Source organism: Aedes aegypti, chromosome 2 (genome assembly GCF_002204515.2).
Source record: "Aedes aegypti strain LVP_AGWG chromosome 2, AaegL5.0 Primary Assembly, whole genome shotgun sequence".
Taxonomy (NCBI): domain Eukaryota; kingdom Metazoa; phylum Arthropoda; class Insecta; order Diptera; family Culicidae; genus Aedes; species Aedes aegypti.
Genome location: NC_035108.1, coordinates 60,641,055 through 60,708,713, shown reverse-complemented (window position 1 = coordinate 60,708,713; position 67,659 = coordinate 60,641,055). Strand labels below are relative to the sequence as shown.

Sequence of the window (67,659 nt, the reverse complement as noted above, 5' to 3'; positions counted from 1 at the left end):
ACCTTTTGTCCATAAAGCCCTGGAGATCACCCCAACAGACTGAATCGCAAATCGACCACGTTTTGATTGATGGAAGACACTTCTCGGACATTATCGACGTCAGAACCTATCGCGGCGCATACATCGATTCGGACCACTACCTAGTGACGGTTGAAGTGCACCAACGACTCTCCGTTGTGAACGACATTCGGTACCGACGCCAGCCCCGGTACAATCTGGAGCGACTCAAGCAACCCGAAGTCGCAACTGAATACGCGCAAAGCCTTGAGGCAGCGTTGCCGGAAGAGGGAGAGCTCACCGAAGCCCCTCTTGAGGAATGCTGGAGTAGTCTCAAAGCAGCCATTAACAACGCAGCGGAAGGTGCCATTGGGTTCGTGAAAGCAAATCGACGGAACGGTTGGTTCGACGAGGAGTGTCAGACGGTTTTGGACGAGAAGAATGCATCGCGGGCGATGATGCTGCAGCAAGGCACCCGTCAAAACGTAGAACGATACAAACAGAAGCGAAGACAGCAAACTCATCTATTCCGGAATAAAAAGCGCCTCCTGGAAGAGTTGGAGTGCGAAGAGATGGAGCAGCTGTACCGTTCTCAAGACACGCGTAAGTTCTACAAGAAACTCAATGCATCCCGCAAAGGCTTTGTGCCGCGAGCCGAAATGTGCCGGGATAAGGATGGACGAACGCGAGGTGATTGGAAGGTGGAAGCAGCACTACGATGAACACCTAAACGGCGCAGAGGAGGAAGATCAAGATAGCAGGAGGAATGGCTTCATCAGTAAGGCGGATGAGGGAGACGTGCCAACTCCCACAATAGGTGAAGGTGCTATCAAACAGCTCAAGAACAACAAAGCAGCTGGAAAGGATGGTAGTGGAGCGGAACTTATTAAAATGGGCCCGGACAGGTTGGCCACTTGTCTGCACCGATTAATAGCCAGGATCTGGGATACACAACAGCTACCGGAGGAGTGGAAGGAGGGAATAATTTACCCAATATACAAAAAGGGTGACAAGTTAGAATGTGAGAACTATCGAGCGATCACCATTCTTAACGCAGCCTATAAAGTGCTTTCCCAGATCATCTTCCGCCGTCTATCGCCACTGGCAAACAGATTTGTGGGAAGTTATCGAGCCGGTTTTGTGGACGGGCGATCGACGACAGACCAAATCTTTATGTTGCGGCAGATCCTCCAAAAGTGTCGCGATTATCAAGTCCCTACGCACCACCTATTCATTGATTTCAAAGCGGCCTATGATACCATCGACCGCGAAAAGCTATGGAAGATTAAGGACGACAATGGTTTTCCCGGGAAACTGACTAGACTGATCAAAGCAACGATGGATAGTGTACAGTGCTGTGTGAAGATATCGGATGCATTATCGGACCCGTTTGAAACACGCAAAGGACTTCGACAAGGCGATGGTCTTTTCTGCCTCCTGTTCAATATTGCGCTAGAAGGTGTTATGAAACGGGCGGGCTTCAACATGCGGGGCACGATCTTCAATAAATCCAGCCAGTTCATCTGCTTTGCTGACGACGTGGACATTGTCGGAAGAACATTCCAGGTGGTTTCTGAACAGTATACCAGGATGAAAAGTGAAGCAGATCGGGTTGGATTGAAGGTAAATACGTCGAAGACGAAATATCTGCTGGCTGGAGGAACCGAGCGCGATAGAGCTCGCATTGACAGATGCGTGATGATTGACGGATATGAGTTCGAGGTGGTGGACGAATTTGTCTACCTCGGATCATTGATAACGTCGGATAACAACTGCAGCAGAGAAATTCGAAGACGTATCATTACCGGAAGTCGTGCTTACTACGGACTTCACAAGACCTTGTGGTCTGGTAAACTTCACTTCCGTACTAAGTGTACCATGTACAAGACGCTGATAAGACCGGTAGTCCTCTACGGGCATGAGACGTGGACAATGCTCGAAGAGGACCTGCAAGCGCTAGGAGTTTTTGAACGACGTTTGCTCAGGACGATCTTCGGCGGAGTATGTGAGAACGGCGTATGGAGGAGAAGAATGAACCACGAGCTTGCGCAACTCTACGGTGAACCCAGTATCCAGAAAGTCGCCAAAGCTGGAAGGGTACGATGGACGGGACACGTTGTGAGAATGCCGGACAACAATCCCGCAAAAATGGTGTTCAACTCAAATCCGGCCGGTACAAGACGAAGGAAAGCGCAACAAGCTAGGTGGTTTAACCAAGTGGAGCAGAATCTTGGAAGTGTGGGGCGATCGAGAAACTGGAGGTTAGCAGCCATGGACCGAGTTAATTGGCGTAACATTGTGGCGCAGGTCATGTACTGAAGGACGTAGAGCCAGCAAAAGTAAAGTAAGTCGTATTACATCGCAAATCTTGTTAGACGTGTATATAGATCGCATCATCAATTAGAGGTGACTTCCAGATTCTTACGTTATCCCACTAACCCGATACACTCAATCTCTAATAACAATAATTGTCTAACTAACATTCCTTGCCTTCTCCATTAGCCGTAGGGACGTAGGTGGTGCCGTTATTGATTTTGAAATTTTGAGCATTGGGGATCTTGGAATTATATTGTGAATTCTTGGATTCCAGTATGAATCTTTGGATTCCAATGTGGCTGCTGAAAATCGAGTGTGGATCTTGGGATTACAGTGTGGATCCTGGTGTTTCTGTCTGGATCCTAGGGCTTCAGTATAGATTATAGGATTCTAGGTTGTGTTACTTCATTGTAGATCCTACACGGAGAAATCAGACTACCAGAAAATAAGTTCTTTCAACTCAAATTTGGGTAAACTGCATTTAGTTTTTACCCACTCTTGGGTTGTTCTGCCTCTCTCGCAATAGCAATGAGAGACGCAATAACAGGGAGAGACGCATCGACCCATCGTCGAAGGTTAATGGAATAAGCCAAATTCGGGTTCTTTCATGTTCTTTTTGTTTTAACCAACTACGGTAGACCTTCGATATTCATCTCCTCCCCAATCCGCATCCATATAGCCAGTAAAATGTGGATTGCCAGTCACCGAGTATTCCAAACGATATTTGAAGTGCCCTTCAGGTAACGTATGATTCGTTTTACTGCCTTCCAATGCCTACGACCAGGGTTACTGCTAAACTTACTCACTATGTTTACAGTGAAATAAATATCTGGTGTTGTTGCTTGAGCGATGAACATCAATGATGGCCTGCATGCTCTGCACTTCTTTTGGTTCGTTTTATCTTCTGCTTTGAATAGAGTGCACCTTCACTGCTGGAACTCTTCAAAGGCCATTTAACATCTTGGATAATCTTCTACTACATCCGCAGTCAATTGAATTCCTAAAGCTTGAAGACCCATTATCATCGGATTGTAATATTCAGGTAAACCTTTCAGCAGTAATGAATCCAGCCATTGATCGTTGACTTCAAAACCGATCTCGCTCAGATCGTAGGTCACTTCGCTTCACCATACCGCAACAGTTACTCTCGGCCATCCCGACGATATGTGCTGGTGGTACCATCGTTGGCAACATCTACGTTAAGCCTAGCGAAGGTCTCTAGTAAACTGCATGAAGCGACTGTCCTATTCTATGGCCCAAGCGTTTAAATCGCCGACTATGACGACTGGTCTACGATCTGTAAGTTCTTTAGTCAGCTTGTCGAGCATCTCGTTAAATTGGTCAATAAACCATCGTGGGGTGCGTAACATCTACAGAAGAAGACTCCGTTAATTTTGGCTATAACAACGCTTGGCTATAACGACTTTATAGTACGCCTAGTTGATCACTAGTACGCTAAGTTGATCTGGATATCTAAGAAATGCATTTGATGCAAATAAAGGTGCATTTGATGTGCACTAACAAGTGATCCACTTCTTGACCTAGCTATTCGAGCTCCGGGTTCATCCGCATTGCATGGAGAAACTTTTTGTACGAGTCATCGCTTGAGTTTCTTGGAACCGCCTGGTCTTGCATCTCCTGGTGATGGTTTTGGCCTCTTCGGCGTGAAGGACACGCTTCCCGCCCTCTGGTGTTTGTAGGTTTCCGTCGTAAAAGTGATTGGCATCACCATTTGTTGAGTCGGCGCATGTCTTATTTCTTAGGCAGTCTTGGCCGCCAACAACTCCCTCTCAGTCAACTCCGCTTTCTGAGCGCGCCCTTTCCTTGACAGCTAGTCCAAGGGTTCCTTGGATATTCAGCACCAATGCACTGTGTTTTATTTTCTCGATTTCATGCGCTTTTTGAATAGCGCCCAAACCGTTGATTTTAGCGATATAGCTTGTTCGGTAAAGTTTCTTGGTGTATTAAAGCGCAACTTTTGACGAAAAAAAATTTGTGATCAATCCACCTAGCAGTGAGATAGAAAATATATTTTTTCAAAACATTCAACTTTTTACTTAAGTTTTTAACATTTTTCATGTCTTCTACAAAGTTGTTAAACATCTTAAAATGCGTATTTTTGCTGAACATCACACCTCTCTATCTCTTAAGGAAAAAAAAAATTATCAGTCGAGTTCGTTTTAATAAGGCTTATTTGTTTGATAGTAAAAACCCATGCAAAGATGCTTATAGACAAAAGTTTAATCAACTGCCGAAAGGGGAGATATGGTTCTTTCATGATTTGTAAGAGTTGTCTGCGCCATTTTGCGCCGAAGCCAGTTATAGAGGCCTAAACTACCTAGAAAAATGGGTAATTCATGAATAACTTTGTTATTTCAAAAGATAGGGTGATGATATGTTCAGCAAAAACACGGGTTTTTTTATGACAAACAACTTTGTAGAAAACACAAAAAATGCTTAAAGTCTTGGAAAAAAGTAATGATAAAAATATGATTTTAAGGGGCCATTCACATACAATGGCATATATCTCAAAAAGTATAAGAGATAAAAAAAATCGTGATTTCGACAAAGTTGTTTCAAATTGCCAATTCTATAACTTTGCCGATGTCTATATAAATGTTTTGAAAAAAATAGTTTTTCTATCTCACTGCTAGGTGGATTGATCACAAAACTTTTTTCGTCAAAAGTTGCGCTTTAATATACCAAGAAACTTCTCCGAACAAACTATATCGCTAAAATCAACGGTTTGGGCGCTATTCAAAAAGCGCATGAAATCGAGAAAATAAAACACAGTGCAATGTCTCTATGTCTTTGTGCACATTGCATCTTTTATCGACGAACTCGTGCAATTTGTTCATCAGTTTCTTAGCTGCTACAACTCGGTAGCTTTGGTACTTTCGACCATGCACTGCCCTGACCCTGCTGCTGCTGCTTCTGCTGTTGAAGCTGCTGCTGTTTCTCCTGATCCCGCTGCATTCCCTTAGCTGCGATGGTGGTGATCTTACTAAGCCACCTTTGGGAAAGGGTTCGCCACTTTTAAATACACTACTTCAAGTATTTGCTAAATAATCAAGTCTTTTTGTTTTCAATATTTTGCGTACATATGATGCAGTGTGTACTGTAACAAAATGTCTCCGTAGATATTAAATCATATATAATACCTCAGAAAGAATCAAGTGATTACTATGTGTGTGAAATAAATGGGTTCAAATAATCGAAACTTTAAATTTGGAACAAACTTTCTATCTTCAAACAAATATTCTGGCCAACATAGCTGGCCAAATTGTATGCTGTACCAATATGGACTAGCTGTTGTAATACCAGGAAGAAAGCTCTGCAGAGAATTCAAAATAAAATTTAAAATATGATTCTGCAGCTACCTATCTGATCTAGTGCTAAAAAACCACATGCCATAAACTAATTTTGAAACAATGGACCTATGCACGGGTTCACTATTTGACGTTTTGGCGGTGCCGTGTTATTTATGTGACCATGGCAACAAGTGAATTCGGCACCGCTCAAACGTCAAATTAGTGAACTCGTGCATTGATCCGTGGAGCAAATTATTGATAATTCCTGGCAAAAAATCCTTACAATTTTCTAATGTCATGATAAATGCTATTAGAAAGTAAATTTGTCAATTTAACTTTATTTATTTAACTCACCTGTAAGAATTGTGAACTGGAGTACGGAAAACGAAATGTAAAATTTACAAAATGTTAATAATTTCTTGTGTTCCCTTAAAAAAGAAAGTGAATGTATTGTTTAAAATGATACTTATAAAGGATAAAAGAAGAGTTCAAATGGTCATCAAAGCACGAGTGGCTGTGTAAAGATATGCAATATGTGTGGGTCCTTCCTTAGCCGAGTGGATAGAGTCCGCGGCTACAAAGCAAAGCCATGCTGAAGGTGTCTGGGTTCGGTCCACAATCTTTTCGTAATTTAAATTTACTTGACTTCCCTGGTCATATACACACTCAAATAACTGCATGTTTGTAACATTCCTCAAAATTTCTCCATAGTAATTTCCATATAAACCTACATTGTCCTTGGACCACCTTCAAATCACCACCAAGAAAGCTGAAAATTTCACTGAACACTATTTTTATGGTAAGGATGGTAAGGAGCATATGGGAGATTGGATTTTCAAACATTTTTAAAATTTGAACTGCCCATATATAGATAAAAAATAAAACATGGTGAAATTTGCTTTTCAATTACGCGTGGCGACAGTCTTCATTTTACTGACTTTTTCGGTAGTTCCAAAACCCAGTAAAATTTTACCGACCCCAGTAATTTAATCTAAGCGTGTAGTATAATCGTACCTGCCAAACAATATACGAATACAAAAATGGCAACTTTGGCAAAGAAAGCACTCGGTTAATAACTGTGGAAGTGCTCATAAGAATACTAAGCTGAGAAGCAGGCTCTGTCCCAGCGAGGACGTTAATGCCATGACGAAGAAGAATAAACCAACTTTTGCTTCTCTTCATAAGAGTTTTCTCAAAGGGTTCAAAAATTGTCAAAATGAGCTAATCATGGGGACTTCTATTAATTACGTAACGAGTTATAGGGGAGGGAAATTCCAGATTTCTGTTTACAAATAATTTTTATTTTTGTTACCAAAAATCTTCGGGGGGTTCGAAAACCGTCAAATTTGTCTTACGCAAATAATGGACAAGCCCCATTCTGTGGTAAGCATCATGCAATGTAAGCCCGAAATTTTAAAATTTGAGTATGAGCTCGAGTATACTCCTGTAATTAAATCCCAGTTCGAACGATTGAACGATTCCTCATCTCCCAGAACGCCACCTGCTAAATTCTAGTCGTTCGCTACTGATACCAAAGCAAAACAAAAACAACCAGACCACTCATATTCCACAAGTGAACGGGTTCCCAAGAGCTGAGACCGTTTTTCCGCGCAGACTCTCGCATGAACTCTGCACTCCAATAGCTGATGACTGTGGGAAAACCTCTCCGAGAAAACTGTCGTCGTTTTCCCGCTCTTATAGCACTGGAGCAGCGTCCGTCCGGATCGTCGTCATCGGCTGTCCACAGATCTCTTCCCACCGTCAGTGGAACCAGTCGCAGGAAGCAGGAAGCTCCGGTCGAACGTTTCAACGCGCGAAAAGCCGTCCGTGTATAGCAACGCGTTTTATGTGCAGTGCATCTTGTGCCCCACCACCAGCATCAGCATCATCATCGTTAGGCAACAGGAAGTGAAGACCAAGCGGGGGAAGTGGTTCACCGGAAGGTGAAAGGTGAAAACAGTGTGCGAGCGCGATTTTCCTCGGGTCTTCGTCTGCTTGCTCGGTGACAAGTGAGGCGAGAAAAAGGGGTTTTCCCTCCCTCCCCGGTTAGTGTCGGCGGTCGTTCGTCTGAACCCTTTGCTGTGGAGTTGGGGAAATAAGTGCGTCGTCTCTGCGTTTGAGTTGATAAAGCAGTGCTGACAAAAGGATAAAGTGCACGCATTGTCGAGGATATTGTGCGTTGCTGGCTGATAGAAGTGTGTAGGTATTAGGGCAAAAGTGATACCAAGGGTAAAGGAAAAGATCGGCATCCCGAAAGGAAAGGTTTGGTTCCGGCGGCGATAAGGTTGAAGGAATATCAAAGGAGAATTTCTGTGTAGAACGACCGTTCCAAGCGGAAATTAGGTGCTTCTGGCTGGACTGGTTACAAATGTTGATGAAATTTAGCTTCTTTCTAAGGTGACTGTGTGATTACTCTGCAGAACGTATTTGTGTTTCTCATAATCCATTCGAACCAAACATATTTATCTGCTGTAAATCTGAAACTTATATTTGAAAAGTTTAGAAAAATTTTGAAGTTTTTCATGCAACTTCCGTAGTTTATTGACTAAGTTTATTCGAATTTTTTGAAGCCGATTTTTCATGCTTCCCTTCGATGCCACTTTATTACATCGAAGAGTTTGTAATTTGTAATCTTGGAGCTATGTCTGTAGATATTACAGAAATGATCAGTGTTGTTCGAAACAAATGAATTCAAGACTAAAGCTAAACCCAATGAATTTGATTGCCAAGCTGGACATCCGTTCCAAAGATCAAATACACACGATTCAAAATTTAAAAATGTTCGAAAATCCTATCTCCCATATCTTCCTCACCATCCTTGCCATAAAAATAGTAATTTTCAACTTTTTCAGTGGTGATTCAAAGGTGGCCCAAAGACAATGTAAGTTTACATGGAAACTACTATGAAAAAATGTTAAAAAATGTTCCAAACACGTTAGTACTATAATGTAAGAACAATCCAATCATCCCATCGTTAAAACTTATTCCTCAAACCTTAATGAAGGATGTTGCTGAAGAACCAAACCCTTTTTGAGCTAATTTTGTTTGCGATTTTTGTAGATGTTTATGCGGTATAATACCATATGAATTAAGCTTAAAAGAAAATCAATAGCAAGCAAACTCATGTATATTTCTTCTCATATCCGTCGAGATAAATTGTTCTCTCCAGCAAATTTCTTTATTAAATAAGGGTTATTAGAGGAATGAGTTTTCACTATGGGACGACTATGGACACTATCGGTGACCAAAATCTTTTACACGATAAAGTCCTCGATAAATCCTTGCTACATTGATTTTGAATAGTTCAGATTTATCCGCCAAAGATTTCCAAGTGCTCCTCAAAGAATATATAATTATCGTTCTTTTGCTAAAAAACCTGAAGTTCATAGACATTAAAGTCAATTTAAACAAATTGAGATGTAAAATTGTGAAAAATAATGGAATCGTTCTGATGGGCTTCGATCCCATGACTCTCAATACGCTAGACTGGGCGCGTTAACCAACTACGCCACAGAACGGGTAACAATTCTGCAGCGTAATCCACCAATCTGAAATCAAAGTCCGTCACGACCCCACATTCTCCTTTACAACCCTACACGCTAAACTTCATCCGCTCAAAAATGAGTGCCGAGTACACAAAATCGGCCTCTCTTCATGCAGCACAGATTCTGTGCAAAGGGGGCTGTACACAGTTTTGCGCAAACGGTGGTAAACAAACCGAATGAGTGAAATGCGCACAGAGGAGGAACGCTTGGAATGCGGAATACGCTTCCATTTTTGTTTTTGCTTCTGAAAACATTGAAAATACATTCAAAAAAACTTCCGCATTTGCGACCATCTTCAGCCTTTTCGCTGAAAAAATCCCAGAAAACTCCCCATTTTACCAACGGCCAACTGTTTGCTGCCGTGCGGGAGATGACTGACAGTTCAATTTCCATCTATCCGCGCACAACCAATGGCCAACACATCGGCTACACACAGCATGAGTGCGACTTACACAGAATTTTCACTCAGCCAGAGAGTCCTGCATTGGTTGCTTCATTCTGTGTAGTTTTAACACATGCGCTGCGTTGAGCAGGCTTAGCGTGTACATCTCCATCGGCTCTCTTCGATGCCCAATTCGACTCTCCTAAACGTGCCTACGAACAACAGTGAGAGACTTTATTTTTAGCGTCGCTCTGTTGCCTTGTTTGTACCACACTACTCATAAGCCAACGTTGGATCAATGAGATGGATAGTATGGGTCCGGCTTTCGACGTTCTGTGGCGTAGTTGGTTAACGCGCCCAGTCTAACGTGGGAGTCGTGGAATCTGAGCCCACCAGAACGATTAAATTTGTCCACAAATTGACGTTTGTGTCTACGAGCTTCAGGTTCTTTTTTTCAAAACACCATCGGCTTGTTTAAGCCGTAATAAACATGACAACCCTAGCTGAGTTCTTTTGCTGCATTCATATATAATTTTAATCGATATAATAATTAGAAAATAAGTCATATTTTTAGGTTTATTTTTGAGAAATGTCACAACTTCAAGTAAATATTGAGTAAACAAAATTAATATAAGGTAACAAGGTATAATGTGCCCCATATTAGGGAAAAAATGGAAATATCTTTTTCAAAAGCACTATCTGTAATGGAAAACTACATCAATGAGCTCATTATATAACAAGTTGAAAATGCTTTTCCTAAAAAACTACTTAATTTATCAAAAATTAACACCTTTTTTTCAATCGTCTAAATCTCGCGCTTCAAAACGGGCAGGGACAATATGCCCCAGCATCAGTATTATATGCCCCACAACAAACAGTTCCAAGACAAATGGACAGTATGTGCCACAACATAGGGGTTGTATGCCTCACGACTGTCAGCTGCTTATGCACGCTAAACAATTGCTAAGGAGCTTGCGCGGGTATAGATGGCATGAAGAGTGGGGCATATCGTCCGGCCAGTGGTGGGGCACATTGCCCAGAAATGCGAAGTTGATGAAAAATGAATATTTCAGTGAATTTCTTTTTGGCCATTCTAACTAATGATACTCGTTCATTAGTTCCAGCGTCGAAGTTTCACCATTGTTTACTTTGGTGTTATTGCAATTTACCTCAAAAAAAATCTGAAATCGTGAAAAATAACGTTGAAATTCGACATTTGATACAATTGGCGCTATGGCCAAAAATGGTGCTTCTACCCTATTTCAAAAACAGGGAGATCTACTCCATCTTTAACAATCGTACTTTGATAATTCAACAGGTATCATCATGAGGTAAATATGAATTAAAACTACCTCTAAATTTTCCAATTTTCAAATATAAAGGACAAGGCAGAGGCCTTCAATAAGAATTTGATCGATTGGTCGGAACCAACTAATTACTAATCGATCAAATTTCCAGACCGATCAGTTGTTTTTTCTTTTAATTGAAACCTTTGAACATTGTAAATAGTCTACCTTAAAGATATTTCAAAACATTGATACTAATTTTCAAAACTGTCGCGGAGCACCAGCCAAGGATTCGCGGAGCACGATATGAAAACCACTGTGCTGGAGGTATTGAATTACTGTTTAAAAATTTCATTTTATATGAAAATCCATCTTGTATTATTTAGGTATTCAGCCGTTCCATGAAAAACCGATCTAGTGGGTCTCCGAATTCCGTGCAAATTTGCTATTTTGTTCCTTATCCGAAATAAGGATACACGTATTTTTGGATTTTTTGATTAGGGTGACCATTTCCGAAATAAGGTTACCACAAAAATCGCGATTTTGCAAAATTTTTATTTTTAAAAAAATTATAACTTTTGAACCGTTTGACCGATTTTCAATCTTTTTGAACGAAATGAAGGCTAAAGATTTTGACTTTTCGGGAAAAATATGAAATTTCACAAAAAAATGTGTTTTTTACATGAAAAAACTCAATAGTTTCCATTTTTTCGTGTTTTGAAGGCCTCGGGACCAAAGGGGCTATTGCTTCTCTCATGTTTTCTAAAAAGTTCAGAAAATTTTACGTAAACTTTCAAATTTTCAGCGATGTATGTTTTTTAGTTTTTGAGATATATTTTTTTGAAAATAAAAAAATAAAAAAGATTGGAAATCGGTTGAGCTGTTCAAAAGTTATAATTTTTTTTAAACATTACAAATCTAATGCGCTGAGACCTACAGTGTGTGCCGATAAAAAATGACTGATTTTTTTATTTTCAAAAAAATATATCTCAAACACTAAAAAACATACATCATTGAAAATTTGACAGTATACGTAAAATTTTATGAACTTTCAAGAAAAAATGAGAACAGCGATAGCCCCTTTGGTCCCGAAGCCTTCAAAACACGAAAAATGGAAACTTTTGAGTTTTTTCATGTAAACAACACAATTTTGGTGAAATTTTATATTTTTCTCGAAAAGCCAAATTCTTTAGCCTTCATTTCGTCCAAAAAGATTGAAAATCGGTCGAACGGTTCAAAAGTTATAATTTTTTTTTAAAATAAAAATTTTGCAAAATCGCGATTTTTCTGGTCACCTTATTTCGGAAATGGTCACCCTAATCAAAAAATCCAAAAATATGTGTATCCTTATTTCGGATAAGGAACAAAATAGCAAATTTTCACGGAATTCGGAGACCCACTAGATCGGTTTTTCATGGAATGGCTGTATAACAATACCTGATCAAATTATCAGCTTGGTATTTGTAGAATATGCAGAAGGTATTATTTAAGGTATTTTACCTCTTATGCAGGGCTCGTTCATACCTCATTCAGGTTGTAAGTATTGGAAATTATATGGTATGGAATACCTTGGTTTGGTATTCAGTAGTTATTTTCTTCTGCGCGGTTGTGCTTAAGGATAAAATATCGAGCTGAAAGCACAACAAAATTATGGTAAACAAATTGTTAACGATGGCACTTTTCAGATTCATCTGCTTCCACAGACCACGAAACTTCAAGAACATTACGTAGCAATATGGTTACAGCCTGTATTTCGGTCTAGTGTTCTGTAGGCGGCAGTCAATCTTGAAGAGCTTTCTTCGACAAAGTCATCAGTCTTTTATTAGCAAACTGTAGTTCAGCAATAATGCATCACATAAAGATCATCAAAAAATCAGTTTCGAGCTTCGACCCTACCCACACAACCTATCTTCCAATTGTCAACAAAATCAAAAATAATGAATGTTCTTCCATTTGAAATATAAATTTCAGATTATATCAGTGGATTAGCTGCTTTACTCTTGTCCACAGTTAATCTGCAGAAGTTTTTTATTTTTTTTTATGGGGAAAAGCATCTAACTTCAAATATCTTGTGATGGAAAGCTCTAATCGAAAAAGCATTTGGTAGGCGTGATAGCCATCATCATTACGCACAATCGGTACTAAATATTTTTTTCGAAAATAGTTCTCAATTTTGAGAAATAATTCGTTAGATGCATTTCGCCATACAAATATTTTCCGCGTTATCTTTTAGCGATTTTTCGTGCATAGACGTTAGCGCATGTGCGTTACTATGTGGTGAGTAGCGAATCAGGCCGTGTATGTAATCCATTAATCAATCGCCGCGACATGATGTGTGTTGCTGCCAACACTGCTTCGTAACGCTACCGACTTTGAAATCATTGATTCTGCAGAACAACATGTCAAGCGAAATATCAGCCGGGTGCACTCATACAACTATAGCCATTCATCATCATCATTCTTCAAGTCCTTTCACGCTACTTGAATGATCACACTCTTACAAAATTCCTTTAGGTCTTGCTGTTCGAATACGCGTTAAATCATTTTCAATCAATTATATGGCTCATTCACTATTATGGGTTACATGCATTGCCTGATTCGCTACTCAGCATATGATAACGCACATGCGCTAGAGTCTATGCACGAAAAATCGCTAAAAGGTAACGCGGAAAATATTTGTATGGCGATATGTATCTAAACAATAATTTCTCAAATTTGGAAACTATTTAAAAAAATAGTTCTTATATAGGGCGTCTGTACGAGTGATAGAGGCAATAGTAACGGGTTGAGGAATAAAAAATCGTCAGAAAATAACGGAAGCTCGTTTTTTTTATCTGAGTACGTCTTACGAAAGCTTTTCTATTCTATTTTACGTAAAAATGTACGTAGAATGATAAAATAATTGAATCTTTCAAAAAGCATTTTCTCCATAACGGGAACATGTTCCAGTAACAGTGGTGTTTGCTAACTTCTGTTCCTATAATAGTGGTTTACCTTGATTTCCTATTGATACTCTCTAATATAGAAACGCCTCAGAAAGAAGCAAAAAAGTTAAGGCTTTCAATTTTGACTACTATTTCCTTACTAATTTCCATTTTTATATACACATTCATATCATTTTAACAAGGGCCATGTTAGAAAAATACACATAAAAATAAAAATGTCCTATAACACGCTTGAAACCACACTACTACTATTATTGGTACACACACTACCACTGGATCAGCCACCCTATCTATACACAAGAGCAAAGTAGGTAATCCATTAGTACAGCGTAATATCGTAAAAGTGCAGCTTTGAAGAATTTTAGCGTAATATTTGAACTTTTTGTTTTAAAAGTTCACGCAAATCATTTTTCTAATTTTAAATTCAATATCATAAGGACACGTACAAAGTAAATGTTACAAATGATTTCAACGCTTTTCTAAAGATAGCTTACACCGATTTATGTGAGTAGTCTGTTGAGGCATCGCAGTGCCTCAAGCGGGTATTTCTTTCATCGGTGAAAGATACAAGGATCCGGTTCGAAGAACCAAATGTTAAGGCGACCTCAAACGGGATTTTTCTTCCTGGCAGGAAAAAAAAAACGGCTGGTTTAACTTTCACTAAACCACTACTTTATTCACTCTACTCACAGAGCTTGAGCCAGCTCAATACACTTTTCATTTCATTCAAGAAAATCTGGGGTAATATGCACCCTTGAGGCAAAATGATCCACGGGGCTCTTTTAGGCTATTTGCGCAGAAATTGGGTTTCCCAACATAGGATTTGATAAGAAAATTTCCACGGAAAATGTTTCAATTTTTCTTTCATTCATTCATGCATTCATCTGGCTCCCATGGTAGACCGTATATACCACTGCGTCTTCTCCAGTTCATGCTGGATGGGTGAAGGGGTGGTAATTTTTATGGCGGAGAGGCTTGCTGGTTTGGTATCAGGCGTAAGGAGAGGCGTGCTATATTAATGAAAGAGTCATTTGGAAATCAATATTTTTGACCTCCTAAACTCTTTTTGACAGAATACTGTTTTGAACACTAGATGTTAATTAAAACAAACTCCATTAAGATATTTCAAACTACGATTTGAAAAATAATTTTGAATTATTCTTACAATGTTTGCTGTGGAATTAAATATTTTAAATTTAGCAATCATCAATTAAGGATATCGAGAAACTAAACAATTTGAATGCACATTTGTTTTTGCTAGGTGGTGCTAAAGAGCATATATATACCTTCTGATCCATGTGAGATGTAAATCAGAGATGAATCATTTAAAAATGAAGTGAACCGGATATAAATTACTTAAACATGAAATAATATGACGTCAATCAGACCTAGAAAATTAAGTGAATCGTATCTGAAGCACTTGTAGATAAAGTGAATCAGTCTTAAACTGCTTGGACATGAAGTGAATTTAACATGAATGACTTTAGTTCGAGGCGAATCAGACCAGAGTCACTCGCATACAAAGTAATTCATTCTTGCATTACTTAAATATAAATTGAAACTGACCTGAATCACTTTAATATGCAATGAATCTAACCTGAATCATGTTAATATGAAGTATAATAAACCTGAATCACATGAATATAAAGCAAACCAGTCTCAAATATTGTCAATACAACCTGAATCATTTGAAAACGAATAGCATCAGACTTGAGTCACTTGAACTTACATTGAAAAAAAGCTGAATTACTTGAAAATTATGTAAATAAGTCCTAAATCACTTCAAAATGAAGCAAATCCGTCGTAAATTCCTTATGCAAGAAGCAAATCAGCACAGAATCACTTAAAGATTAAGTGAATCAGGGCGAATTCCTCGAATATGAAGTCAATCAGACCTGAATCACTAAAAAAAATTGACTGAATGAAATGAAACTTCCATACAAAGTGAATCAAATAATCACCACTTGAAAATAAAATTAATACGTTCTGAACTGCTTAAATATGAAGGGAATCAGCCTTGCAAAAGTAGTGAAACAAAACTGAATGACTTAATTTAGAGGTAAATCAGACCTGAACAACTTGAATATGAAGTAATTCACATCTGAATCACGTGAATATGAAGTGCAGGGTTGCATTTACGGGGAGGCGAGAGGGCCATGGCCCCCACAAATCTCGACAATCATATTCATAACTAAGCTCTTACGAATAATTAGAATCAATGCAATAGTACATACTTTTTCGGAATCGAATCATATGATTTGAAAGATTTAAATTATTTGATAAATCCGGACTAATATACAAAATTTAATATATAAACATTTATAAACGAAAAATTAGAACATTCAGTATGAGATTAACTTCACGTGTTGATTTCACGAGAAACAAGAGGATTAAGAAAAATTCAAAAACAATTTGGATGAACTAGTTCCATCCTTTGCCTTAAATTCCTCACGATTTCCTAACGAGTGTTTTCCAGCTGTTACTTTCTCTTTTTTTGTAATTCTTAGTGACATTTCGATAGTATTGCTGCTCGTATTATTGTATGTATTTTTCACGATTGTTTTGATGGATTACCTGAGAATTTATGAATTTTCCCAAAGATTCAGACACACCGGAAATTTCTTCAAGAGTTCATTAAATGATTATTTTCCGTGCCAATGCTCCTATAATTTTGTTTCGGGTATCTGAAGAATATAACCATATGAATTACCTAAGAGAATCAGGAATTTCTCCTAAGATTATTTTAGATATCTTTCAAGGAAGTCCTAAGTCCTCCAAGATTCAAGTTTAGAACGTCTTCAGAAAATCTTCTAGATCTGACAATTGTACAATTCAGTTGATGGATTAGTGTAAAAATAGCTGGATGGACTCCCAGGATAGAATTTGGAAAAAATCGGGGTAATCCCTGAGGAAATCACTGAAAGTATTTTGAAGAAAATCTTCTAAGCATCTTTGGAAAATGCGAGAAATTCTGGGAGAATTGGTAAAGGAATCTCTAAAAATTCTAGAGAGATCCCTTAATGAGTTCCTTAAAATATTATCCTGATGAAATCTACTTGAACTTCTTGAAGTTTTTCCTCGAGACGTGTGAGACGAAATTCTTGAAGAACCTGATAGATGACGACCGCTTTATAGTCTTTGATTTTTTCTCTGGTGCTTTTGGAATTACACATCAAGATTCACTTCAATCAGAATAAGGAAAAAAGAGATTTTAAGGATCATTTTGATTTAATTAGAGATCTTAAAGACCTTCCATTAAAAAAGATACTTTTTAGAAACTTGCATTAAAATGTATACCAAGTCTCTATAAAAAAAAGACCTACTACCAGCCCGATAACAATATCTTCAAATCAAAACTAGTAAAGCAATCTGTTTGTTGAACAACTTTAAGGTAAAGATGAATCGAAGCCAAAGTTCCAATTTTCAAGAGCACGGATTTGGAGAACCAAACATCCGTTTGAGCTGAAAACCTAATCGATTGGTCACCACCAGCTAGTGACTAATCGATTAAGTTTTCAGCTTAAACGGATGTTTGGTTCTCCAGATCCGTGCTCTTGAAAATTTGAACTTTGGCTTCGATTCATCTTCACCTTAATATTAAAACATGAATAGAATAAACATAATTTGAATTAAGGTACCACTTAGAAGGGAATCATCTAATGAATTTTATGATTGACGAATAAACCCAAAAAACATTGAATTTAACCTGTTAACGTATAGAATCTATTAAGTTATACAAAATATTGAAGAATACACACTTAAATCAGAAAAAGTTCGTTTGCTGACATCTCAGCAAAAGTGACGTTTGATGTGAGCGGCACCCATAGGTGCTGCTATAAACAAACTTATTTTTTTACTGAGATATCAGCTAAAACTCATTTGGTGTGTGGATCTCGGCAAAAGAATGAAAATTAGCCGAGCTCAACTGAGTGTGTACATTATGATAATTTAAACCTTACAAAAAACATTTAAAATATCTAGTCTATTCTAAAACATCAGAATATTTTTTTTCTGGGAAACTGTCTGCCTTTCTGATGACCTTGACCTACTGAAAAAAGAAGACTCAAACTTTTTATCATACATTATGCCGAAGACATTTTATCCCATTTTGATAACAGGGCGCCGACTAGGGCCAATAAGTGGCAAAATTTAGAACCAAGGGCCTGTTCGCCTTCCGCATATTCTTGACTTTCTGAACAACTTTGCCCAAGACTCGAACTTCCTATCACATGTGGATCACAAGATAGAACCAGTTTAGAATGCTTAATATCATATACTCACTAGCGTCACTTTTTCAAGCGAATCCGTTTTCATGACGGGTAGTGTATATTTTCTAGGGGAAATAAACCTGTTTCTCAAATGCAATAACTAGATGTTTAAGATTTGACACTTTTCAATGTTGCAATGTATGAAAAAAATGCAAATTGTCAAATCTCTCTTGAATTTAAAATTAAACAGACCTTAGTGAACTTAAGTGTCCTTTCAAAATTTAAACTCATTTGGTTGAAAACTGAGACTGCACAAGCGTTTCATTTTTGTTAATACTATCAGCCAATTTTATCAGCTACAATTTCTTCGAAGACCGTTTTCGAATCGGAGGTCTCAGAAATTTGTTATTGATTTTTGTCTGTGTGGAAAATCTTCGGCATTAATAGTAGAGTTGTTGAGTTTCGAATTCCAATATTGAAATTGGCGAATGAAATTTTTAGCGATTTGCTTGGCCTCTTTTGTCAATTCACCATCTGTTCGTTCACCATAAATTGCGAACATTTAATTATGTTTGGGCAGTTCTTAGTGGGAATTAACACTGATAAAGAAAAAAAAATCCTGAAGCCTAATTTCATCAAGATTGAAATAAGTCCTAACAAAAATTTTCTCTTTATTCTCAATTCATTCAGAAAGGTCAAACAATAAAAAAACAGTTTCTGGGAAAAGTGAAAGGCGAAATTTTTTTCTCGATCCAACCAATACCAAGAAATAACAGTGAAAAGCAAAACCCAAACATAGCGCAGATAAAAGTGCACCAAGTTTACCCCAACCGTGGAAAATAGAAGAAAAACAGGATCAAAACGAAACGATTCCAGGAGGTGCACCAAACCGACAGTCCAAGAAGTTCCACCATTTTTGGCAGATTGTGTAGATAATTAAAAAAGAAATTTCGTTCCCTCATCCCGAGGACGACCATCGTCATCGATAAAAGTGCTTGTACCCACAAAAAGGGAGGTGATTTTCCAGGGGAGGAGAGGCCAACAAAAAAGCAATCACTCTAGCAAATTTCTTCTGCCACCCCCTCCTAGCAAAAACACTCTCGATTCAAGGGGGGAGTTTCTTTGCCTTTCGAAACGGCTCTTAGTCTATTTGCCTATCACACGACCACCAACAAATCGTCCCGGGGGGAAAAACCACCAAAGTGAGGAATAGAATCGAAACCGGTGCTGGAGCCGGAAGTGAAAATTGCTTTTTGGTGTGATTTCCGCACGGAAGTTTCCGGTGCGGGAGGGGAGGTGATTAAGTGTGCGCCGCAGGGAAACGGCCCGACAGTGAAAAGGCAATAAAAGAAGCAAAGTGCCAGTTTGTGAGTCTAGTACAAGAATCCAAAGGTCGACACAAAAACCAAATTTTCGTTTGCATCCACGTCATTTCGTGATTACTACACGGTCAAAAGTCGGTCCATCAGGGGGGAAGTGAGTGAAAATTACATTGCTATTACTGAGGAAGCTAATGAAAAATCGAAGAGTGAGCGAAAGTAAGTGAGCCAATAAGTGCACCTAAACACGAACGTGTGTTTGCAGTCTCCGTCTCCGAGTCAGTCGAAAAGAAATCAAACTCTCTCCCATCAGCTAATTGGATTATAAATTAACCGGAAGGAGAGCTCACGCTCCGAGCAATAGCCCAAACCAACCGGCTGCTAGTCACCAATTGGAGTAGAGTGGAAATGAGCGCAAGTTGAGCGTGGAAATAAGCGGAAAATCAAAAACAAAACACAGAGGTAAGTTTTTCTGCAGCATCGCAACTGGAAAATATTTTACGAGCTACCAAAGTGATTGGCATTGCCCGTGGGGATTGGATTTTTTATTGGTCGAGTAATATCTAGGGGAGGATGGTTCAAAATGCAAACTTAAGCTTGATCGCATATTTAAGAGGAAAATAACTATCATCGTTTTACAAATTTTCAAAACCTCAAATTGAAGTAAATCTTATGAAAATCTATCATTACATTGCACTTGATATCTGTAATGCGATGATAGATTTTCATGAGGATTTTTTTAAATTTGAACGAAAAAACTGTTTTTTAATTTTCTACCAGATATTTCTACAGCAATTCCGTGATTGATCTACTGACTAATTTTCTAGGATTCAAAATGAATGATTCTTGCAACGCAGCAATTCGTAGTAGCTCTTGTATAATGAGGAGAAATATCTGCAAGATTTTGTTCAGAGATTGCTGAAATGTATTTTTTTTAGAAAGCCGTAGAGACAGCTAGGATTTTTTCAGGAGGAGGAATAAGGAACCCAGCAAATTCATATTTTTCAGAAGAATTGTCTGTCGCAATAATTACGATTTTCTTAAATTTCGAAGTTTGCATACATTTGATTTAGTTTTGTTTGGGATTGCAGCGTTAGTTTTAAATTTCATGTAAAATACTAATTCAGTCAAAACAAATCTGGAAGAATTCTTCCAAAGAACTCCCGAGGAATATCCATTGGGATTCTTCTACGAACTTTTCAGGCATTCAACGAAGTGCTTTCAAGAGACTCCTCTGAGAATTCCCGCGGTATTTCTACATTAATTATATCAATACATTTCAGCGCTTCCTCCAAGAACAGTTTTCACTGTGTTCCTCCTGGGATTCCCGGTAAAAATGCTTGTTATTCAACGGATTTTTCATAAAGTTTCTTTAGCTTTCTGATTTTACCAGAAAATTTCCCTAATTATCACTTTCAAACTGCTTGAAAAAATCTCTTGAAGAATTCCGCCAGAAAATTCTTTAGAAATTCTCTTAGATATTTCTCCAGGAAAGTCCTCTATGTACTGATTTCTTATAAATTCCAATTCTTCGTTTAATATATCATCCAGATGTTGAAAAATAATTTGAATAGAATTTTCAGGAATTACTGAGGGTTTTTCAATGAATATTGCAGAAAATCTTGAAGCATCTCTTTAGAGCGTTCACCAGCAGTTTTAAAAACTTTGCGCCTTGAGAAACTTCAGCTTCAATAAATGGTTCAGAAAATCACTAGGAAATTCTCCAAAGATTGATTAAAAGGCTCACAGAAAATACTATCCCGAATTTCCTGAAAAGGAATATTAAAGGATTTTTCAGGTTCATGAAAATGCTCCCTGGATTATTCCATGATTAACATAAGAGATCTCTCCGCTTTCCATGTTTGGTTCAAAAATTACTCCTGGAACACCTTTACATTTTTTGAAGCATTTCTTTACAAATTACTAGACGAATCACTCCATATCCAAATCTGCTTTATATTGGATTTTTGGAGTAACACATCTAAAGAACTTCTGAACAAAAGGTGTCGATCCGGCAGCACTGTCGTGATCCTTTTGCAGTGTATTTTAGGCTAGATGTTATTAACTAAAAATCAGAGTTTTTTGAGCAAATAAATCAGAAAACACACTGATTTAGGCTGCTAGCCGCGTGTTTAGTTCGGAATTCATCAAAACTTTTCCCTAACAAGTGACTAAGTTCATCAAATTTTAAATCAGCAAGCCGCATTTTAGATTTCTTTCCTGCAAATGAAAAAGTCTTGTGTCTGTATGGGTGCATGTCGAAAATTGCAGCAATGTTGTGCGTGATGTAGTAGTGGAAGCGGATAAGATGTTGCAAGCTTCAGAGGTGTAGTGTTATGCTGCTACAAGTTTGGTTTTACTTGTGTATGGGGTGTGAGATGTTATGATGTGAAGGGAAGCAAACTCAGCAGCACTCAGTGGTCATTGGGTGCAATTTTCAGGAGATTGGTTAGATGATGACGAAATCAAGTCAACAACAATGAGTGCATCAACATTTCAATATGAACCCTGCGAATGCAGTTGGAAGAATAAACCTAATAATGAAAGTAGGACAAGTAATGAGTGTCGAGCCGTTTTCATTTAAGATGCATATTTTCAACGCGTATTGGAGACGAGTGCATTATACCAAACACACCAACATATGTGAAGAAGGTGAATCTGTTAGCTTTTTGTCGAGAGTGAAAGGTTTGGCAGTGATAGTGGTGATGATTCGATTGAGTATATTCCGGTTCCTTATGGTACATTTTGTGCAAGAGTTTATGTGTCAAGTAGTAAAACTGTGCTGCAGAGAAAAAGCTATGAATCGGCACTGCGTTGAGAGGGGTGCGGAAATATCGTATACTTTGTGGTGCTGGGGAAGCGTAAGTGTCTGTGAAGATTGAGCGCATGTGGAAGTGTGTGTAACTAAACTGGGAAAATGTGTGAATGTTGCTACAATCTTGATGATCGCGTTTTGCAACAAACAACTTATACCGTGCAGCCAGTTGCGAATGCAATCAAAGCTAAGTATTACTCTTTCTATGCCATCGAATATTTTGCCATATTTTTATTTTTCTTGCCTGATTTGTATAAATTTGTTTATATCTTAAACTATCAAAATATTACACTTCATTTTAGCCAAACATAATTGTGAGATTCTTCTCTGTTCTAAAATCTTTTTGAAATTTCTTTACAAATTTAAAATTGAAATACCGTCTAATCATTTTAGATGGTAACAACGATTATTACACGTATCAACATAAGCAAATCACGATTGGTCGCATACAGGGAAACAGCGAACTCATATGATAGGGGAACTTACGTATTCTCGGCAGCTTAAGTCGATGCCGTGCTACTTTTGTAATTTTCTCGGACATCAGCAAACAAATTCCATGTTTGTCTATTTACATTTATGCGTTGCTCAATCCTCTATCGATTCACACCAACATAGGGTAGATGTACCAATAGTGGAGGTACTAAGCACGATTAAGGCGAAGTAGGCCATCATTGAAATTTGTACGCATCGTTGATGATTGCTGCTAATTCATCTCACGATTTCGAATCAAAGAAAATCAGTTGGTTTTGCACTGACACAGCTGAAAAAGTATCAGCATACTTTGTGTATGTTAGCGCGTACAGTGATACTTTTTCATGTCAATATGAACTATCAAGATTGAGTTTTATCACTTTGAAATGCAAGTTGAAAAGTCATCATTGTTGCCAAAACGAATGACGGGCTACTTAGCCTTAAACTTCATTTCGCCGCCTAAATTCAAGTAGCGCAATTAATGCACATGTTAATGTTGTAACGGGAAGTAACGACCATTGACTTAATGAGAAAAATGATTTCATCGCAGTAATCCACGGCATGTCAGTGAAAAATAATACCTGCACTATTGGTACACTGTTCCTTTAGTTGCGGTAAATTTTTAATTTTTGTTCCTATAGTTGCGGTATCCGTTGTTTTCTTATGGGATCCTCCACTATAGGAACACTTTACCGCAACTATTGGTACAAGTAAGTAAAGTTTTAGCAATTTTAGTGATATTTCATCAGTTTTAAAGCAATTCTAAGGCTCTTTTCAGCTTTTCCATATATCAACAAGCCAATACGTCGATTGGCAGTGTCGGTGTTGTAGCTAAAGTGATAAAATCAGTGAAAACGGCACTACCGCAACTATAGGAACACCCACAACTAAGAGAACACTTACCCTACTTGTCAAAATGTTTTTGGAAACGTTTTTAAAACACTGCGAACATCCCTTGTCAGTGTGACTATTGTCGGCAGCCTCAATCTCTTCGGCAACTTTCCCATAACAACTGCTGGTAAATCTATTCGGCAGCTCCAAATCAGTCGCATTTTGAGGCGTGCTCATTTGAATTGATGACATCTCCGGCGATATCGTTTGTTTAATCTCGGAAATTTCGCCAGCGGGAATCGGGCAGAACAAAGAACCATCTGAATGTTTCCACTGATGTGTTTTGATAGAAAAATACTGTGTATTTGGCGTTTGAAATTTGGTTGCCGATAATAGTCGAATGGTGCCGAAGCCGTAAGTTTCCCTATTTCATTTATTTTTACTTATCACTCTTTCTTACATGACATGAGCCGCTGGATTAAGATTGCTTCAACCCTACTGTGATGCCTAGAATGATGTATCGATCCGGTGTAATATTATAAATAGTGAAAATAGTTATGAAGAGCCTCGAAAATGTAGATGCGCCCGTATTAGAGTTATTCTTGGCAAAACTGTATTGTGGGCCAGTCAAAGGATGTCCATTTTAACAAAAAATGTATGACCAATATCGATTAGCGTGCCTTTGCCCTAGATCATAACCTAGCCGTTTTGTTTTTTTTTTTTCAGGATTTATTTTTCAGTATTATTATTATTTGTATTCGTAATATTGATATATGTATATTCTTCATAAAATACTCTTATAGCAGCCGTTTGCCTGTTTAGTCTCTTTAAATCTTTAATTAACTATTTACTTCACCAGATTTTTGACTAAACATTAATCAATTTAAAGCAATTCCACGACTATTTCAGGTCAAGAGACAAGACTCTCAATTTTAATTTAATTATTTATATTCAATAACCACACCCATAACGTATCATAAAAGTTCATTTGATTGAATTCATATATCATAGAAAAGCATATAATTTTTTAACATATAGTTTATTATTCTACTTCATTGCTTTACCTTCCAGAAACATAGTAGACACTGTATATCGGAGATACCAACATAATCACTGTTCTCCATGTTTAAGCATGTCATTCTTCTCTGCGTAATGTATTTTTTATTTTGGAGTGAACTTTATTTGGTTGTATTTATAATATTCATGGAATCAAGTTATTTTGTACCGTAAACCTTTTGTACATATTTAGATACCTTTGAATGTTTACATTTATCGTCAAGTGAATTAAGTCATTTAAAATTTCTACAGCGATCCTAGTCACCAAAAGTTTTTTATTATTATGATTATTATGATTATTATTATTCTACAAACTATTATAAATTATGTTAAATAACTTTGAGTAACGTTACAGCCATCTACAACCGATAGCAGTAGTTAAAAATACCCGACAGGATCTACAATAGAATCACAGTCACAGAAAATAATATTTTTGTAATTTCGGCGTTTTGATTTTCTTTGTGATGCAGATTTGTATATAAGTAGTACATATTTTAGATTATATATTATTTGAATTATGGTGCTTTTATATTTCAATAAATTTAACATAAGGAGCTGTCCATCAATAACGTAAGATTTCTTACGCGTAAGCAATTTATATTTGATTTCATTTAAACACTTGTCTTAAAAATTAATTAACTCATTTCTTAAAATTACCTTACGTAGTTGATGAATATCTGCCTGCCACAAATTTTCATTCATATATAGTATGAATTCCATATATGACCATACATTCCATTTTTATACATCTTATCTTAGCTGGACAAACAATGCGATTCTCAGTATTCTAATTGATGGATTATACTGTTGGAAGGAGCTTCTCTTTTTCCCGCCGGTTTCGCGTAAGTGTCTCTGTTTACGGGTCCGCCACTCCCTTTCAACGAATAGAGAATCAGAAGGCCCCCAGATACTAATTTGACAACTCTCAAAAAATAACTGAAAAGTTCTACTTTTCAGTACCATAAGTAGTGCTAAAAGTAGCACTTTTCAGTACTGTTTCATTTCATAGGAAAAGCAGGCCGTTATGTGGCTCATTTTGTTGATAAAAAGTAGGCCGATATGCAACGGAATTGCAAACATTTCTTTTCAGCAGCGAATCAGGCATTACTTGGAAATAATGCTGCAAAATCGAAAACGAAATTTGTCAAACGACTAGACAAGTTATATAATCAATAATCTCTAATTACTAATTTTGTATTCATATTCTGGCTGTCCCGGACAATATGCTCGCCTCCTATGTTATTCATTATAATGTCAATTGACTTATCCAAAACCTTTCTTTTACTTGAGATTTTCCTTCGTACTCTTTCCATATGTAGGCCGTAATCCTAAATGCAGCATTTCCTCTTATCATCGACAAGGACCTGCAAACGATATTTTTAATTCATGTATTTTTTTTTTCAGGCTATATCAGCAATATGAAATTGTGGGAAGCCATCGTAAACATTTAGTATAAACATTGTCATTGTAATTTTTTTTTCAGACATGTTGGAACAATCCGTTATTATATATTTAATATTAATCATCTTCCATTTAACGATTCTAGGTCAAATCATCGAGTTATTGTATGATTTCTTTTTTTTATATTTTAAATTATTGTATTTAATATTATTACATAACAACCATTTAATTAATCATATAACATGGGTGATATTGGGAGGGTGCATCAGGGCATCATTGAAGTTACAGCTGGACAGTGGAGTGGAGTGCCAGCCGGAGTCACGGGTTGAAGTAACCGTAACATCCTTGTAGATGGGTTCTTCTATCCCAACAGTTGTAATGAATTTGATGCGCCCTTCTTATAACAAACCATCCCGTGGATAACTTGACAGGTATTGCAAATTTCATTATACTTTCCGTTGGATCATATTATTGGAAGGAGATTCTCTATTTCCCGCGGGTTTCGCGTAAGTGTCTCTGCTTACGGGTCCGCCACACCCCATTTTGGCCCTTCATACAACGGTATGTTGAATTCAGATTGATAATGAAAATTGACTGTACTGTTAAGTGGAACCGCATGCAGAGCAAGACTCAAGCTAGGATGGTGGCTACCTACATACATACATACATACAACACATCTAAAGAACTTCTGAAGGAATTTCTTGGATATTTTCAGTTCGAATTGAATTCAGAAAAAAAATGCAAAGTTCCTAGCGGAAAATTCAAGAATCCACCTTTGAATTTCTGAAACTTTAAACGAAATTATTGACGATATACCTCACATAACAGCATAAGCGGTATTTTTAGCATTAACTTAAAAAAATCGTCTTTTATAATGGGCGATTGTTGGGATTAAAACGGATGATATTTTTACTAATAGTATTCGTATCTAACATCTTGGAAAATGTTTTGCTTAAACTCTGAAATTCCATGATACTTTGGCGAACAGTTTGATGTAAAAACCATTTTATTTTCTTCTTGCCGAAATTCCAAACAAACTCCTTTGGTAGGAATATTTTCAATAAATGTGGTGGAACTGTAGAAATAAAATGCAAAAATATTGGAGGTACCTTCAGACTTCTAAAATTTCTCAAAACTCCTAGAGTTTACCTTTTTTATGGAAAGAAATTTAAACGAAGTTCGTCAAGAAAGCATCATGCGAAGGAAAGAGAAACAAAAAATCGAACGAAAGATCTCTATCTTTTCTCTAGAGGTGAATGATCAGAAGATAATGAAAACCTCTCTAATGAGTTTATAACAACAAATAAACTTTGCGAAAAGTTCTTTCACAATGTTCTTTGGAAATTATCCTTGAAACCTAGCAGAATTTCTTCCTTGACTCCTTCTGCCAGAAAGCCTGCAGGAATTCCGCTCTGGAATTGCACTAGAATTCAATCTTAGAATATGGATTCTGCAAAAATTGATAAAACTATTTCGAAAGAAATGTTTTAAGGAAAGCTTCGCGAATTTCTTTTAAATATCTTAATAAGTTTTATTCAATATTTCTCCATAGATTCCTTTATCACTATGCTAATTTCGGAAGCAAAAATATTTCTGAGGGCTTTCCATAAATTTCCTCGAAGGGAAAAAACATAAAAAATCGTTTCGTAAATCTTCTTCTTCCTGGCTTTACGTCCCCACTGGGACAGAGCCTGCATCTCAGCTTAGTGTTCTTATGAGCACTTCCACATTTATTAACTGAGAGGTTACTATGCCAATGACCATTTTTGCTTGGTCTTGCTGAATAGCTGCGCTTTTACCGCTACGGCTATCTGGGCCCCGTTTCGTAAATCATTCTTGCATTATCTTGGGATTTGAAACACAATGTTCAAAAAAACAACCATTGAAAAAATTCTGACGCAATTTGTCATGTATTTTAAAATTATTACTTAAGGATTTTTGATGAACTTCGTGAAAGAATTTGTAATAATCTGTTTTTTTGAGAAGATTATTTAAAGGAATTTCCAGCAGAATTTCTAGTACAACTTTCAGCGAAACATCTAATTAAGATTTGACAGATTCAACAAACTCCTGAAGAAATTGCGAGGGAGAACTTGAAGCTTTTGAAGAATTAAGTTTTTTTTCTGTTGTTGAACCTAGGAACATATTCCGGAATTAATTTGTAGATAAAAAAAGTAGGCATAAAAAGTGATTGCCTTCTAGGAGGAATTCATGGTAAATATATGAGTAAAACTCACAATTGGACTAATTTCCAAGAGATTTGTAACAAAATTGCTGGAACCACCCTTCGATACTCTCTGAGGAATTTGATTACACATACAATTTTCAAAGAATATCAAGGCAAATAATTTTTAGAATTTCTTAAGAATTTACAGATAATAAGTTTTCTTCTCACAATAATAATGTTTTTATTTCTATTTTCATACATATTCTCATTCAAAATTCTAGGGGGGGAGGTTGCCCAGGGGGTAACTTGCCCTACGAGGCTAGCCACGTTCCACCAGAATATGGAAGCGAAAAACTATGTGTGATTTTTAAATATTAATAATTTATATACAGTACGGCCCATAAAAATATGAAAATTGTTTAAACGTGAATTTAGCTTACATAAACGTTATGCTCATTGTTTTCGTGAGTTATTGTTATTTCTGATTATTGCAGTATATTTTGTCACATTTATGCTATATAAACAATTTTTGTCATTTATATTTTACAAACCTGAATTATAAACTATAGCAAAATAGTTTGAAAGTTTTGTTCTCTACAAGTCAGAAAAAGCGTTTGCCCGTAGTACGCTCTGGCGACGAACTTTCTACCTTTGAAAATCACACTCAATTGTTAAAAATTTTGGTTTGTTTGGTATCAGAGGATGGAGGAGTTTTTAGACAAGGTGTTTTACATGGTGACAATAAAATATGTTGCCTGGGATACTGGAGTTTGGTTGGGGCGCATTAATGTCTTATAATTTAATTGTGTCTTTAGATTCCTGCAAGCCTAATAAAAATAAATACAAAAATCTATAAAAGTTTGATAAGAAAAAAGTTTATTTCTTTGGTTAAAGACAGCTAAGACGAATATTGGCTCATAGGTTTTAGCAAAACAGAGCCGTTTATCAGAATTATATGAAGATTCAACCACAGTTCTCCAGAATGAGCTTAGTATGTATGTTTAAGTCTCCAACGCTCCAAGATAAATCCATTCTATCATTTAACATGGGTGAATGTTCAAAATAAGGCTTCTGAATTATCTTTCATCATCATTGACACTTAAAAAACTTGTATCATAAATATATTGAACTCAATGACTGTATGAAACAATTTGAAGGTATCTTTCCAATTGCAATTCTAGTAAAGTAAAAGAAACAGATATAGGTCATGTCAAAAAAAAAGTCTCAAGAGATGAAGTAAAATAAATAATGAATAACATTTTTGATACGTTTCATATTCTACATAAAAACTACCATATGACGATTTTTGGATTTTTTTTTATGGGCCAGACTTGATTTCTGTACGAACATTTTGAAAATTCCTGAAGATTGAAACATGTTATAATTTGAATAAATCTTTCACAATTTGCTATTCACTTCAATATCTCATCGAGAAAAATATAGAGATGACCAAAAAACGATCCAGTTTTGTGTCACAAGGTACAGAAATCGGTAGTGGGACTGACTTTCGGTTACATTTAATTATGAGACGATTCGACTTGAAGTTTTTTCTTTATTCTTCCGAACAAATGGCGCTGCCTCGTTAGTGCAGCTGGAATATCATAGAAAGATAGGATGAACAGTGATATCAACTCAGTTTCGACAAAAATGCAAATGGGACTGACTTGCGATAAACGGCTGTTGAAATGCTGTTGCAGCAGGTCCGTCCCACTCGGACTCAGATTGGGTACCACTTCTAGTACTGCATTTGGTCCCTCGGTGGGTACCCAAGTTTGACAGATCGCAGTACACTTTTCACGGCATTCTAGATTACCTCATGAGCCATAAAATTTTAGCCAACTGCAAGGGACATGGAAGTCTTTAATTTGTCTTCGGTTGCAGTGTTCCTTCTACTGTGAAACATTTAAAAAATTCCAGAACATGTGAAAAAGAGCTTGAGCTTGAGTTTGATTGGCCGGCTGTGGTTGATACTCCAGTATCGCCAGATCAGCTGCACTTACACAAGGAACCAACCAGATGATTGCATGGGACTAACAGACACCCTCAATTCATCCAGCTTTTTACGCTAGCTATAAGACTAAGTTTTATCTTAGTAGGCAGTGATTTTAGATTGTTTATTGAGCTTTCAAAAATTTTCACTCGTATTCATTATCGACCATCAACCATAAAAATTATAGTGTAGGTAAGAAATGTCAGAAAGGGGTGATTCAAAGTTTATAGCAAGCCAGCGTAAAAAGCTGGCGAAAAAATCAGAATTTATGGAGTCCTTAAAGAATCTTCAGAACGCCAAAATATCATCTAGTCCGGTCTGTCTGAACACCGACCAACTCATCAAGGGTCACAATTTTTTGTATTTTTTTTTTTTTTTTTTTGTTAAAGTGTAATACCAAAAGTTTGGAGTTCTAGCAATGAAATTATACTGCCAATAGAGTGGTTTTAGGTATTGTCTACCCAGTAAGTACTGCACATATTAGCAATTTAATTGAAATATAAACTGGGCCACTTTTACCCCATGATGAGTGCATTTTGAATCAATTTGCCCTACCTCTAGTATTGAGAGCATATTCTACGTCGGAAATACTAGCCGAGATTGATGTCGCGATCCGAGCGGCTTCGACATCGACAGGTTTCAATCAATAACTCTCCAACTCGGCGCGGCAATGGTGCTGTCGGTCGGTTGGGAAATTGCGCCGACTGCTGAATGTATTTATGGACATGGTTATGAATAATGCCAGATGGTTTTACTGTTAAATATTCAAGAACGATTGCTGCGCAGCTTGTGGGTGAAGGGTGAAACTTGATGGCATCTAGCAGCTTGATTAACTTTGATCTTGATAGATATGCAAATATGTAATGCAGAGAGTTGTCATGATGCTGTCGTTGAGCTGTAAGTTGAATATTTAATCCCATTTCTGCTACATATTATGGATGAGAAGTGCTTTCATGGTTCTTTGTCCAATCAGTTTTATTAGCATGTTATAATTTTGATTGCCATTTGCGGAATTGTGGAAATTACACTATGTCATTGCTTATGAATCCTTCTAAAGAATGGTGGGATGAGTAATCGGAGCTGATGAGAATCATAAGCATGTAGTGATGTAAAAATTCCTTTCCATTTTTGTAAATGGTTTATAACAAAATATATTATATTTTCGACAAAGCATTTGCAGGTGAATTCTATTAAAATTTTGCTTGTTTCGTGTAGTCGGATTATTATCATTTTTTTTTCTAATTTTGCAACATTCGTATTTTTTACCAACATTTGTGTGTAATGCCACTGTTTATCAAAATAAATCAATCGTTAAAGCTGATTGAAACACTTATAGCAGCATGTATTATACACCTAAGTAGAGTGTCCATCCCGGGACATCCCGGGACAAAAAATCCCGGGATTTGACAAATTTCGGGATTTCCCGTTTCCCGGGAATTTAATTCTGACATCCCGGGAAACCCGGGATTCCCGAAATATACGTAGAATTTGATGAAAACCACTAAATTTCAAAGAAAAACAATGACATTTTTCCTCACCACCTGCTGAGATAACAAATTTGAAAGTACACCTAAACTGCCGCAAATCGCAATTCAGTACCATCTGTGAAAAGTAGGCAATGAGAAAATCGACTGAGAAGTTTTCAATCTCGTTTTCCATACAAATTTTCAAAAAATTCCATGAGATTGGAACGTGTTTTGATCTCAATGAAACTTTCATAATTTGCTTTTAACTCTGTTACCTTTCCAAGAAAAAATATAAGGATGACCAAATAACGATTAATTTCTGTGTTACACGGTGCAAAATCTGCAGAGGTACTGACATTCGTCTACTTTTCATCATGGGACGATTCGATTTGGTTTCTTTTTTCCTAATTTTACTGAACAAAAAATGATTTCTCGTTTTTCGATCTCAATGAAACTTTCATAATTTGCTTTTCACTCTGCTACCTTTCCAAGAAAAATATAAGAATGACCAAATAACGATTAATTTCTGTGTTACACGGTGCAAAATCTGCAGAGGTACTGACATTCGTCTACTTTTCATCATGGGACGATTCGATTTGGTTTTTTTTCCTAATTTTACTGAACAAAAAATGGTTTCTCGTTAGCGCAGCTAAAAGATCTTATGAAAAATGGTATGAACTCAATTTTAACCAAATTTCAGTCAATAATTTTCAGTAATTACCTTTTAGCATGATCTAAAATACCTTCAATGATCTTTTATCGTTCTTTTGTTCTAAAGTTTTTATGACTTTTCAAATATTTGAAGCAAATTGATTTAAAATTATGACTTAAGATTTTATCATATTTCCATTCATAATTGTTACAGAGAATTCTAAAAAAAAAATCCATAGCAAACCCCTAATTAGTCAAGCTAAGTTTTGATTTTTGTAAGGTTACTTCATCAGAATAAGAAAGTCTTATCTAAAATGTGATTTGCTATAATTAACATACTATTTTAAAAAGTTACATTATCTGTTTGATTGATTAAAAAAAAATGTATTGTTAAATTTGTACTTCCATTTCAACCGAAATGCTAGTTTTATTGAAAATTTGATAAATCCCGGGATCCCGGGATTTCCCGGGACAAGCATAGATTTTTGTCCCGAATCCCGGGACGAGCAAAATGGCCGGGAAATGGACACTCTACACCTAAGCCTAGCGGGACACCATGCAGTATCACAACTTCCCTGACCTACTCTCGCCAACTCAACTGATGCTTGCATAAATCCCGACCCGACCAACTCGAATTCCAATCAGTTTATCTCCAAACCGATAGGGCTCTCGCACTCAACCGGAGGCCAGTAATTAATCCATCCTACATAGGAATCACCAGTCACTCATATGATCCCGATATAGTAGCTTAGCCCTAGTGTTCCAAGTGCTAATCCAATCAAGGGTTGATTGTGCGGCTCGATTGTCCGGATGGATGGATGGATGGATTAATTTTCCTATCCGAATCCAATCAGCAATCGTAATGGGGTGTCGTATATTGATTCCTAATTTGGCCGTTATCTTCTCCCCCTGACTTCCTGACAAACACACTAGGATTCGATGGAAACCACAACACAATGCTCATTCCTGTTTTGGCCAAACTTTATTATTCGAACCGAAAATGTTGAAAATGGACTACAGTCTACTCTCCACATCTCGATGTTCTACATCTCGGTATCTCTCCTTATTATTTATTCATTTGGTTTTACATCAATCAGCTTGATAAAACCTCGCCAACAGTATTTCGCCAATTCACTCGATTCATGGCCGTTTCTCTCCATCCTCGACTGCGACCCACGCTTTACAGGTCCTGGTGCACCTGGTCAATCCAGCTAGCTCGCTGCGCCCCACGCCTTCTTGTTCCGACCGGATTCGTAGTGAACACCATCTTTACAGGGCTATTCTCTGGCATTCTTGCAACATCCCCTGTCCAGCGTATCCTTCCAGCTTTATCCACCTTCAGGATACAGGGTTTGCCGTATAGTTGAGCGAGCTCATGGTTCATCCTTCGCCGCCACACGCCGTTTTCCTGCACACCGCCGAAGATCGTCCTTAGCACTCGACGTTCGAGAACTCCAAGCTTGCAAGTCCTCCTCGAGCATAGTCCATGCCACATGCCCGTAGTCCTTATGAGCGTTTTGAACACCGTGAATTTGGTGCGGGGGTGAATTCTTGACCGCAATTTCTTCTGGAGCCCATAGTAGGCACGACTTCCACTGATCATGGTAGATATTGTACGTCGACATTCATACTGTCACTGTCAAAAATTTAGTTTAGTAATAAAGAAAAAATAATAGTTTTATATTAAAACTATATGAAACGGAATAAGTGTTTATGTAGACACTTGCAGTGACAAAGTACCCATTGCACATTGGTCCCAAAGCCATATCTAGGAAGACAAAAATGATTGCGCCTAAACCGTCAATTTTAGATACATGGTGTCTTCGGCAAAGTTTCTCCATATTTTTCAGACATTTTTTTCAGAGATGTGAAATTAGGGTGGCCCACATGGTTTACGAGATCAGCACATAAACTTTTTTGCTGACGCATTTAGGACTACACAATGTTCTACAATGTTTTAGAACAACCGATTTGGAGCAACTTTGCCGAAGAACCCAAATTTCTATCTCTTATGGTTCGCGAGTTATGTTTTTTTTAACAAAAAAGTTAGGGTGGTACTGAAAAATCAGTTTTTTCTTGATAACTTTTTATAAGATAATTTCTCGCAAAAACTTTGTTCCGAGCACTTTTAGAACTTTTGATTGCGCAACTTTTTTCCGAAGAAACTACTGTTCTATCTCTTATGGTTACAGAGTTATCAGAAATTTTCTTCGAAAAAATGGTTGTTTTCAAATGCCGATATCTCAGAAAGGCGCAAACGGATTTTCAATCTTTTGTCGGCATTAGAAAGATTATTTTTTTCTCTGTTTATGGTGAAAAAACTGTGAGGACGTTTTTTGTTTGAAAAGATTGATAGAATTTTGAAAATGATATGTTTTCAACCGAATAACTTGAAAAATATTCGAGATAGCTCTTTGGTGCCTTCAGCAAAAATGTGAAAATTGAAAGTTCTGATTGTGCTTCATACAAGGTATTCATGAAAAATCAACGCTTACACATATATTCACCATAAACCAAATTTTATATGGTAAAGAAAGCGATAAAAGAGATATTTGCTAGAACAATCGAAATAACTGGTTGGTGTTCAGACAGACTGAACCAAGTGATTTTTTAATGATATCAGGAAAACGTACCCCAAGCGTTCGGAAGAACAAAATATTGGCATTATTTGCTGCAATACTGCAATTTATCTGTTTGATAAAACATCTGTTTCAAAATATTATCGGAAAAATTAGAATTGACAGAGTCCTTGACTTATCTTTGCAAGGCCAAAATATCAACTAGTCCAGTCTGTCTGAACACCGACCAACTGTATGTATGTCATTTAAAATTGAATACACATGTATTGATATCGATCATAGTAAGCGGAATCTAAGGAGTTGAAAAAAGTAAAATTATTTGCTGAAGCAAGTGATCAAGGCCCACTTTCTGGTTCGTTACCTTAGACAGATATTTGGGATTTATATCTGGCTCTTGTTCAAGATTCATGCATTCTTCAACAGGCGAATGCTGCCCTGACTAATTTGTTGTAGCAGATTTATTGGATTTGATTGAATTGAATGGGATAAGTTGGATGCCCAGATAGAATAATTGCAGATACTTCTATATTTCTATGGGAGGATATCATGGGAAGTAAGGTTTTGGTAATTTGAAGGGGTAATTTGAAGGAATTCTTCAAAGTATACGTTTTGTTATCGTTTGGGGTTGATAATATAATGAACGGAACCGGTATTGAATGCATGACCTTCTGCTCAGTAATCCGAAGCGGTAGCAATTTATAACCAACCACGGCATAGGTTAGCTGGACAAACATTATGTCGCGTGAAATAACAAGACACCGTTTATGGATTAATGTTCCATGGATCACTGTTAAAACTGCTTCAGCAACTAACTTTCCCTAACTCCAAACATTTCCCTTACTGTGATCGATCTGATTTCATTACATATATTTTCAATTTAAAATGACTTCACTTCACATACAGTTATTCCGGTTGTTCCAGCAAATATCTCTTTTTTCGCTTATTTTACCATACAAAATTCGGTTTATGGTGAATATATCATAAAACAATGATTTTTTATGAATACTTTGTATGAAGCACTTTCAGAACTTTCAATTTTGCACATTTTTGCTGAAGGCACCAAAGAGCTATCTCGAATATTTTTCAAGTTATGGACAATTTTCGGTTGAAAACATATCATTTTCAAAATTCTATCAAACTTTTCAAACAAAAAACTCCCTCACAGTTTTTTCACCATAAACAGAGAAAAAAATAATCTTTCTAATGCCGACAAAAGATTGAAAATCCGTTTGCGCCTTTCTGAGATATCGGCATTTGAAAACAACCATTTTTTCGAAGAAAATTTCTGATAACTCTGTAACCATAGGAGATAGAACAGTAGTTTCTTCGGAAAAAAGTTGCGCAATCAAAAGTTCTAAAAGTGCTCGGAACAAAGTTTTTGCGAGAAATTATCGTATAAAAAGTTATCAAGATAAAACTGATTTTTCAGTACCACCCTAACTTTTTTGTTAAAAAAAATCATAACTCGCGAACCATAAGAGATAGAAATTTGGGTTCTTCGGCAAAGTTGCTCCAAATCGGTTGTTCTAAAACATTGTAGGACATTGTGTTGTCCTAAATGCGTCAGCAAAAAAGTTTATGTGCTGATCTCGTAAACCATGTGGGCTACCCTAATTTCACATCCCTGAAAAAAATGTCTGAAAAATATGGAGAAACTTTGCCGAAGACACCATATATCTAAAATTGACGGTTTAGGCGCAATCATTTTTGTCTTCCTAGATATGGCTTTGGGACCAATGTGCATTGTTTGAAAATTATATAAACGTAACGTTGCCAGGATTAGAATGTATCATCATGAACATAAAACGAGCTCACCTGTTGGTAATCCATTCTCGACTACACACGAATATGTTTGCACTCGAACAACGCTAACACGAATTGGTCTTGATCCCGTAGTTAACCCCACAGGAACATGTGACGGAATTGAAAAACCACACACTACTCTCGAATCGAAATGTGGAAATTTAACGTTTTTAGTATAGATTTCAAAACTTTAAAACTTATTTCACAATACTTGTATCGTCAACTTTAAATGGCAGTTTCATAAATAAAATAACTGTTACATACTACTTTCAAGTTGTTACAACTAACTACAGTCCCTAACTCGATATTTCATATCGCGATTTGGAGTTGGAGTACACAATAAAAGTTGTTAATAAGGTCACAATTGCATTAGTTTTATATTCTGTTATTCGATACCTCCCTAACTCGATGATCCTTTCAAATTCGAGCTATGGAAAGTTGAATGTATTGTAATACCTTTTGTTAGTACATCAATACACTGATCGAAGAGCAAAGCAAACTCTCTCAACGTGTAGACAGAACATAAATTCAAAGTTACAAGGGATATATTGTGAATTTTGAAAAAAAAAATCTCAAAGGCTCAAAGGCTTTAATGCCACTGTCTAACAATAATTAAAATGAAATTTTCCCAAATATTGCCAAAGATCCTGCTAGCAGAACTATGTACAAAATTCACTTAGGAAGAGTAAGCTATGGATCCATAAAAAAAAATTGGAAGGGCCCCATTTTCGAAACGTTTTTCAACTACCCTTCAAAATTTAAGCAATTTATCAGAGTTCTACATATACCATGTTATGCATATCCACTAGACTGGCCCAGCTCAGTATGGGAGAAAAATAAAGTTGTATGATTCCACGGGGCACCCCCCAGGATTATTTCTTGGGGTTAGAGGAAGCTTTTCTGAAAAATTCAGCTCATTTGGTCGTTGCATGAGCTGGCGCATTTGAATTGAAGTTAATATGGGATTTTCAGCTCAAACATATGAGCAACAGCACATCGTCTACTGTTTGGTTCAGAAAAATTGATGATCGCATTCAAGTGGACCCAGAATTTCAAAAACACTACTTGATATAATAGCGAAGAATATTGTAGAAGATTGTACCACGATCAAAATTAATAAAGTTGGTGTTTTAACCATCTGAAGTATATCAAGCAATAATGCTTGTATTTCTTCATCATAGCTTGGAGGTAAGCACTAAGCGCATCATAGCCACCTATGACGCTGGGCGAGCTGAGGCATATGTCGCATGCATATAAGTGACTGTACGGGAGTGCTGATCTAAGCCTAACTTTCAACAACTGAAAAAGTAATGAAAATGAGATTAAATCCAGATACAACCTTCTGCAATTATGTTCATTAGGGTATCAACTAGTGTATTTGTCACTCTGGGCTTTTTTGAACGTGAACAATTAGTATACGGAACGAAACAGTGACATAGGGTCAATTTTCAATATATTTGAGACGAATATCCCATACAATCTTCATAACGATTGCGCCAGCTGGTGGAGCAACCAATTGAGTTGAAATTTTGAGAGAGCGTTATTCTTACCCTAAGGCTCATATCTAGGAGGTGCCCCGTTAAGTTTTACAACTTTTTTGTTTAAGGGCCAGTCTAATATCCACAGTACCTCGAACAAAGTTAAATAAAATTACAGGAATTGCGCTTACCAAACTATGACAACAAAAAGCGCTCTGCAGAAAGGGGCTGACAAAATCGGGTCATTATTGCATAAGGATTTTTCGTGGATTCCTTCATGTACTCGTTTAAAAATTACAGACGTGGCAGCTTAAGGAAATACTCTTCACATATTCTTTAGCAGATTTTTCCCTTAAAAAGTTCTGGAATTAAAATTGATTTTTCCAGGGCTTAAATAAAGCCATTTTTCTTGATAATTTGAGTAATGTTAAAAGCCATTTTTTCATCGGTGCCGGTAACTCCTCTGGGATTGTGCCATAAATATCTCCATGAGTTCACTCAAGAATCTCTTGCAAGATTCCTGTTTGGGAAAATTCCTCAACAAGTATTGTGACAAAATGCAAGCTCTGATTCATCTAAAAATTTGCCGTCGCAAAACTCTAAAAAACCCTTCAAGAAGTTTACTTTTGGGAATTTGTCCAGAACAGTCTTATGCAGTTCTTTCCGATTTTTTGTGAATTAGAATAATTGGAGTAGGTACTGGAGTAGATGTTAGCTCTTAACGAATCTAAGAAAGAAACTATATTTAAATAAACTCTTCAAAGTATTCCAAGATGTATCTCTGAATGAACGTTTGGATAAAACCTTGAAAGCACTTCATTAGTCTTCGCACGGAAAATTCTTTAGGAATGAGAGTTGAGGAAGAGTTCATGTTGATTTCCGGCTGAATCTTAGAAGAACTACATAGCGTAACAAAAATGACATTTTTACCTGTCTCAAGGATCAAATTCTGTGTTTCTAGTAGATTTGGGATAGCTGGATCTGATGCCGTTCTCAAAAATGTTCCAGCACGTCACATTTTTTAGCTACAGGCAGGGCTCAAAAGCGTCAATGTAAATAGAGAGCGTCGTGCTACTATTACATACTTCCCTCACTATCATCGGTCGGCAAGACAATGACAGTGATTTTTAAATTCCCTTCTTTTTTTCCGTCGCTGCAGCTTGTGACGGAATCGTAAATTTGTTAATTTTGAGTTCATTATATGGTATGATTGTTATTAATGTGGCAGGAATCATGAAGGGATATCCACTTTACTTATCAACCACATTTACTTCTCGAGATTCTCCAAAATTATATAGAAATTTTAATAGCAAAACAACATTAAAATTGCTCTCGTGAGAGCGTTTCCTACCTGCTCGGTGTGAGAGTAAAAGAGTAGAAAGTAAATGTAAATATAGATAAGTTGAAAATAGATCTGTATCGGTAAAGAAGCTACAGATCAACTGATTCCGGCACAGTAGTGGCCACGAGCACAGAGTGCCTAAAACAATGATGAAATTTATAATTGATCGATTTTTTCAGCATACTTGAAGAATTCATGCTATATTCTTTGTTTCTCTCATATATCAAATTACAATACTTTTCTGAACCACTAAAAAATAACTTTTGACCATCGACCATACTTACCAAAAAAGTTCATAATACGTGCGGAACACGTTAAAGTCTCAAGCATCACAATTCCGCTTTAAACTTAATTAAGGGTTGCTGAATCCATTCTCGTTTTCATAAATATCATAGCACGTCTAGTTTTTGAGATATTGACTGTTGAAAATGCAAAATTTTACTATTTAGAGCCAACTTGTATGCAAGTTTGTCAGCTTGTATGGCAATCTATTTGCTTAATTTGCTACATAATTCAAACCTCTTGTGTATGACAATACTTATGAACTTTTTTGGTAAGGAACCATGAATAAAATTCATGAAAACATAAGTGCTATTCATGGATTTTGTTACCTGTCATTAATGATTCTTATTTTGATATGGTTGGCGTTAAGTCAAAGTGGACCAAGTGACCTTTTTCATATTTTGAGAAAATGGGTTTAAAGTCTAACGCTCTGTAATTTCTGAACTCGTTTAAATTTTGGTTCAATTTTTCTACACATCTTTGTGTTACTTCCAAACAATATAATGTTAAGTGATAATCATGATAAATCATAATCCAAACCTCTGATAGAACGATTTTTTTTATATGTAAAGTACCAATTTGTTTCATGAAATCATGAAGCAGGATCTAAAATCATGACAACAGTTCATGGAAACATAAGCACTATTCATAAATTTAGATACCTGTCATATATGATTCCAATTTTGTTGCTGCAAAGTGGCAAGTTGAGTCATGAAATAATGAAGCAGGATTATGGAATCATGAACTCAGTTCATGAAAGCAATCATTATACGTCACTCAAGATTTTAGTTTAAATTTGTTATAGGTAAACAAATAACAAGAAGATTGTAATCGTGTCGACCTTTGCGTCGGTAGTTTCGCAACAAAAAAACAGTGTCGGATTGTTCTTTGGGCCAGCAGCCCTTTACCCAGGGGAGACGGTTTGTTGACCGCGTCACCGAAGAAAAAAAAAACGTGAGACATTTTTCAGAAATGTCAACCGTAACGAGTTCCACCAAGAATTCCGCATCTCTAGCAGGAATGCAAACATCCAGTGCTTAGGTTTGTACGCAAAACGTTTTTTCAAACATCAATTTAAGTAGCTAATCGATCCGGGGCTCACAAAATGCTGAACGATTGTTTGGTGTCACTTCTTTACTCTTCGGAGTTAGGAAGTGGAACTGGAACATCAAAGTTAAAATCTCCGACGAGCTTGTCAAGCAATATATTAAGGATGAAAGCTTGCAAGTATATTTTGAAACATCTAACTGCAGCGGTATATTATTTGGTTCATGACTCCTGTCCACACACACAACAAAAATTGATTGTTTTTCAATATTTCACTCGAAAACACCACCGAACGCAATACACGCTTTGACTAAGATAAAAAAAGTGACAGTTAGAATTGTGTAACGCCCGGAGCACAACTTCTTGAAAAAAAAAAAAATGCTTTCATGACTTGGAGTCATGAAATCATGGAACAAAAAAATAATGATTTCATGACTATTTGTTCATGAATCTGGCAACGGATTTTTTTCCGTGTGGCTACTCAAATTATAGTTTTCCAAAGAAGAAACATCTAAATAATACAAAGTACCACTGGTCTGTATGACTTGAAATACACAATTTTGCCCGAAAAGTACTGTTTTTCTTCTGGACTAAGTTGCAATTAATTTCTGGATAATATGTTGGAACACACTTTATTTAGTTTTAATGAATAAAACGGCCCGTTGTGCCCCATTTTGCCCTAGAATTCAATAGCGGCTATTCGAATTATACGTTTCCGCCGTATATACATTGGACCACCAAATTCTTTTTTTCTGGAATAAGAAACAGTTGTAACAGATTGTGGCACACTAAATATCTTCATCTGAAAAGGAAATCAACTGGAGCAAACTTCTTCTTCTTATTTCTAGCATTACGTCCCTACTGGGACAGAGCCTGCTTCTCAGCTTAGTGATCTTATGAGCACTTCCACAGTTATTAACTGAGAGCTTACTATGCCAATGACCATTTTTGCATGCGTATATCGTGTGGCAGGTACGAAGATACTCTATGCCCTGAGAAGTCGAGAAAATTTCCAACCCGAAAAGATCCTCGACCGGTGGGATTCGAACCCACGACCCTCAGCTTGGTCTTGCTGAATAGCTGCGCGTTTACCGCTACGGCTCTCTGGAGCATACTATGGATTACATTTCACCCACTTTTAATAACTGCAAGAAACCGTTATGTCCCGATTTGCCCTTAAATACTAGGTTATCATATTTCTTTTTTTTTCTATCTTTATTAAAGAGAATTTTAGCCCTGGGCTAGTTCATCTCGGGATCAACGGCTTTACTTCCCTTCCGAAGGAAGTCGTCACTGAAATATTTTTAGTGACTATCTCGGGGATGGGATTCGACCCCAGGTCCTCGGCGTGAGAGGCGTGTGTTCTAACCACTACACCAGGTCCGTCCTATATAAATATTTCCTTGAGAATTGTGCATTTTCCATATGAAATAATCCTAAGTCATAAAAAATGGAGTTCCACAATTCATTGTTACATACCTAAATATATATTTAAATAATAGAGCAAAATAGGCTCTTTTAATCATTGAGACAGGTCGGAATGTGGTCCATTGAATTCCCCAGATTATTGAACGCCGGAAAAGTATTATTTTAGAAACCGCAATGAGTAAATACTCCTAAAATTTAAAAAAAAAGAACATAAAATTTTACGGTACAATGGGGAAAAACGGACTCTTCCATCATATTAGCCAGATGGTTTTAGGACATTTCGTCGAATGACATTTGGTCGAAAAGAATTGTATTGCTTTAAGCAGATATGAAGTACATTTGGTCGAAGGGACATTTGGTCGAATGGCTCTAGAAATAGTTGAACGGAAACTTGGTCGAAAGCATATTTTTTGAAGGTTTTTTTCAAATCATTTGGTAAATGGGGTCTTCCTTAGCCGAGTGGTTAGAGTCCGCGGCATCAAAGCAAAGCCATGCTAAAGGTGTCTGGGTTTGATTCCCGGTCGGTCCAGGATCTTATCTTAATGGAAATTTCCTTGACTTCCCAGGGCATAAAGTATCATCGTACTTGCCACACGATATACGAATGCGAAAATGGCAACTTTGGCAAAGAAAGCTCTCAGTTAATAACTGTGGAAGTGCTTATAAGAACACTACGCTGAGTAGCCGACTCTGTCCCAGTGGGGACGTTAATGGCAAGAAGAAGAGAAGATTTGGTAAAATTATCTATTGTTGACTAAGTTTTTCCTTTGTAGTGCGATGGTGATCTTCAACTGATGTAAGCATTTGGAGAGAGAGTGCTCAGGATCTTTCTTGGAATTCCTGGTCTTGCAGTTCGTAAGCTTCGTTGGTAAGATTTTAATAGAACGACAGGAATAATTTGCTTTATGACGAAGTGAATGTTGAATGTCGATAACTCTACTTATCGTCAATTGGCTTATTGAGACTTCTAGCTTAATAATATTCCTCAAGCAAATATATGGCTTTGCTGACGGTGCTGAAGACCTCAGATGAATAACGCAGTTTGCGGTAGAAGGTTTGAATAATCACACACGAAAATGCTGCTTATTATGTATCGGGTAAGGGACGACGAATTGACTGAGATGGCAAAAGTCAGCTTGGCCATTTAAGAACAGCTTATCTCGACTCGTACAACATGCCTGAATGAAAAATCAGCATGAAACATCAAAAAACGCAATAGGTTGATCAATATGTTGGAAATATTGGGTCCATCAAATTGAGTAACAAAATTTTGCTAATCGCATATAGATTGTTGGTAAAATGGCTGATACTTGTTTCACCTATTCAATCACTCTATGCATTAGCGACAAAATGCAACTTTCAATGATAACCGGACTAAACGCGAGACTTTGTTTTCATACTGCTTGGTTTCGACCACATGTCCTTTCTACGAAATATCGGTTCGAACAACTGTCATATACTTTATCTTACAATTAAACCTTTTCGACCAAATGTTCATTCGATGAAATGTCCGTTCGACCAAATGTCATTCGACCAAAAGTCATTCGACTAAATATAATTCGACCAAATGTCATTCGTCCAAATGTCATAGATTCAAAGTACATTTAATCGAATGGACATTTGGTCGAAAAGTATTATTTTGGTTTAGGCAGATATGAAATTTAATCGAGAGGGCATTTAGTGTAAAATTTAGTCGGATAGGGATTTTTTCGATGATTTCAAAGCGTGCAATTGTAATTATTCTCGTTGGAATTATTCATCAACTTATATCAGATGTCATCAACACTGTCCTCATAGCCACATGTTAACCCTTGAAATGTAATTTAGCTGTAAGTCGCAAAAAAAACTGATTCAGCATGAGTAGAAAAAAGTATGTTACAGGTATATGCAGACAATCTGAAGTGAGAAGGTCGTTTTATTCCTAACAATATCAGGTCTGATCCTTGTGTTTGTTAACTAGTTATTTAATAAAGGTTTCGATCACTCACATTCAAAGTTTTCATTGGATAATGATCAGCAGTCTGAAATAGAGAAAGAATATGAAATATCAATACTTATTAAAAGTTCCGAGCATTCACACTGAAAATAGTCATTGGATAATGATCAGTAGTTATCGGTTTATGAAAAACCATGACATTTTGAAGGAATAATAAATTCAAAAGATCATTTTGTTTCCAACGTCGAGCAATAAAGAGAATTCTATTTCACAGAGCACTCAAAATACCCAAATTTTACAATAAACGTGGAATAAATAATTCTAAATCATTAGGCATAATACCGCTTAACCTCTACAAATTGGTGAAATTCATCCTTCCATCTTTCAATTTACAAAACGGCTGACAATTAGAAAATATACTAACCGCGTGTAAATAGTTTCGTTATTGACTTGTGATAAAAAGCTTTTTTTGCCCAAAATAAACTTAAGATTCGTTCATCAGTTGTGCGAAAATTCTGACTCGCTTCAAGATCTGCTGAACCAAACGGTCTTGACTGAATCAATGGCATTTGGTCGAATGACGTTTGGGCGAATTACGTTCAGTTGAAAGTGCATTTGGTCGAGTGGACATTTCGTTTAATGGATAATAATAGGAATTGATAGGATTTTTTTTCCAAAGAATGATGATATTTTTGAAGAATAATAAATTAACTAGAGTTTCCATTGTTGTACAATTAATAAACAACATTACCATTGAACTTCCACAAAATTGGTTCAAATAAAACGTCTCGTTTTCCAATTCAAAAGAGGCTGAAGAATATGAACATTTGCAAGAATTAAAAGTATGTTTGCCGGAAATAAATTTATTCATTTTGGATAATTCATTTTGCATAAAAATGTAGCTCGGTTTTACATCTGTTGAACTAAATGATTTTCGCGATCAATTATTAAAAAATAATCTCTCGGAGAAATGTTCAAAATCATTCAGCCAAACGTCCATTCGACGAAATGTCCCTTCGATCTAACGTACTTTGAACCAAATGTCTTTCGACCAAAGCCAAATGCAGTATGCTCCTTCATTATTTCCAGATTATTCTATATCAGTAAAAATACATTCAATTAGTCGCAATCAGTTTGAATGTAATCAAATATAATGGGGTGGGGTAAGACATCGCTGACCGGAAATATGCTCAAAATAGGATTAATTTTGATGTACCCAAAAATAGCTGTTTTTTGCAAAACTAAGGTCAAACTTAAAACTTTGTTAACTTTTCTTTTGCGTGATTTTTTCTGGTCGCATGAAGTTGAAACTAAAGCTAATTTTTTACGTAAAAAACAACAAATAAACATGACTTTTCCAAATTTTGTATAATTTTTGAAGTTAAAGTCTTTTATTTGATTATCATCCCAAGCACCATTATTTGTTTTGAGGTGAACTAAACAGCTTTTGCTCTACTTTACTCTAATCACATCTCAGATAGCACTTTCTTGTACCTTGATAGTGTATCGTACGAAGTCCAGAGAAGAAAATAGGTACCCAAGCAAATCGACCATAAATACATTGTCGGAACTTAACATAATGCTTGGCTACGATTCTCACCAACATAAACCCTCGGCATCTTTTCCACCGTAGTAGATGGTTCCACAAGACTCTGAACTCAAATCCCTGCTTAACTCGACCCCACAATCGGTCCCATTTATTTGCTATTCCATTTCCGGCTCCGGGAATGAGCCTTTTCTGCTGAGCCAACCACTCTTCCATCCGACACACACTAACTGTTCCCTGCGATCGTTAAGGTGTACCGTTGTAGTAAACTGTACACTTAATGGCGATTTCCTGTTTGGGAAAGCCGGATGTTTACGATCGGTCTTATTTGCGCGCGTTGTCCCTCCCTCAAGCCAACTGGGTTCGACAACCTTCGTCACTTCACCAGTTTGCTAGTGGGGGTATGCGATACCTTCTATTTCTATCTATCTATATAAGTAAAAATATAAAATAACCCAAAGGTTCACTACAATTTCTCCATAAACCATTTCCCTCTTAAATCAACATCTACAGACGAAGAATTTTTCAAATGATTTGCATGTAAAGCTTATGGGCAAATTCCAGAAGTTATTCTCGAGTCAAAATTTTCGATTTATATATGGAAAATACTTATTCCAATATATCGAGAACATGTGCAAAATGTATACTAAATCGAAGATGGTCGAGTTCAGCGACTGACCAATTTGACATGGGATTCGTCTATCGAGTTCCACGAATATTCCTATCTCGTTTCGTTTTTTCATTTAGTAATCCTAAAAATTCCGTGTATCGACATAAAAAAGGCCTACCGCATACCCACTAGTTCCGCGGAGGGTGGACTGTGCACAGATGTTCGACTAAGAGATTAAATCCTTGCCAATGATTTCGAGTGGTGTCTCCCCCGGGGGAAATCATCATCAAGCGGAACCACGACTGTCTGGTAGGTGCACCATAAACAAATACAACCAATGTGACACATAAATGGCAATAGAAGGCAAAATAGTGGGAAAGTTTTGCAATTTAGAAACAGTCTCCCAGCCACAAAGGCAACGACAGCGATGCCAAGGATTTTTTTTTCTCTCAAGGCTTCAGCACGGTGGGGGTGGTGAACTTCCCAAAGGGTATTACATTCTCATCCACTTGCTGATTCACTCGTTCATTGCGCTACTCTCAAGTGAAGCTTCCAAAGCTGCTAGACCCATCTCGACTGATGTGGGTGTCTGAGTGTAGGTCACTCCCCAGTGAAAGCACCGAATCCGAAGAGACGACTTGCCATAATCCTATCATTATATTTCCGTCGAGGTACTTTCAATTGCTACGGAAAAGTCAATACGTGAACCAATAGGGAGAATACCGTATGCTTTTGCAACTGCCAACCAGCTAACGAATAGCGAGGCTTTGTGAGGGGCCTTGCGATAGTTTTTTTTAGCACTGATTGTTCATTAGTAGGGTAGAAGCACCGGTTTTGGCCATACGCCAGTTGTAGCCATAGTGGATTATACACCGTTTTACATAGCCAATCAGCATGAAACCTTTTGTGTGCAGTAGATCACATTCATATGATAGAGCTACATTCATTTACTTGTCCAAATTGATTCAAAACATAAGAAAAACAATTAATTTTCCTTATAATTTTTACTCCCATACACCTAATTTGGCCAGGGCACTCCTAATTTGGCCACTCTCATGAGAAATCAATGCAATTGGCCAATTTAGGAACCGAAGTTAAATCTCTGGCCGAAACTGGTTCCGTTGGCCTATATTGACCAACGAGATTTTCAAAGCGAAAAGATGGTTTTGGCTCAGTTTTGATATGTTACGCATATAATATGGATTGAAAGCTTGCATTTGACATATTTGTTGTATAAATACGGCTTCCCATTCAATTTTTATTGACATTTTCTCTTAGGCTGGCCAAAACCGGTGCTATTACCCTATCATGAAATAACTATTTATTTTTTTAGCGCATCATCAAAACGATCGGTATTAGTTCCAGTGATTCCCAAAGTGGGCGAATTCTCCCCCCTGGGGGCGATTTTCAGGCTCATGGGGGCGAAAATTTGTAAAATAGAATTTGGGAGGCGAAAAATTCAGAAAGGGGGCGAAAAGGCTAACACGGGAGCATTTGAAAATAATAACTCATAATTTTTTTAGGACACACATCAGAAGGTTCATCAATTCCAAACTTAACTAATTCCAGGAATATTTTACCTTCCCGAGCAACACACGTGTTATTATTGAGTATTATCAACTTATATATGACTAATTTTGGTCATATATCAGTTGATAATACACAAATATAACATGTGTGTTGCTGGGGTTGGATCGGAATATCTCCAATCAGGGTCATTTTAATATTATGATAGACTACACTTAATAATTGTCAAACACATGCATTCAGGTTTTTTAATATCATGTAAGTTTTAAGAATGGTCGGCATCTGAAATTTTCACAAGGTCAGATGATTAGCCACAGATAACATTTCGTACACAACAAATTTTGGATGTAAAAACATGTATCTGAGATTTATTAGATTTTTTTTGCAAACACCCAATATAAGGATTTTTTTATGTGGGAACTGTGAGGTTGGGAAGTTAATATTTCTTTTATAGGCATCCAGCTTTTTAACAGAAAAAAGAAGATTCGGTTACACTCTTTCTTATCATTTCTCATGGAGCAAATCGTTTTAGAAGCAACATTTTCTTGGTGTTAGAAAAAATACACATTTTATATATTGCATTGAAATATGAGTTGAAAAACATTCTGGATTTTCATATATTTGTTCACTGATTTTAGGTTGAATGAAAGAAAAATTGTTCCAAGAAACCGAATTTTTTCATCTACTTACCGGTTTTTTCATCTACTTATAGGTATTCTACTAAACAGCTCGAAGATTTATTATCAGTTCCAAGAAACGTCAAACATTCATTATTCACAATTTATTGAAATCACATATCAGGGGGGCGATTCCAGATAAATGTTGGTCTCAAGGGGGCGAAAGTTGAAAAAGTTTGGGAAGCACTGGTTTAGACTATAACAAGTAACAAATTAACATTTGGTGGTGGATCAATCATATATATCAATATAAGACATACGGTTTTTCACCTCCGAGGTCAAGCTTCTTTTGCTAAGTGATGAAGTTCCAGAATTAATTATATTCTTCATAAGATGTTAATATAACTTATAAGCTACGGACAATTGAAAACAAAGAAATAAGCCCCTTATAAGCCGTTTCAAGAAAAAATGTCCAGCATAATTGTGCTGGTTTGTCCTGAAAGGGATACATTTTACTGTCCCAAGTAACATTTTTAGTTTTTTTTCATTTACTACAAGCTGTTGTTACCACCATATCATTGAAACTCATTTTAGAACTTATAAGTCTTAACAACCTTAATAAACCTCTGATTAAACCCCGTAAAACCCGAAAAGGCCCACAATACAGGAGATTGTTAAGGCTATACCTTAAAACCGCTTTTAAACTTCTTAGTTATGTTTCGTATGAATACATCTACTCTTGCAGTATGCTACAAAACATTCATAAGATTTATTGTATAGTCTTATTGAGCTCATCTAGTGGTATTAAATATTTTGCGATATCCTAAAACACGGAATAAAACCAACGTTAAGAGCTTATGATTGAACGAACACCTGCCAACAAGTTGTTTATAAACCATAAACTATTTTAAAATATTGAAACCATCATTATGTTTACCGACTCATAATAATCAATTAAAATAATCATTTTTTGTCTTGTAGAAAATTTCCTTACAATCGCGTGAAATTCATGTCAATGAAAATTTACTAGTGAAATGACATAAAATTTTTCGATTTACAACAACGCGTCACACTTACGATATCATTTTTAACTATCTAATATTTTACTACATTCCATTTTCAGAATGATTTCATGCTCATCTCAATCATAAATCGAAATTTCCCACGCATTATGTAATTATCAACCCGAAATGGCGACAATAAAAATGGATTCCATCCATTTAAATCTTGCTGGTCTTATCTGGGATGGTTTAAGATCAATTGGTAACTATTCCGCACAATATAATCATTCATGAGAGCTTTTCATCTTAAGAATCCTTTCACAAAACCCTTTACTAGCTAAAATGTTCTTAAATAAGATTATTTGTTCTGCACTAAGACAAATAGGTTTTTTGGGAGCCTTGGGTTATACTTAATGCGCCAGGAAAACAAGAGCTGTCAAAAAAGTAAACAAATCGGAAGATTTAATTTTGTGATGTAATATAAAGAATTAAATTCAATTGTTACGTATCTAATTATGTTTTTACTGGATTACTTTGTTGTGATAAAGCCCGTGGTTGATCGATTGTATTGATGCAGAAAACGGTAAGTGATAGGTGCCTGAAAAATGTAAGCTTTCGTCGTGTAGCTCAGCTGTTATGTGCAGCATAATTGTACCACTAAAACGGGAAGTTCAGGCAAGCATGGGAGAAATATGCTCTATACGGTAGTGAGATAATTCTACGAGAGGAATATTTGCCATTTTATGTTCGCGTTTTGATAAGCTCATAATTCTCTACATAATTATCATTATCGACATAATGATTTTGATAATCACACGCAGACTGCATTCCAGTAACATGCATCAGCTAGTTGAGATTTATGAAGACTTTAACATGACTTAGTGCAGTCCTAAGAGTTTTATCGATGTTCTTGCAAGATCAACAAGCTGAGGTTTTAAGCATAGGTTTTAATAGATACTAAACAGCTCCTTACAAATAAAATTTATTATCAACAAGAGTGACCGGCAAATAAGTTTTACGGGAGCACATATAGGTATCTACAAAGTACTTTAAAGTGTGTTTTACCCAAAATAACGTTTAGCACTTCTCAATGCTTTGTTAAATCTGTTAAGAATGAATGCATCTCTAATAAAACCTCCATAAATAGCATATAAGATCAAAAAGCACTGAAATTGTTACTTGGGTGTTGCTTTATCAGTTTGACAAAAAAGTGAAAAATTGTTGAATTTCATCGGGAAATTGCAAGTTAATCTTTGAGTTTTTGTCCAAGGATTGCAGCGGTAACTCTTGATTGGTTGCGACCAAATTTCATGGATATTCTCCGTCCATTGAAAATCCAAGTGATCTGGGCACTTAATAGTTTTGCTCCTTTCAAATCTCCAGGAGCGGATGGGATTTATCCTGTTCTGCTCAAAAGGGGTTTGAGTTTATCAAACATGTTTTGAAAAAGCTACTTGTAAGCAGTTTTGCTACCGGGTATATTCCCAGATCCTGGCGTGATATTACTGTAAAGTTTATCCCAAAAGGAGGACGTGCGTCGTATGAAGAAGCGAAGAGTTTTAGACCAATCAGTCTGACCTTTTTTCTTCTGAAATGTCTGGAACGCATTATCGATCATCACATCCGTGATGTTTATTTGGCAAACATGCCTCTTCATGTGAATCAACATGCTTACCAATCTGGAAAGTCCACTGTGACTCTTTTACACAAAGTTGTATACGATATCGAGAAAGCATTCGCTCAGAAGCAATCCTGCTTGGGTGTTTTCTTGGATATTGAGGGTACCTTTGATGCCATATTGGAAGCAGCACGAAATCATGGGCTACCTACAATGATTACCAATTGGATTCATCAAATGCTCAAAAACCGACATCTCTTCTCGACATTGCGTCAAGCAGCGATTCGAAAATTGAGTGTTTGCGGATGCCCCCAAGGGGGAGTCTTGTCACCACTTTTGTGGAATCTCGTAGCAGATACGATATTGAGGCAACTCAATAATAGCGGTTTTCCAACATATGGATTTGCCGACGACTATCTAGCTCTGATAGTTGGTATGTGCATAAGCACCCTATTCGACCTGATGCAAAGTGCTCTTCAGGTAGTCGAGAGTTGGTGTCGCCAATATGGCCTTTCGGTTAACCCGAATAAAACATCTATTGTTCTGTTTACGGAAAGACGAAACCGCGATGGAATTCGACCTTTACGTCTTTTTGGCACTGAGATTAATGTGACTGATCAAGTAAAGTATGTCGGAGTCATTCTAGATTCCAAACTTTCATGGACACCTCACATTGATTTCAGAGTCAAAAAAGCTTGCATGGCCTTCGGTCAATGCCGGCGAACCTTTGGTAAAACTTGGGGCCTCAAACCCAAATATATCAAATGGATTTACACAACAGTTGTTCGACCAATATTGGCATATGGATGTCTTGTGTGGTGGCAAAAGGGCGAAGTGAGAACAATTCAATCAAAGTTAGGTCATCTCCAAAATATGTGCTAGATGGCGATGTCTGGTGCGTTCTCTACAACTCCCACAGCAGCGCTCGAGGCTATTTCCGACGTTGCGCCACTACACATATATCTTAAACAAGAAGCACTTTCTTGCTCTTACCGGTTATGGGTACTGGATCTACTGGAGAAAAATCCAGTGAATCGTAGATCTACACACACTTCGTTGTTTCCAATTTTGGTGAATTGGGACAAAATTGTCCTTGCTCCAAGTGATCTCTCAATTGCTTGTCACTTTCCTTACAGGACATTTATCACACAATTCCCTTCACGGGAAGAGTGGACGTCTGGCTATTTGGAAAGAAGTATATCAAACAATATAGTATGTTACACTGATGGCTCCCTTCTTGAAGGTAGAGCTGGTGCAGGAGTATATTCTCGTGAGCTAATGCTGAATCAGTTTTACTCACTTGGTAGAAACTGCACCGTTTTTCAGGCGGAAATATTTGCCCTTATGTGTGGAGTGCAATCAGCACTTCAACAGCGCGTAATGGGTAAAGTCATATACTTCTGTTCAGATAGTCAAGCTGCTATAAAAGCTCTCGCTTCGGCCAACTCAAGGTCGAAGCTTGTTATCGCATGTCGAACTCAAATTGAGGAACTGAATTCAGTCAACTCTGTAAACTTTGTATGGGTACCTGGCCATTCTTCCATCGCTGGAAATGAATTGGCTGATGAGCTAGCTCGCGATGGAGCATCGCATGACTTCATTGGCCCTGAGCCGGCTATTCCAATTTCGAAGTGCTGGGTGAAGCTTCAGATAAACTCTTGGGCGGCAACTCAGCACAAGCAATATTGGAATAGTTTGGAGTCGTGTCGTCAAACAAAGTTGTACATTACTGAGCCATCTCCAAAGGTGGCGAAGTATTTAACAAATCTGTCAAAGCAGAATTGCAGTCTCTTGGTCAGAGCGTTGACAGGCCACTGCCGACTCAACTATCACATGGCAAATATTCAGCGTGCTGACTCATTTGTGTGTGATAGTTGTGACTCCGATTATGGAACTTCGTATCACCTGATATGTAACTGTCCAGTTTTTGCGCAAATGCGATTCCAATTACTTGGCAAACACTTATTAAGTGAAACTGAATTCAGAAGCCTGAATCTTCAGGACATTCTGTTATTCTTAACCCGCTGTGGTAATGAGCTATAGGCTCTCTTTACGCTCATGCGTTTTGCAGTGACCTTTTTAGGGCGCTGTTCGAACCCATTGTGGTATGGAGCTACATGCTCTCATTTCGCTCATGCGATCTTCCCTCTTCAAGGGACCCCACTCCTATTTCCTCCCATCTTTCCCTTCCCTTTCCTCTCCCATCGGGTAGATGATGAAATAGGCTCAAATATGGCGATGATCTCCTAACTGGTGGGGAACCTGCCTTTGGAGCAGGCCTTCTGATACCTGATCAACAAGAGTGACCGGCAAATAAGTTTTACGGGAGCACATATAGGTACCGTAAAACGGGGTAACTTTGATAATGCGGGTAACTTTGATAGTGCGAGACCCACAACATATTAAACGAAATAACGAAGTTTCTGTTCATCAGTTAAGCAAAACAAATGCAAAAGTAAAGAGTATTAGTATGACACTTCATGTCAAAGCTATTTTCATTGGAATCAAGTGCATTTGAGGCTTTTTATACGAATATTGAAAATTGACACAATTTTAGCATTTTCGAAACGCTTACAAACAATCTGTTCTACGATCACTATTTGATGTAGTTTTGAATAGTTGGCCACTTATCTTTGACAGCCTAGTTATCATAGAACTTGAATACGGTCTCAAATCTCTTAGCGAATAGCATTTTCACAAACTGGGATGATTTTTGTAATCTAAGTCAGAAATTTCCATATAACGTTAAACGCCTAGAGGTATGCAATACCCTACAAATGTTCGTTATTCATTCAATTTTGTTCGATTCATACTCCATTATCAAAGTTACCCCAAAACAGAAAACCAACTTTCGATTATATGAAAAATTATATATCCATTCATAATAAATCTTTTGGAAATCTATCGACTGCAATCGATAGCTAGGATGCCAGTACTTGTTTTAAAAATATAAATTATTATTCTTTGAAACAGCATGCATAAATATTCAAGTTTTCTTCGAAAAAACTATCAAAGTTACCCCGTTTTACGGTATCTACAAAGTACTTTAAAGTGTGTTTTACCCAAAAGAACGTTTAGTACTTTTCAATGCTCTGTTAAATCTGTTAAGAATGAATGCATCTCTAATAAAACCTCCATAAATAACATCTAAGATCAAAAAGCTCTGAAATTGTTACTTGGGTGTTGCTTTATCAGTTAGACAAAATAGTGAAAAATTGTTGAATTTCATCGGGAAATTGCAAGTTAATCTTTGAGTTTTTGTCCAAGGATTGCAGCGGCAACTCTTGGGTAAACATATTTCAACACCGTTTGACAGAGAATACAAATTGGAGCGTTCTAGTAATGATCCAATGAGTCGAGCCATTTTATCCCATCAGTGCGTATTGGGTCATGTTCCCCTACGCATTTATATGGATCTGGAGTTATTCAAGTAACTGGGCAAACCTGTAATGTTGAAGCTAAAACGCATGTCATCAAGTTGTATGAAATATCTGCTTTCATGCAGTTCTTTTCGGGTTTACCAAATGAAGATGAGAAATTTGTCATTGACACCGTAGAGCAAACAAGAAAAACGTTCAAAGTTGAAGAAGAAGTTATGAATCTTATTATTTTCAAACACCTGCAGAAAAACGCAAAGCTTCGGCTATCGTCACAATCAAATTAACTCAACAAGACCTATTCAGATGCACTCAATCTGATTCAAACGTTTTTCACTGTTACAATTCGTACATTTGAAATAAGAAGAAAATTTGAACTGCGAAAGAGACATTTCTGGAATATTTTGATGAAAAAAGAATTCTAGCCATACCGTTGAAAATGGATGATGATAATGCTCATTGACTATGCGAGTGAAGGTTCTCTTAATCGTCACTTGAAGAACCAAGTCAAAATGGATGGGTTTTCATCAATTTCAAGTCTGAAGAAAGCTTTTCAAACGATTCATCTGCCCAAGAAACAAGTGTCAAATGCTCATGTTTGCTTCAATTGTAATTTACCTGGACATATAGCGGCGAAATGTACGAGGCCGCGAAAACACTACAGCAGAGCAACATTCACTGGAACTACATCCAAATGGAATCCTGATGACAGAAGGAAACTTGGATATGGCAAACCGTCAAGGATTGAAGTTGTCCAGAAATAAGACATTAAATGCAATACAGATGACTTGAAACACGACGTATTGGTAGATATTACGTTGTCTCAATTTAAAATTGATTTAGAATCATTGTTCGATACTGAAAGTCCAGTTTGTTTAATGCGTTTTGGTTTAGCGAAACTTGGAGTGTTAGAGGAACTGGACTAAAGATTGTGGGTAGATTAATTGGTAAAGTAAAAATTCTAAATTTGTTTTTCAGAATTGATTTTTTGATTGTTTTTGATTCAATTATACATTCCTATGACTTAATAATTGGTAGAGATGTTATTCTTGATCTCATGATAGAAATTTTTATTGAAAAGAGCAAAATTCGCGTATTTAAGAAAGAAATGAAACACGATACAAACGAAGCTGAAAAAAATGTAAAAAGTATAAACGTTGTTCCCAATTTGAAATCTGTCGAGCATGTTGGTGATATAGGTAAAGATTATTTGGCAAGATTGAATCCCTTTTTTTTCAAAATATATTATTTTCACTTTCAGGGCGTTTCTCCTGACGTACCTAAATCATGAAATAAAAAATGCTAGAATCTGCTGCTCCATTTCATTTCAAACCAAGAAGATAGTCTGATGCAAAATGATAAAACTAAAGTAAATAAAAATGTTGATGAACTACTCAAAATGGGGATCATTAAGGAGAGTGATTCTCCATTTGCTAGTTCAATTGTGGTTATTCCTAAGCAATATGATGAACTACGAATGTGCGTCGACTATAGAAAATAAAATAAAGATACATCGCGATAATTAACATTTACCGTTAATCAGTGATGCATTTGAACGCGTTCAGTTCGCGTTCCAGTTCAGTTTATTGAACGGGGGATCAAGTAGGCTTGCTCATTGTTCAGTTCAAAAATTTGAACCCTCGAGAGCAGAAAAGTGAACGCAGATTGTTTTGACACATTTCACGCCATCTCACCATGCTAATGTTGATTTTAAGGTGCTCAAAGTAAGAAAAAACACACTGAATTATGATAAAATTGAATCTGTCATCAATTCAAGAAATGTTTCCCAGGTAAAACATTAAATTCATGCTTCAATTACAATTGTAATGATGCAGCGGCATGCTCTGGCTCGAGAGTTCAAAGTTTACTGCGTTTTTGAGCAAAAATTGAACTTGCTCCGTTCATTTTTGGCTCGCGTTCAGTTCAAAATGCATCACTGCCGTTAATAGAAGACATTTTTGACAAGCTTAAATGTATATCAGTTTATACAATTTTGGAACTAAAATCAGATTTCGATCAAATTGAAATTGCTTCTGCATGTACCAAATACACCTGTTTTGCTACTCCGAATGGACAATGTGAATATTTAAAAGTTTCTTTTGGCCTATGTAATGCACCTGCTGTATTTCAAAGATTTAAAAACAAAATGTGTAAACCACTTATTGATGAAGGGAAGTAGTTGTATATATGGATGACATTTTAATTGCTACCGAAACAATAGAAAAACACTTTGAAGCATTACATATAGCACTTTGAAATAAACATAAAGGTTTTGTTTCAATAAAATCGATTATTTAGGCAATACTACAAATAAATATGGAAGGAAATCATGTAAATCTCACATTGAATCTATTTCCAATTTTCAAAAATTGGTTTCACTAGTTTTTTAGGAAATTTATTAGAAATTTAGCATAAATCGCCAGGCTATTGTACAATTTGTTAAAAAAAGGATGCTAAATTGGTATTTACCGAAAATTAAATGAGAGCATTTTAAATGTGAAGAGATAAACTGCAATCAGCTCCAGTATTAGCCATTTATGATCCAGAAACGGAAACGTAGTTACATTGTGATGCAAGCTCACATAGTTTCGGTGTGATTTTTTTACAAAAAAAAAATAATGGGAATTACCAACTAGTCAGCTTCTTCAGTAAAAACGGATAAATATGAACACATCTTTGAAACAGTACAGCAGAAACTCTGGCAGTAATTCATTTTTTTAAACGTTTTCATGCTTAGGGATCATGCACAAATTACCTCACGCTCCAAGGGAGGGGAGGGGGTAATTAAGCAAAGCGTGACAAGCTTTACTAAACTTTCAGAGATCTCATACAAAAACCGTGACAAGGGGAGAAGGAGGGTAAAAAAAAAAGTCCCAATTTAGCGTGACATAATTTGTGTACCATCCCTTATTTGTCTGGTATAAAATTTAGAATTTTCACTGACTTTAATGCTTTAGCACCAACTTTGGCTAAAAAAGAAATTAATCCTAAAATAAGACAATAGGCCTTGTTTCTAAAAATATATAAGTAGATATAGCTTAGAATACAGAGATGGAAAGAAAATGCAACATTCAAAATTACAAAGAAGGTGATTTTATTTTGCTTAAAACTGAAGTTAATAATAATTTATCAAGAAAGTTTATGGGTCCATATATCATAAATAAGTTCACTTTGTCACAGATATAGACGGTTTACAAATATCAAATTTACCATTCAACTCAGTTTGTTCACCAAATAATATGAGAAAATTGCTCTCAGATTCCAATTTAATTACTAATTATGACGTCTATGGGGACATCGACGAGTCAGGATGACCGATTATAGTATGTTCTATAGTTAATCATAATCACAGTAGACTATGACTTAGGACAATTATTGACATTCTACTGATCAGACATCATTCCCGAAAAAACTCAAAACTGATGAAAAGTGTTTTACTACATTGCACTATGGTCCAGAAAGCAGTTTTACGCGGAAAGATGCATTTTGAGCTTTAGAATGAAATATTAGACGAAAACGGTCTTCTACAAAGTTGTTTGTATTAGTTAAGCCATTGGTTTGGTGTTATTAAAATTTAGGGTGGACCACATTTTCATAGAAATTGTGTAACTAACTTTCTTATTTGTAGAAATTATATTATATATGCTTCAGCAAAGCTGTAGACCATTCAATTTCAAGCAACTTTGACAAAAAAGTTTTTTTTATCTCTTAAATTGACCGATTTAGAGCTTTTTTCCTACGGTGACATAGGGTGGTCCGAACAAAACTGGTTTTCTGACTCTAGCGTTTTCAATTCAAATATCTCATCAAAGAGTCTTTGAAACACTTTTAAGACTTTGAAATATGCGCAATTTGATGGGTGAAGAAGCTCGCTATCTCCTTCCGTTTGGGAGTTATTGTTGTTTTTCTCTCAAAAACGTGCCTACTTTGATTAAGAATATCTCTGATTGGGGCAAACATATTTGACACAACATCCAAAATAGTGATTATAGCAGCGACATGAATTCAGACTAAAATAGTTGAATTTTCACATATTTTTGGCGCTAGCAAAAAACGATGTAAATGTTCATTATACCTGCACTATGTGGGTAAAATGACCATCATGCAAAAGTCGTGAGCAAAATAAATATTTATGAAAATTTCTATTTCCCTACCGAAAATATATCCATTATTGATTGTAACCCATTCAAAAAGAATTGTAAAAGTATCAGATTTGACATCATATGACAACGATTTTCACCTCACTGAAAAACCTCAAGTCTTCCGAGCTAAAAGTTACGTCAGTTCTAATTTTCAAACGTGGTTTTCTTAAATCTTAGTTTTCGATGATGTTTTCACTTTAATTGACTTACGTATCAACTTGAACACTCAGATTTATGCTCTATATCGTTTGTACGTGATAAAAATTCATCAAAATTTGTTTTTTTTTTTTCGGTAAAAGGCGCGGTGTTCATTTTACCACCACTTCCCCTACTTTCCTTCGCTCTGTCTTCCGTTGGCTTGCTTATTCTCAGCAAGACGGGGACCATATGGGGCGAGAGATTAACAAGGACGGTTAAAATATTATTTACTATGTGAAACCCTCATAATTCTTTGGAAAAGAGGTTTAACATATGTATACAATAAAGTTATAGAAAATGTTTAAATCGGGAGGAGTGATACGGGAAGGTTAAAATAATATGTTTGGTCTACATCGTTTTTGAAAACTATCATTATTGACTAAGCATATTCGTAGGGATGTGGTTAAATATGTCTCGGGTAGCAGCAGGATTAAAAACCCACATATTGATGACAGTGTATAATAGATTGTGGGGGGAAGAGCGAGGTTCAGCATGTTGCGGGCAGAGTTGGGAAAAGTTCTGAGATTCACACTACAGTAGGCATGCGTAGCAAATCACAGTCACCGGAGCCAGTGAAACTCACTCGTATCGCTGCTGTAGGCAAAATGCCTTGAAAATAGCAAAACACCCGTTGCTAAGGGCAACCCAAAACCTGAGAGAGAGGAGACAGCTCACTGACAACTGGCTTGTTTTCTTGGCTTCTTTGATTTCTTCTTCTCATGTTTGGGTTGTGCACAATGGTTCGGAGAGCACAAACTGGGTCAAAACTATTTTCACATTCCATTTCTAATCAAAAAAATAGCAAAATTTAAAAAATTCAATAGCAATTGGAGTCTAAACGACAATATTCACATAATCAACGATTTTATATGCGAGAGCACAGGAAAACAACCTGAATTTTCAATCAGATCCAGTTTTAGTTTGGCCAAATTTTGACGGTTTTTCACGCTCTGCCCTTCAAATGTGCGGTTTTCCAGTGACAGTTGATGACAGGTTCCCTTGACTTTTGGGAGCCTTTCAGCCTTCAATGACACTCCTGATTTAGAAAATTCATGTACTCAACATGGACCAATGCACGAGTTCACTAATTTTACGTTTGAGCGGTGCTGAATTCACTGGTTTCCATGGTCACATAAATAACACGGCACCGCTCAAACTTCAACGAGTGAACTCGTGCATTGGTCCACAGGCTACTTGATGAGATTCACAATTTTGAACTACTGTATTAGGAGAGGCACGTGATTTTCTCAAAAAATCAAGCCTATTACTATTACCATTCCCAGCACTGGTTGCGGGAGCCATAGATTTGAATTCCTTCTAACAATTTGAATGTAAACCATCATTAAAACATCAGCTATCATTGAAAAGTCTAAAGAATCAATTAAAGAACTGCAATGGCCACGCCTAGGGAGGGCATTGAATCATTCTAAATAAGTAGCTCCTTCAGGCTTTGTAATTCATCATGATCAGTTATCCTCAAGGAAATGTCTCCTACTGGAAGACCACGTTTTGGTTTTGAACATTCTGCCACCGTTGATTGTTCTTTATCTTAAAATAGCAAACGGTTGGAGTTATATAGAAAAACTAGCAAATATTTTCCATTCCCTACCATGAAAAACAACAACGTGGTTTACTTTGATTCAACCATAAAACATTCTAGTGTATCCAAGAAATGTCAGTGAGGGGTGATTCAAATATTATAGCATGCTAGTGTAAAAAGCTGGATAGTATTATATTCGGTTTTCATTTACTTATAGGCATTTCATTGAGGAGCCCGAAGCATTTTTGTTATTATTTTCCATACTCATCCAGTTTTTGTTTGTTCATTATACTCTCATTAACTAGCTCTTTAACGACATCAACAATTTCTTGCAGTGGTCAGACTTTAGGTTTGCTAAAGAAGGTGATTTGAAGTTAAAAATCTAAATGACGATTTGAAAAAAAAATGACTTAAGGATTGTTACCAAAAATCGCTGTTTTTTTTAGCTGGGCGAAAAGTTCATGATTTTTTTTATTACATTTTACAACAAAAGTTGGAAATTTAGTAGATTTTCGTTCAATGTCCATACTCTTTTTGTTGAAATGCTTATCTCACATAATTTGCTAAAAGTGTTGATTAATGGATAAAAATATATAGGTTATGCTGAATTCCGTTAAATTTTTTATATTTTCAGCACAAAAAGCTACAAGTTGAAAGTTTTTTTGTAAACAATTTGTTACGTGGTTCTAAAAGCAATTTTTTTTCTCAGAGGTTTAATTAATTTAGTTCAAAGAAATCTGTCTAATGATAAACGATGATAGTTTGACAATAATGACATTAAGATCTAAGGCAACTTGATTGATGAATTTAGCTATTGTTGAAAACGAAAAATATTGTGAGCATCACATGCTTAGTAATTTAAAACGGATTCAATGCATGCATATGGCTAGCGCGAACTTGAAAGTTTATGTACCATATCAGATTTTCCACGATTTTTCGTTGGTGGGTCGCTAAGAATTTGGTTTTTGACTAGGTGGGTCGCGTACTTGAAAAGTTTGGGAACCAATGATCTACAACATTTTGAAATATTTTATTGGAATTATTGGAATCTCAATGCGAATATCGGAGACACCTGAAATACCCTTAAAAGACCGTGGGCATATAACGAATCAGCATGTGGTGTATAACACAGGAATTTGGTACTATTGATAGCCATCCCTCTCTCTGCAGCTAAGGTTACTGTCGCAAGCCATCATTGGTATCGTTTTGATACAGTTAGTGCAAACCAGGGTTGCACTAACTGCATCAATACGATGCAGTATATTGACCGCTTGTTTTGCACGTGATGACCACGGCCATTTAAACCATCCTCCTTTAAGCCTGTAGCAAATAGTTTCAAGTACGTGCTGACATGCTAATATAGTATAAAGCGCCATCACGTGCTATCGGTGTAAGTTTTCCTGATGATAACGAATACTACTGGTGTACCTACCCTATTAATTTTCATTCGTCAGCTAGTTCGTCAGTCTATTGTCGGACTGAACTATTTCGCCTGGTCAATTTGAGCGTTTATCTGAACAATCTGCTTTAGGCAGTTGATGTACTCATTTTTGATTTGCACTTACGTTGATAGTGCTGAAGTTAACAAATCCTCGACCTGTTTGGTGGAATACCTATAAGGCACCGTTTACAAATACCGTAACGCTCTAGGGGGAGGAGGGAGTAGGCTCAATCGTTACGACTCATACAAAAATTTCATTTTTTCCATTAAAAAAGCGTTACGAAGGGGGAGGAGGATCAAAAGTTACCAATTTTAGCGTTACGTAATAAATGGACGCTGCCTACGAAAACGAAAACCAAATTTAGTACTATAAGTACAGTCAGGTCTCCTATTAGACACATGGTTGGGGGGCGTAATAGGAATCTGCGTTATAGGAGACCCAGGGCTTATGGGATTTCATCACTTTGGGGGTGTTGTTGAATATCTCGTATGCCAAAAGAGATAGCACTGTACTGTCTTCGGCGAAGTTTCAGTGCTAAGTACGATCTACCTTTAGGAGTTGAGGATCATCCATTTAGTTGAGAACTTGGCCGGTAGGGGCGCTTTTTCTTTTTTTTTTTTTTTTTTTTTTGTATTAGCGACACTTTACACCTGAAGGGTGCATTCGTGTCAAGGAGGACGAAATCTAATTTATTTATTTACAAACTCACATATTACATTCAAATATCATTTCACATCTTACTGTACAACCCTGTATCATGTAGATACGTTAATAATTTTTCGTTACTTCCCTTGCTATTGTTCAAAACTTCATTAAGGCTAATTGAATCCATAGCGTATTTTCGTCTTTCTACTTCATGTTTTCTGCAGTGCAGAATGATATGCCGCACATCAAGTAACGTCCCGCAACAGTCGCAGGTTGGCGGTGGTTCCTTTTTTAGGAGAAAAGTATGTGTGAGACGGGTGTGTCCAATTCTCAGTCTGGTTAGGACGCGTTGGTCGGCCGCATTGCCACTGTCTAACCACCTTCGCGTATCGTGTTTAACCTCCCTCAGCTTGTTGTCCCTAGTCTCGAACCACTGACTATTCCACCGGTAACGTATGGCTTGCTTCGTTGCTCTCAATGCATCTTCGCCGGGGATGGGGGTGTCGATTGCCGGTTGCTGTCTTGCTGCGTTGGCCAAGCGATCAGCCTCATTATTACCGGTAATGCCGGCGTGTCCCGGGATCCAGCAGAACTGAACATTTTTGTTTCGCACAATGTGCTCGATCTCTTGAATCCACGGGTGTTTGGAAAGTCCTGCCTCCAAAGCCTGCAGACAACTGGCCGAATCCGTGAGTATCGCTATATCGTTTCGGATGTTGGGGATAGAGACTGCCATCTTAATAGCATACGCCTCTGCAGAGAAAACGCTGCATTCTCTCGGTAGACTATACATCCCGGAAAGACCATTGTTGAAAAATGCGGCTCCTACTGTGTCTCCGCACTTTGACCCATCAGTGTAGACGACGGTGGAGTTGCGGAAGCGAGTCGATAGAAGTTGCTGGACGACGGGGCGAACTTTCTCCGGTGGGTCACCGGCTCGAACACTCTTTTTCACGTCCCATATAATCGAGGGTTTCCGTCCGTTCCACGTACGATCGCCTTGTCTCACAAGATGGCCGACAGGAGGGAGTGCCGTATCTGTGATTTCTTCTAGACGATCCGAAGCGCGCCGAATCAAGGGAAGAGTGTTGTTTCGATTGTTCTTTGTTAGAATGCGGATGGCTATCCTCGCTATGCACTGAACCGCCAGCAGCTCAAAGGGTAAAGTGCCCGCTTCGGCCATGACCGAAATTATAGGGCTGGTTACAAAGGCACCGGACGCATATCGAACCATTTTATTATATGCCGGAGCGAGGGTCTGCAACGTTGCTGGTCCTCCTCGGCTTACCAACCCGATACCGTATGTCAGTTTTGCGGTAACTAACGCCGATCCGACTTGCAGCAGACTTGTCCGACTGCCTCGCGGTAGTTTGGCTCCGATCATCTTCAGTATTCTTAGACGCGACTCGCATGCTGTTTTCACCATCTTACAATGGGGCTTGAACGTCAAAGTCCGATCCAGGGTGATTCCTAGAACCCTCAACCGGTTGGTTTTCGGGATGGAGACTTGATCAACGACTATATTCCGCGCCGGTTCCCGACGCGCATTCGGGCTGCAGTAGAATACATGCGACTTTGCCGCAGACATTGAGAAACCGACGCTTTTCGCCCATTTACACACAGCCTTCACGGCGGTCTGCAATTTTTGATGCACTCCTTCGTTTTTAGCCCTTTTTACGACGAGGAGTATGTCGTCGGCGTACAGGAGTATGTCAACTCCATCCGGCAGTACCCGGAAGATGGGCTGCATCGCCACCAGGAACAGCGTTACGGATAACACTGATCCTTGCGGCACACCATTTTCCAGCTTGTGTTCACTGGACGTGTAACCACCCAACGACACCTGAAACGTTCGCTCCGAGAGGAAGCTTTGCAGAAGGTTCATCATCCGACCACGTATCCGCCATGATTTCAGGGTGCGAAGAATACCGTGTCGCCAGGTGGTGTCGTATGCCTTCGATAGATCCAGTGACGCTATCAAACAGTGTTCGTCGGCGTTCGGTATCGACCTCTCCAGCTCGGCAAAGTACGTGTCAGTACCGCGTCCCACACGAAAAGCGTGCTGACGCTTGTCTAGTCGTCCGTTCGACTCTAGCTCCGTGATAAGACGACGGTTTATAATTCGCTCGAGTGTCTTCGCCATGCAGCTGGTCAGTGAAATAGGTCGAAAAGCAGCAGGACCGGAATCTTGACAGTTCGGCTTCGGAATCGGAACGACGAGGGCATTCCGCCAGCTGGCGGGAAACTCACCGTTGTGCCAGATTTTGTTCAGCAGCTCCAGCAGTACAAATTTTACGGACACAGGAAGACGTTGAAGCAGCGGGTACCCTATCCCATCGGTACCTGTCGAGGCACCTCGCCCTTTGTCGAGAGCCCACAGAAGTTCGGCTAGGGTGATGTCAACGTTGTACGCATCGCCGGTATTAGACGAAACATCAATGGACTCTCTCTCAGCTGCCATTTTCGCCATCTGAAACGATGGAGGGTAGCTGGACGTCGCCGATCTTTCGCCGTAGTACGTCGCTAGTTCTTCCGCTACTTCTTCGGGGTCGTCCGTGAAACCGTTAGGCCGTTTGAGAATAACTGAGCGTTTCTGCCGATTTCCACGCAAGGTGTTAACCGTGCGCCACAGTTCGGTCGTTGTACTGTGCGGGGAGATCTTCCCTACGAAGTTTTCCCACGATTTCTCCTTCGCTTCTTTAATCGCCTTTCGCGCCTCCGCTTTCGCTGCTTGAAATTCCGCCAACGCTTCGGGTTGATCTGGGTTGACCTGCTGTAAACGTCGAAGTGACCGAAGACATTTTCGTCGTCGACGAATTGCCGCCTTTGCCTCGGGGCACCACCATGGTACCGCTTTCGGACCGATTCGGCCACTAGTCCGCGGGATGGACTTAGACGCTGCTTCAATTAGTTTTTCGGTGAAGCTTCCTACATTCCACTCGACCTCTGGGCGGATGGTTTCTGCTGTAATCCGTTCGTATAGCTCCCAATCAGCCCGATCGTACAGCCATTTTCGTCGCGTTGTTTGCTGATTCGACCACCCAGGTATGGATACTGCAATCGGGAAGTGATCGCTACCGTGCGTGTCTGTTAAGGTCCGCCAGGTGAACCTCCGAGCCAGACTCTCTGTGCAGATGGTCACATCGATCGCCGAAGTGTTGCCCGAAGCCGGGTCGATGCGGGTAGCTGAGCCGTCGTTCAAGATCACCATTTGCTTCGTAAGGGTTGTTTCGGCTATAAATCGTCCAAGCGGGCTTGATTGCTGCGATCCCCATGCGATGTGGTGAGCGTTGAAGTCTCCGAGGATTAAAATCGGACCTTCCAGCTGGTCGAACAATTCATCCAGTGCGGTCTGGCACTGAGCTGAACTCGGCGGAACGTAGATCGACACAACAGTTGCCTGGATCGGCGCGTGAAGGCGAGCAGCAACGAGATGCAGAGAGGTATCGACTTGGATGCGTTCGAACGGTATGCCTTCTCGGATGGCAAGGCCTACACCATGTTGCCAGTAGTTAGCGTTCCTTGACTGTAGCAGCAACGTGTAGTTTCTGCCAACGAAGTCTGGCGGAACAACAGTCTGGTTCACCTTGGTTTCCTGTAAAGCTACGACGCTCGGTTCGAGGTCGGAGATTAGCAGCTTCAGCTCGCTGATGTTGGCCCTAAGACCACGGATATTCCACTGGAGGGCGAAGCAGCCGCCGGAGCGACTATCCGTAGCTGATCGTGTGGTGGATGACGAGGTCGATAATCTTCGGATCGGCGGGTCTGTTGTGGGAGAAAGAGGGAGTGCGGTAGCCTCTGACGATGAAGGAATCAAACTGTCACTTGCCTGTGGGACGCTTTGTCCCACAGTACCAGCTGCTGTCGAAACCATTACACTAGTTCTGCCAATACCGACAACAGCCGGCACTGGGGAAGCGCTTTGTGTAATGTTTCTGCGATGAACTCTCGAAGGGCCTTCTCCGGGAGATAGTGATGATGCGGCGTACCCTGAAAGATAATCAGGCGCAGCAGCAACCGTTTGGGATGGGAATTTAGAAAGACTGACCTGTGGGACGTCTTGTCCCACAGTGCCAGCCATTGCCGAAACTACTACACGATTGCTTCCAGAAACACCGGCAATAACCGGCACTGGGGAAAGACTTTGTGTAGTATCGTCGGTGGGTTGGTTGTTGAATACGAGGCGGTAGGTTGATGCTGGTTGATGTAGATTGGTATTTGCAGTGGTTGGTGGTGTTTGGTGGATGTCTGAAAGTATTGCAGGCGCGGCAGTACCTGATTGAGGTAGGGATAAGCGAAAACTGACCTGTGGGACGTCTTGTCCCACAGTGCCAGCCATTGCCGAAACAACTACACGACTGATTCCAGAAACACCGGCAACAGCCGGCACTGGGGAAAGACTTTGTGTAGTTTCTTCGGGGCGGTTGTTGATAGCGAGACGATTGGTTGATGTTGGTCGCTGTTGATTGGGATTTGCTGCGGTTGGTGTGGTATGGTGGGTATCTGAAAAGATTTCAGGCGCGGCAGTACCTGTTTGTGGTTGAGAATTCAAAAGACTGACCTGTGGGACGTCTTGCCCCACAGTGCCAGCCATTGCCGAAACTACTACACGACTGCTTCCAGAAACACCGGCAATAGCTGGCACTGGGGAAAGACTTTGTGTAGTATCGTCGGTGTTCTCGTTGTTGGTTTCGATGCTGTTGCTTGATGTTGGTGCCGTTTGAGTTTGTAGTGTCGTGGTATAGTCGTTGGATCCGTCGGCTACGGAGGTGAACTCGTCATCAACGGGTTGGGGTAAGACGTCCCGGATGACTCCTTCAGCCTGCCGTACTTGCGTCGGAAGAGGTACTACACTTTCCCTACTTCCGAACCGAAAAGTCTCGTTGTCAGTGTTCGTGCAAAGGTCGTCGTTGTATTCCGAACGTTGTTCGAGAGTAGGGTTATCGAAGACGCTGGTTAGGGGGTGTCTCCGATACCTCAGACTCTTCGCCGGAATACTCCATCTGAGTCAGGTCATGGGTAGTGGGTGCGGTCTTCTTCGGGGGCGGGCTGGTATCTGGCGAGGTGGCTGGTTTGGGGTATACAAATTTTGGAGGTCTTCCGCGCTTGGTCTCCTGAACGGCCGGGGAGTTGTTCCTTGAGCGTGTCATCGGGCCAGCCGTCGACTGGGCCACTCGTTGCTCTCGGCTGTGGCGGGGCTTCTCAGCGACGACGGTTTCGCTCACATGATGCACTCTCTCTGGGTTAGATTGCTGCTTGACCTGCTTGATGAAAGCCATCATCTGCTCGATCCTCTCCTCTTTCTTTTTGTTGTCTTCTTGCAACCGGGCAATTTCTTTATCT

At 37.9% G+C, this 67,659-nt stretch overlaps 1 long non-coding RNA gene across 1 annotated transcript; it reads left to right on the top strand.

The window, feature by feature from the left end:
- The first annotated feature begins 7,385 nt into the window (after nucleotides 1-7,385).
- LOC110675586 lies at nucleotides 7,386-19,754 on the top strand. The gene is made up of 2 exons (XR_002499630.1): nucleotides 7,386-7,823; nucleotides 18,681-19,754. It is a non-coding gene; the product is annotated as an uncharacterized LOC110675586 (long non-coding RNA).
- The last annotated feature ends 47,905 nt before the right edge of the window (nucleotides 19,755-67,659 follow it).